Below are 72,089 nucleotides of genomic sequence, written 5' to 3' on the forward strand. Positions count from 1 at the left end.
CCCCATTCTGTTCCCCCGCCCCCAGCTACCCTACATTCCAGCAATATAGAACTTTCTTTTTTCCACTGGGTTTCTTTCAATGTCTCACCATCTGACCACCTCACCGTTGCCTACCTGGAACATTCTCCCTCCTCCCCGGCCCCGTTCTCATCTCCACCAGCTAGCTCTCTATCACCAGGCTACTTCTCACATTTCCTGCAGGTCGTGTCCTTCAGGAAACCTTCTCTGTATATCCCCCTCACCTCTCCAATTCTTCTAGAATATACATTCTTTCCAGTGCTCCCAGAGCACTATGCATTTCCTCTCTCATAGCACTTAATATAGCATTTTATCTACACTTTTTTCCCCACTAGAATGTTACCTATGTGCCCATGGACTATATCTATTCTTTTATTTAACACTTACATAGAACTGACTCTGTACTAAGCACTTCTGTAAACATTTTGTAAATATTAATTCATTTAATCCTCATAACAATTCTATGAGGTACTATTGTTATTGTCATTATGCAGATGATGAAGCTGAGGCAGAGTTAACTAATTTGCCCAAGGTCACATAGCTAGTAAATGGCAGAGTTGGGATTTGAACCCCGAAATCCAAGTTCTTCACTGCTATAATATGCTGTGTCACTTGTTCACCAATGTATTCTTGTTGCTTCTCATATAGAAGATCCACCCAAGGAATATTTGGATAAAGAAACCAATACAATATTGTAAAGTAATTAGCCTCTAATTAAAATAAATAAAATTTTAAAAAAAATTTTAAATAAAAAAAAGAAAGAATGGATAAATGAATAAAGATTGTGGCAATAACAAAGTCCTTAGTGGGACCAGTGGGAGGAAAAGCGGTAGCCACAGACTGAGACAGAAATTAAATTTAGGATTCAGAGAAGTTGAAAACAAATAGTCCAAGCAGTAAGGAAGATGCTGGGAGAAGTGGCAAGTGATGAAAGGCAAGGTGGCAGGTGCAGGGGGAGCTCAGAAAGGCAAGGGACAAACGGCTCTACAGTCAACAAAGAAAATATAAAACATACAATTAGATTTGGCCAGGAACTTGCCCCTGGATCCTCAGAGCAGTTTCCAAAGAGTGCTGGGGAGAGAAATCAGGTGGCATGGCCTTGAGGAAGGAGCAGATGGTGGAAAACCAGACAGTGAGATTTTACTCTTCTCTGAGCCACAAAAGGTAGAGTTTGGGAGGGGATAGTAATCAGGTTAAGGAAGGTCTTTTTGTCAAGATGTGGGGATTAGGGCTTGCTTAAAGGCAAAATGTAACAAATCTTTGGCAAGTCAGAAATTAAACCAACTCTCACCAAAACAAAGAGTCTGCTGTATGGGAGTGGACCACACCACAGTCAGCCACATGAAATGGAAACATGGGCAAAGAATGCTAACATTCGTTGTGAAGGGAATGAAGGCCAAGAGAGCAGTGCTTTGTAGGAATGCCTTCCTGAGAGATGTCTGGTAACCTCAGACATGAGGGTAGAAAGAGGTCTAGAATGAGGGACTATGGTGAAGTATTAAAGTCAACTGATTTAGAGAGTACAAGTGGAATAAGAGAGTAGAGACATGAAAAAAGAAGAGAGTATGTTCAAAAGTGCAGGAGTTCAATTCCTTCCTGCTCAGTGCCTCATCTAGAAAAGCTCTTGAACTTCTGAAGTACTGGACCACTGCTCCTACTTCACCTTTTATTTGTATTACTTTTGTCCCTGATTCATATATTGCTTATGTGGCCTCTTCTGAAATCTTATTTTTATGAAAATGTTATTGAATATGTATTTTTAAATGTCTGTTACAAGGGAACATAGCAAATGAAGTCATAAACACACTTTAGTTCAGGACTCCATGTTGTGTGCAGCATAGTTCTGGGAATGCACACCTTCATATTTAAAATCTGAGTTACATGAAGCAGTCAGCCAAGCGTGACTGGCCACTCATTGAGTCTCTCCCTAGAGCCACACCTGAGCACATCCCTCAGTGCTTCCTCATTTACCTGAGCTGCACTTTCCTTTACTGAAAATTGAACATAATGCCACCTACCACAATGATTTCAAAGACTAAACGAGACTAATGTGGATGGCTGACACTTCATAGGTGCTCAATAAATGTGAGTTGAATCAGAAACCAGGTTGGCAAACCTTCCGTGTGTAAAGGCTGCAGAGACACAACAGTAGGTAGAATCATCACAGGCAGGCCAATACTTTGAAGTGCTCAACGAAACTGAAGAAGCTTGTGCACACAAAACGCCAGTTTAGGTAACTGTGCTTTAGTTTCCTTTCTAAGTAGAGATACGTGGAATGCAAGGCCAGCAACAGACTTACAAATACTGACCAAGAGTGGGGAGGGATCTGAAGGAATGCAAGTAAGTCTTGCCAGGAAAGAAGTTTGCTGCTTCTGAAATGTTTCGGTCTTAGCCACTGGCAGGATTGATCGATTGCAGTAAGCAGTTTTCTGTGCAGCCTGTCCAAGCATCTGTTTCTGTACTTCTGCACAACTGTTGCTCAAATTCACTCTTCTTTTCGAATTATCATCTTTAAAGAGCAAGCGAAAACTCCATTCAAGCCACCCTAAGTATCCTAACAGCTTCCAAGTCCTCTAAAGGAGGGTCCTTAACATTTCCCCTTACCCCCTGCCTGGGTTCAAACTTCAACTCCCAAGGTCCGCCCAAGTCCCTCCCCTTGCCCTGTCATCTAATGAATATGCAAATACCACATAATTGGCAGCCAATGGCGTGGGTTCTGGTCACATGGTGCCCATGGTAGGTGAGCGGACAGAAGTTGTGTGTCGGTGAACAGAGACAGCTCTCAGTCTGGGGCGAGCGCTTCAGTGAGCGTGGACGGATGCTCGGGTAGTAGTCTCTGCGGCAGCAGCAGCGGCAGTAGTGGTGCCAGAAGAGAGGAAGGGGGAGGGCCCCGAGGGCTACACACGCTCACATTTTCAAGTTCCCTTGTTGGGAGAAGAGGTGGGGCTGCAAAAAGAGGAGGCCAGGAGCAGTTCCATCCGTCCCGTCCCGTCTTCCTCTTGCTCCCTGCACCCTGGCTCTGCGAGAGTTGAGGGTTCAGGTGGCAGTACGCGGCAGTGAGGGCAAGAGGGCCAAGAGTGGGGAGCGGAGCCAGGGGTGTGGGGGAAGATGCCCATCCTGCTGTTCCTCATAGACACGTCCGCCTCTATGAACCAGCGCACTGACCTGGGCACCTCCTATTTGGATATTGCCAAAGGCGCTGTGGAGTTATTCTTGAAGGTAAAGGGAGGGGAGGGGAGAGATGGGGAGAGTTCCCGAAGGATGGGGTTGGTGGTGGATTTAGGTGCTTCTGTAACGCTGGTATCGCCCCCTCCACCCCCTTCCCTTCGTGGCCCCCTCCGTCATCCCTCGTCCTGTAGCTGCGTGCCCGGGATCCGGCCAGCCGCGGAGACAGGTACATGCTGGTCACCTACGACGAACCCCCGTATTGCATCAAGGTAAAGGGCCATCCAGGGGGTGGGCCGGGCGGGAAGCAGGAGCCAGTTGGCCTGGGCAGTCGAGACCCCCTGCCCCCGCCCGAGGCGGTCCTGCGTCGCCAGGCGGGGCGGGCAGGGCGGGGTGGGGTGGGGGCGAGGGCGGGGGGAGTGGTGACTCCGCAGCTTCCGAGGAGCCGCGGCGCCTGGGGTCGGGAAGGCGGCCGGGGGAGGGGCGGCCCCGAGGAGAAACCGCAGGAGAGCCGGGCTGGTGGCGGCGACGGGCACAGCTGCCTCGGAAGATGGCGGACATTTTGCTTTTGTATGAACCGGAGAGGGAGACCGAGGGCGCTGCTGAGATGGAAAGGAGGGAGGGGAGGGAGGAGAGGAGAAGGAGGGCCTGAGACGCGAAGGGAGGCTGCGGACGGGCCCGCCCCTTCGGGTCGCACCGCGCGCGGTGGAGGCCGAGGGGCCGGACGGCGCCGGCTACTCCGCCCCGAGGTGCTGCGGACTCGCGCGCGGGTTTTCCTGGCGCCCGGGCTCCGCCCCCGGCCCCTCCTCCCCACTCCTCCCGCCCTGCGCTGCTTCTCCTCCCTCTCTTCCTCCCGCTCCCCTCCCCTTCCTGCTGAGAGCGTGGCAGAGCCGGCCGCCGGCCTTCAAAGATTAGACTGCTGCTTTTGTGCGTCTGTGGTCTCTAACCCACCCCCACCCAATGGAAAATCAGTCCGCGGAGCCAGCCTCCCAACCCCCCGGCCCGCAGAAACAGTCCTGTTCACTGCTTCTCCTGTGTCGGTCCTGTTAACCCCGGCTCTGTTACCTTAGCTACTGTTGGTGTTTCATTGTAGATTCCACCCAAGCCGCGACGGGGTGGGGCGGGGAGATGCCTAGTCGGAACCCGCGGGGACAGAGCTTTTGGGGGACCTGGCCTACCTACTGACATCATAAATTAGGTTTGTGTTAGTCACGTAGGGATTTGTCCAGGGAAGAGAAAGGAAGGAAGGGGAGGACTCGCTGTGCGCAGTTACAATAGCCAAATTCGATGACTTGATCCACGGGGTCCTGACCTGCAGGAGAGAAGTAGGGAGCATTTCACCTTCCAGCCCTCATCCTAATGGTGCGGAGATAAAGAACTGCTTTGCCTGCAGTGGCCCGATAAAATAGAATTCAGACTATTAATGCAACCTGCTTAAGAGTCCTGCTTGCATATTGAAATTTTAAACATATATTACCATAATCCTTGACGTCTTTTGCTAGATGCCCTCTTTTTCTCAAATTCTCTTAACAGAGCCGAGGAGGCACTGAATGTGTTATAATCCGTTTTAGCCGAGTGAGGTGTTTAAAAGAATGGAACCTACCAAACTGAATCGTTGGCTAAAGAGAGCGTTCCTTCGGAAGTAAAACCGAAGAGAGACTTTACTTTTGTAACTCGTATCTTCGGTTAACAGTTTGATTAGTAGGTTCCCCTGAAAACCATTCTGGTTTTAATGCTTTGTTTTCTGTTTTTGATTTATCTATTTAGAAAAATGGAGCAAGTAGACATCTTTAAGAAGGCCATAAGTTTTTTAACATGTCAGTTTCCTACAAGGGTGTGACCATTTTTTTTCCACATAGAAAAGCAGATGTTTGTCCATCCTAAGTATGAAAGTCTACACCCTTGGAGTACTAATACAGATAAGAACCCACTGTTGTACTGTGGCCATTTGAAATCCTCCTTATTTTGAAATAGTAAACAGGATAAATTACAAAGCAGTAGACTTTTTTTTTTTCTTTAAAGGAGTAATTTAGTTAACATTTTGCTGAACAATATTGTAAAGTTAAAAAATAAAATTAAAAACATTTTGCTGAACACCAAGACTCATAGATGAAAAATTATTTTTGATCTATAAAGCTTTTATGGCAATATTTACAGAATCTTTGGAAAGGAATAAGAAAGTCTGGCCCCCCTTTTAACCATCATCACAGCTTTTTTTTTAAACCTAGCGTTATATTACTTTTGAGTTCTACCTTTTCCATCTGTTTTGTTCTATGAATTATTCCCAGTAGCCACATAGTCTTCATCCTTAAAATTTTTCGTGGCCGTGTAACTTACCCATGGTATTTTAGATGCTCCAGGTAGTTCTGTGGGCAGAGGGGAAAAGTTGAATTTTGTTTTTAGTGGAAATTTCATCTGTCAGCTCTTTTTATCTTGCAATCTTGTATACTACATTTTATCCTGAAGTAAAAAACATTCTTCTAAGCTGGCTTTGATCTTTTTTTTATGTGGACAGGTATGTGAAGACATTTTGATTAACACTTTCAATTGCTAATCATGAGCTATCCTCTTGCTTACGCTTTTCCAAAGTCATTCAGGTTTTTTTCTTTACTCTTATATGATAACTACATGTGCTAGGGAACAATTACTGATTTTAGTGATGTTTTTGTCATTTTGCTGTCTATAACTGAATTGCTAATGATATGCCATATTTTGGTAGCACTTTCTTTCTCTGAGTCCCATTCAGTCACTCTTTTTCAGCCCACCCCATCCCTCCCCTCAGCATGTGGTAACTATTTGTTCTTCTGCTTCTAGGACCTAGCCATTTTGGAAGGTCTGAAATTTTAGAACATCTGGTGAATTTTTCTTAAAATTTAATCTAATCTTTCACTTGCCGATAGCTGGGAGCCATAAATGTCTGTTTTCTGTCACACCAATTATCAAATAGGTCTTTATTTGACTGTCAGCAGGCGTCTTAGTTCCTACTTAAAACTTCACTCTTCCCTAGGAGTCTGAGGTCCTTTCAGCAAAGTGATGTTAGATGAGGTTTTATTTGTAACTTATTTTTCTGCAGAAAAACGTGAAGTGTGTTTTTGGGTTTCTCTACAGTTAGAGGGCTTTATCTCTTGTCAAAGAAACTGCTTACTTATTTCTCAGGTCTTGGTTATGTCCAACTGTGAACACTGCAAAACTGATTTTTTTTCCTAGTAGAAGATTCAGTTGTATTGGTGGTATAACAGGCATGAGTTGTGCATTTGGTTGGAAGGTTTATTCCCTAACAGGCGTGGAACTATTCCCAGTATATCCACTTACAAGCTCTGACAATAAATCTTGTTGTGAAAAGTTACTGTGACTGGAATTCTTCACTAAAGTGTACTGTTAAGCATATGAATATAGTATTTCACCCAGGACTTCGTAGCTTCTTACTGCATAGCTCTTTTAAAATTAGTCAGACCTGTTACTTGCAGTCAGCTTGACATGGGTGGAAGTAAGTTTGATTTGGGGAACCATATAAAAGGCATATGAAATGCAAGTATTTTGTGCTACATCTGTTTCAAGTGTTGCTTTGTAGACACATTTTATACATAGTGTCACAAGTGTTAACACTACATTTATACAATGGTATCTCTAGTGTACATAGCTAGGTTGAAGCTGTTTAATATTTTAAAATTTCTAGTGTATCCTTATAAGACTAATACATGGTTTTAAGAAGTGGGGTGGGTTTCTTTTCTCTTTTTTTGGTATAATAGTTCTTAATAGTTTTGGCTGAGGTTCTGCTGTCTTGTATGTTTTGTTTTGCTATGAGTCATAATTTCCTTTTATTCAGTGAATAGCAGAGGTAAGCTTGTCACTACTACTAAGTCTGAGCAAACTGAGGGCATCAAGAAGAAAGTGAGCCATGAGACTGGAGTAGATAATAAGTATTCCACATAGTTTGATGTTTGAAGCTACTTTCTTAAAGTGATTTCTTTTTATTGAAGGCAATACTATTTTTTTAAACATAAAACTGAGTCAGTTTTCTAGAAATAGCTGAAACACATGTATACATTGCAGACAGACATATATTTTTTTCATATAAATAGGGAGAGATGTTTCAAAGAAATATCCCAAGTCTGTAATTCGAAACAGCATTTGTAAAAGTAAAAATTTCCCTTGAGTGTTGCTTTTCACATCCTATAGCCAGTCTTGCTTACTGGTATCTGTGTGCCTCTGTCAACATGTATCAGCAAAAGGCGTTTTGGCTTACAGATTTAGGAAGTGAACCTGTGCTTTTAAAAGTGATCTTTGTTGCAAATATTTACTGGTATTTTAAACTAAGGCTTAACTTTGTCATATGCCCATGAGTATATTTTGTGGGCCTAATTTGGAAAAGGAGTGACTTCTAGGGGAGCCTTTCACTGTGGTTGGAAGCTAAGGAAGTGCTTTTGGGTGAAACAGCAGTAAAGTAGCCTGTGAGAACAATCAGAGGCAATTGCATCGAAAACTCAAAATACTACAAAGGTGGTGCGTCTACTTTTATGATTAGTTGTTTCTTCCCTGACCATGTTTCCTTTTCACCTTCCTCACTAGCCATTTGAAGCATTATTTTGAAATTGAAAAAGAGGAAAAAAATCATCAACAAATTGAAAAGACAACCTGCTGAATGGGAGAAAATCTTTCCAAATTATGTATCTGATAAGATGTTACTATCTAAAATATTAGAAGAACTCACATAACTCAATAGCAGAAAAAAAACTAAACAATCTGATTTTAAAAATGGGCAGAAGATCCGAATAGACAGTTTTTCAAAGAAGATACACAGATGGACCGCAGGCTCATGAAAAGATGCTCACCATCACTAATCATCAGGGAAATGCAAATAAAACCACAATAGGATATCACCTCAGGCCTGTTAGAGTAGCTATTATCAAAAAGACAACAAATAACAAGTGTTGGAAAGGATTTGGAGAAAAGGGAACCCTCCTCTGCTGTCGGTGGGAATGTAAATTTATGCAGCCACTGTGGAAACCTGTATGGAGGTTCCTCAAAAGATTAGAGCTAGAAGTAGCCTATGATCCAGCAACTCTACTTCTGGGTATTTATCTGAAGAAAATGAAAACATTAACTTGAAAAGATATATGCACCCCCATGGTCATTGCAGTTTATTTACAATAACCAAGAAATGGAAATAACCTAAGTGTTCATTGATGTGTAAATAAAGAAAATGTAGTATATACATACAATGGAATATTATTCAGCCATAAAACAGAAGGAAATCTTGCTATTTGTGACAACATGAATGAACCTTGAGGACATTATGCCAAGTGAAATAAGTCAGACAGAGAGAGACAAATACCATATGATCTCACTTAAATATGGAATTGAAAACAAAACAAAAAAAGAACAAGTTCATAGATACAGAGAACAGATTGGTGGTTGTGAGAGGTGGAAGGTGGGGAAAGTTGGTGAAGGATGTCAAAATGTACAAACCTCCAGGTATGAAAAAGTCATGAGATGTAATGTACAGTATGGTAATGATAGTTAATAATATTGTATATTTGAAAGTTGCTAAGAAAGTAAATCTTAGAAGTTCATAAGAAAAAAGAAAAAATGTTGTAACTTTGTGTGGCAATGAGTATTAACCAGATTTATTGTGATCATTTTGCACTGTATACAAATATCAAATTATGTTGAAAACCTTAAATGAATACAGTGTTATATATCAATTACACATACATACCTAAAAGATGAATGCTTCCAGATTTTTATCCAGCCTATAAATTAAATATATTTTACTCGAAGGAATTTTAGGAATGAAGTACTCTGACTGATAGCATTTTTTCTTTATATAAGAGTAAAAGATGGAGGAATTAGAACTTTCAGTCAGTCAGTTTAGTTGCTCAGTCGTGTCCGACTCTTTGCGACCCTTTGGACTGCAGTACACCAGGCCTCCCTGTCCATCACCAACTCTCAGAGTTTACTCAAACTCATGTCCATTGAGTTGGTGATGCCATCCATGATGGCATCAGGATGGATGAGGATGCCATCTCATCCTCTGTCGTCCCCTTCTCCTCCCGCCTTCAATCTTTCCCAGCATCAGGGTCTTTTCCAATCAGTCAGTTCTTTGCATCAGGTGGCCAAAGTATTGGAGCTTCAGCATCAGTCCTTCAAATGAATAATCAGGACTTATTTCCTTTAGTGTGGAGTGGGTGGATCTCCTTGCGGTCCAGGGGACTCTCAAGAGTCTTCTCCAACACCACAGTTCAAAAGCACCAATTCTTCGGTGCTCAGGTTTCTTTATAGTCCAACTCACATCCATACATGACTACTGGAAAAACCATAGCCTTGACTAGACGGACCTTTGTTGTCAAAGTAATGTCTCTGCTTTTTAACATGCTGTCTAGGTTGGTCATAACTTTTCTTCCAAGGAACAAGCATCTTTTAATTTCATGGCTGCAGTCACCATCTGCAGTGATTTTGGAGCCCCAAAAAATAAAGTCAGCCACTGTTTCCCCATCTATTTGCCATGAAGTGATGGGACCAGATGCCATGATCTTCGTTTTCTGAATGTTGAGCTTTAAGCCAACTTTTTCACTCTCCTCTTTCACTTTCATCAAGAGGCTTTTTAGTTCCTCTTCACTTTCATCAAGAGGTTCTTTAGTTCTTTGCTTTCTGCCATTAGAACTTTAGTAAAAGCTTATACAGAGAACCCTCCACCAGTCATGTGTATACCACTGTATTTATGTGCACTTTTGTTTGTTGTTTAGTTTTGCAGTGAATAAAATATTCCTTGTTTTAAAGAAGAGAGAGAAAAGTGGGGAAGTTTTGGTAGAAGACTAGCTCTGTGGTCAAGGGAATTAGCACTGCTATTTTCAGAATAGGTTCAAGCTGGAAGATGACTGTGGAATGCTGAGAAAATTATGGAGTCCTGTCTGTTCTGTATTCTAAACCTCTCTTGTGTCCATTTATTCTTTTTTTCAAGTTTCTATTTCATTAATTTTAATTTTATTTATTTATTTTTGACTGTGCTGGGTCTTCGTTGCTGTGTGCAGGCTTCCTCTGGTTGTGGTGAGCAGAGGCTACTCTCTAGTCATGGTGCATCGGTTTCTCATTGCAGTGGCTTCTCTTGTTGCAGCTCACAGGCTCTAGGCAAACAGGCGCAGAGCAACTAAGTCCACACCACAACTACTGAGAATAAGATCAAACTTGTGTTCCTGCATTAGTAGGTGGATTCTTAACCACTGGACTACCAGGGAAGTCCCTAGCCATTCGTTCTTATTTGCTCCTCTCTTGTTTCAACTTTCAACAATCTTCACCTGGACCATTGTGGCAGCAGCCACTCACTTGGTCTCCCTACTTATGGTCTTGCTCACCTCTGATTCTTCACCCTCATTGCCACTAGCTTGCTCATTCTTAAAGTAAAATAAAAACTCATTCCCACACTAAAAATTCTTCACTGACTCCCCATTATATTTCAGAATAAAATCCCTGCTCCTTAGTTTGGTTTTGCCCACAGTGTCTCCTCACACTTTTTTCTTGGACCTCAGGCTTCAACCACAATAAGAACTTGACCATCTTCTTCAGACTCAATATGCCTCTTGATTCTGTATCATTGCTTATGTGGTTCCCTCTGCTTGGTTAGCCTGACATGCCTCAATTCTTCATTCTACACTCTCAAAAGTCATCCTGCCCCTCTGCCCACTCCTACTGCAAACAGCGTAACAACTTCCACTATGATCCCTTAACTGTCTGTAACCGTCTGTCCAGAAGATGCCGCTTGCTTCTTACAATCACTTCCTCCCCTGGAGGTAGCCATTGGTCTAACTTTTACCACTGTTGTAGTGATATGACCAAAATAGTGTTTCTGGAAGAGAAGTCTGACACTGGACTGCTACTACAGCAATCTGGGCTTTTATAAACCATATGTTCAATGAACACCCTCTGTGGACTATACTATACTATACTTGGAGCCTAAGGTGACTCCAGGAAAAACTTGGCCCAAGGGGAGATTGGAATAGTAAAAGATATAGTCTTAATCCTCAGGGTCTTGAGAATAGTCACTGGAAGAAGGTGACTGGAAAATGTGGAGTAAGGTATGGGGGATGTCAACAACAGTGGATTCTTAACCAACAGATTGGAGTCCATTCATTCCAATGGAAGGAAGGGAGGGAAGATTGACAAGACACAGTGTTAATTCAGTTTATCCAGTCAAGATTGCAACTAGCTGAGATTGGATGCAAAAGGGCTTTGAAACCTACAAGCTAGAGTTTGTTCATTTCTCCTGAAAGAAAGAGCTATGAGGTAGATTTGAAGACAAATAGGGTAAGGATTTGGAGAAGGAAATGGCAACCCACTCCAGTACTCTTGCCTGGAGAATCCCAGGGACAGGGGAGCCTGGTGGGCTGCCGTCTATGGGGTCGCACAGAGTCGGACACGACTGAAGCAACTTAGCAGCAGCAGCAGCAGCAAGATAAGGATTGTGTGCTTGTTTGATGATAAGGCAGAAGCCTGTGTTGAGATGGGCTGGGGAGAAGGGAGGATGAAAGGTGGGAGAGATTTAAAATATGTAGTTGAAGTTGCCCATTTTGCATGAATGCTAGTCACTTGAGAGCTTTTGACTTTGAGGCTGGGATGGGGGTAGGAGGGACTGCGGAAGGACAGGGCACCATATGGAAAGGGCACATATGTCCTTTACATTTTGCCTTTGCTTCAGGAAGACAACTGCTCCGAATACAGGATTCTCACTTTCACAGAGTGTTCCAAAATGACAGGTCTTCTACATTTCAGGAATAAATGTGCTTTCTAGAGAAGGGCAGGATTGAAGGATGCTCCATATGTGGGGAAGAGAGGATGGGGATGAAGAAGGGAACCAATTGGTTTAATTTAAGTACTTAAATAAGCAAGTCTCTGTAAACGTGTCTTTCAGCACCCTTTTACCAAGAGTGTAGATGAGAGATCCAGGCAGTCCCTTTGTGTGCCTACTGGAAGCTTGGAACACACTATCTCCTGGATACAGTGTTCTAAATGGTGATTAGGTTCCCAGACCTTCCTCCCCAGGAAAGCCTATTAACCCTTAATGCCACTTATCCATTGAACTATTGTGTTTGCTATTGTTTCTACTGGGAAATGGAGTTGGGATTCCAAGGTGCTTTGTTAAAAACACATCCTTTCCCCTCTTCCTCCTCATAGCTCCAGGTGGACTAGTGGTCCCAAAGAGGGGTGGGGACACTGTTAGAGCTCCAGCAATGAGGGTCAAGAGCTGAGGTGGCAGTGAGGGCCGGTATGTCTCTTCAGATATACCAGTCATTCACGTTAGATTGGTTGTATTTGCACCATTCAGGACAGCATCTGCTAGCCACATGTGGTTATTCAGCACTTGAGTAGGTGGCTAGTTGGAATCAAGATGTTCTGTAAGTGTAAACTAAATGTGAGATTTTGAAGATTTAGCACCAAAAGTGTATAAAATATATCATTAAGAATTTTTATATTGACTACAAATTTAAACAATATTTTTGATGTACTTTGTTAAATTAAATATTTATCTCACTTGCTTGTATTTTTTAAATGTGGCTACATATGTGGCTTACCCTATATTTTTATTAGACAGCACTGTTGGTCTTTATTTTTTCTTCATATATTTATGACATTCATGTCCTAGAAATTGTTTCTGAACGAAGATCCTCTCTCTCAAAGTTCTGTTTTAAATGAGCACTTCCATAATGGAGTCATTTGTGCATGAAAGGTTATCATACAGTTCAGCGTTGATGGGTTGATAACCCTTGGCCCTGGGGCAAAAGTATGAAAGCATCCCATTCTTGTTTGTATTGAAAGCCAGTTTGGTTGCTTCGACTTTTGGATGTAGTTGGTGATCCAACTGGTTGGGTTGGAAGTTTTTTTCCTGGGCTAAGTACAAAAGAATATATATGTGAACTCCTAATATGACTATAGTAATTTAGAATTCTGTTTGTAATATGTGCTCACCAGTGGCACGAAATGTTCCATGATTGTAGTGTTATTAGAAATATGTAACATATCCCTTACTAGATTTACATAGCTACTTGGCCCAAGAATTCCCAAGAACAGTATTCATCAAGAAAAAGAGGATAAAGGATAAATTCTTTAGCTTGGCATAGTGTAAAACCTAAGAAACAAAGAAGGGTTTGTATCAATGCTCTTGTTGAAGGCTTTCTTGAGGTTCCCTAGCAAAGCTCTTGTCTTGTATCATGGGAAGTCATCAGTAGCATTAAAAGGAGGGGGGTTGTCAAGTGAAGCCAATGGAGGGTTCCCATAATTATTACTTTCTCTAAGCTCAGTATTCCTAAAGGGGGTTACAGGAGTGACAGTGTTATTTTTTGTTACTGTAATGGGCCCCATTTAAGGAATAAATACCAATATCTAATTCTGAGCCTGAGTGAGAATACAGATATGCTGATGAATAACATGTATATTGGAGAAAGGCATGGCAACCCACTCCAGTATTCTTGCCTGGAGAATTCCATAAACAGAGGAGCCTGGTGGGCTACAGTCCATGGAGTTGCAAAGAGTCAAACACGACTGAGCGACTAACACACAACATGTATATGATGTGGAGCCATTTTAATAGCCCTAGTTCTAAATCCTCCTGAAACCTTATAGTCAAAGATGCTATCTGACTTTCACAGATATGACTTGACTTATATCTACTTCCTTGTAATAATGAACAATAATATAGCTTTCTAATAATAGCTGTTGACATTTATTGAGTAATGCTGATGTACAGGGCAATGTGCCAATGAATGTACAGTGCTTATTTCATTTATCTTCCCAACTAACCTAAATCACAGGTACTACTATTATCCCCACTTAGCAGATAAGGAAGCTGGGGCCCAGAGAGGTTAAGTAACGTGGTTGAATAGTAACTTAGGTCTCTGTGTATTCCAGAGTCTTAAGTAGTGGGCCACTTCACTTTTTATCAATTATGGTAGAATATTCCTTTTAATAACTTCTCAGTGATATTTTCTAATTGTGGGATATGTCCTAGAATCATGTATTTTAGACAGAATTATCATGCTATTGTTTATAGTTGTTTTTGATAATAATGTATGAGGTTGGCCAAAAAAATAGTTCAGGTTTTTCTGTAACATCTTATGGAAACCCAAACAAACTTTTTGGCCAGCCCAATATTAGAGCAAGTACTTGACGAATGAAAAGTATTACTGCTAGTGTTACCATTTTGACTATTTCTCTGACTCTATGTAGGTGAATATCATGGTACATTTTTCTGTGAAACACTCTGGTCTTTGATTATGCCCCCACTGAGGGAAAGATATGGAGTTGTTGGGACTCTCAGTTGATGGAGCTTCAGATAGTTGGGAGTAGAGGTTGAGGACTGGGGCCTAGGCTGAGTAGGTCCTGTAGGAAGAATGATAGGCTTGAAAAAACAACAGGGTGGTCTTTGGCTATTTAGTGGTCTCCAGAAACTGATATGTCATCTTCACTCTGTCAGTCTCCTGATAAATGTTTTTCTTGTAGGAGAACAAAAGACAGCCGATGTACTACATAGTAGCCATTTAGTTGCCTTTAATCCACAACCTGCCGGAGAGGCAGAAGTGGTTTTGTAAAAAGCCTGAATGCACCCTACTGCCTTCACAGAGTTTTATCTATCAGTCAGTGCCTCATCTCCTGGTTCACTCCTCATTTCAGCCAGATCTCCCATTCTCTTCAAGCCACTCCTCTGCCATAGCCAGATAGCTTTATTCCCCCCCCCCTCCCCCACTGCTTAGTTAGGTTGGTAAGAGGTGAATTTCAGAAGATTGGAGGTGCTACCCAACTAAGCCACTGGGGTCTTAACAGGAGAAAAGTTATACCAAGACATTTGTGCTGATGTGCCAGATGTTCATAGAAAAAGTAGAGTTCTATATGTTAAACCATATGTCTGATAAATTGCACTTGCTCTTTTGTTAGGTACATCCTGCTCTGTAAGACACAGTTCAGTAAACTTAGTACTAAGAGTACTCTGGACTTGGATGTTATTGAACAGAAGACTCAAGACATTTATTTGTGCAATTAAGGAGTAGTACTATTGAGGGAAGTACAATATAGTTTATTAAGGTCTTCAGACTTATTGTGTGTGTGCTCAGTTCCCCAGTTGTGTCTGACTCTTTGTGGCCCAGTGGACTGTGGGCCACTAGGCTCCTCTGTCCATGGGATTTCCCAGGCAAGAATACTGGAGTAGGTTGCCATTTCCTTCTTCAGGGGATCTTGCTGACCCAGGGATCAAACCCATGTCTCCTGTGTCCCCTGCATTGGTAGGGTGATTCTTTACCACTGAGCTGCCTGGGAAGCCCACTATATAGCTACTTGGGCTAATTTACTAATGTTTATTCTTTTTGTCCTTGCCTATATTTGAAACTGTTAATGCTCCTTTCTTCCAGAAACTTATCACCTCCTCCATTCTGTTTTTCCACCCCTCTTTCTGATAAGTGTGTCCCTATCTGCAAAATTATTTCCCTTGGTGAATGCATTCTATATCATTCATGGTTTCAAATATTCCTTTTACTCTCCAATCTTCAGCTTCTCACCCGGGCATCTCAAGCTCATGATGGGACATCTCCACTTGACTATCTTTTAATTTTAATTTTTTAATCTTTTGGCCATGCTGCAGCCATGTGGGATCTTAGTTCCCTGACCAGGGACTGAACGTGTACCTCCTGCATTGGCAGTGCAGAGTCTTCACCACTGGACCACTAGGGAAGTCTCTGCCTATCTTTCCATCAGCTCATAGCATGTCAAACAGATCTCCTTATGGCTCTAAAACTATCCTGTCTTCTATGTTCCCCATCTTTTAGTCACCCAGGATTGCAAGCTGGGGATTATTCACCTTTGATCCTGTCCTTCCATCTTCTAAGGCCCATGCCTTTGAAATATCCCTTATATATGTTCCTTCAACTCAATTTCTGGTGCCATCGCTTCAGTCCAGGTCCTGACTTCCATGTTTTGAGACTTCTTTTCAATAACATCCAAATCCAGTACCATGAGTGCTAAGTTGCTTCAGTTGTGTCCAACTCTTTGCAACCCCATGGACTGTAGCCCACCAGGCTCTTCTAGCCATGGGATTCTCCAGGCAAGAATACTGGAGCGGGTTGCCATTTCCTTCTCCAAGGGATCTTCCTGACCCAGAGATTGAATCTGCATCTCTTATGTCTCCTGCATTGGTGGGTAGGTTCTTTACCACTAGCACCACCTGGGAAGCCCCCTTATATATGTTCCTTCAACTCAATTTCTGGTGCCATCACTTCAGTCCAGGTCCTGACTTCTATGCTTTGGCCTGTAACAACCTTCTTCTGGAATCTCCCAGTGAGTTCAGTTCAGACGTTCAGTCATGTCTGACTCTTTGTGACCCCATGGACTGTAGCACGCCAGGCTTCCCTGTCCATCACCAACTCCCAGAGCTTGCTCAAACTCATGTCCATCGAGTCAGTGATGCCATCCAACCATCTCATCCTCTGTTGTCCCCTTCTCCTCCTGCCTTCAATCTTTCCCAGTAGTGGAGTCTCCCAAGTGCCTCCCAAATTCCTACTCTACCCACACCAAGTGCTAACTTTCTAAAAAAGCTGATTTCATCCTATCACTGCCCTGCTCACAACCCTTCAGAGACTCCCCAGTGCCTATGGAATCAAGCCAAAATTGCTCAGTCTGCCATTGTGAGCTCTCTAGGGCCTGCTCCATGTATCTGTATAAACGTGTTTCCCCTCATTTCCCCACAGGAGCCCTGCCCTTCAGCCAGGCCTCTCTTTCTACCACCTGAGTTTGTGTCCTTATTCCTGATGCCAACTCTTAGAGCATCAGTTAACCAGAGGGGGAAGAGATAGAGAGCCAGAGGAGCCAGAGGCCCAGGCGAGGAGAGAAAATGCACTGAAAGCATGCCAGTTAAGGGTGTGACTTGAGGAGAAGGAGGATGTGACAGAAGATGCTTTAAATGCTGTTGTAATGATGAGAATTTGCAGTAGGAAGGGGGAGAGAGCTGAATTCTGACCTTCAGTGGTTGAGTAGCCTGAACCAGACCAAGATGTTTAGATTTAAATTGGCCTCCAGTTGCCAGGAAGCCCTGCTGTTTAATCAGAAGCCCCACACAACTAGATATTGAATAATGGGATTCTAGGGAGAATATCTAGCCTTTTAATACAGCCGCGACATTGGAAAGTTGGGGGTCCTTCCTGTTGTATGTCTTGTAGAAGAACATGCATCATGTTTGGAGCCCCAGTGCTCCATTTTTCTTAAAAGCTGACATGTGTTTAGACATTGTAAATTCCATTTCATTAGTGAAGCTGTATGTTAGCAGTTTATTTCAAGTCTTTCTAGGTACTTTCATAAAAATTAGATTTGAAAAAGTGGTCACAGGATAGCCTGTCTGTTAGATCACGCCATCCACAGTCAAGTAAGTCTGGCAAGTCATGTCTCTTTGGACTAGGAGGTAGAGACCAGGATTCTTTAGCTACAGTCTGCTACTGATTAGATACATGACCCCAGACAAATCACTTAACCTTTTAAGGTGTCAGTTTTCTTATCTGTAAAATGAAGGGATTAGACTAGATAATTTCCACTATTCCTTCTGAAAAAAGTCCAGGAGAGAATTGTATAACTGAAAGGCAGGAAGTGGAATAATTCAGGCTGGAAAGTCAGGGTGATTTCAAACTTGCTTCAAATTTTAGAAAACAGTTTCTGTAAGTGGTTAATGTGCTGTATCACATATCTACTGGTTAGATCAGTCACTCCAACTTATTGGTAAATGTCACTTCATTTTATTGGAGTCATTTCTGTTTGCTGCCAAACAATTTAAAGTTCAAGACAGATTCCTAGCCATGGTTACCTCTAAAGAGTGGAATCGACAGTTTGGTGAAGAGATAGACTAACTTTGTACTTCTGTTGGGATTTTTAACGATGAATGTGTGTTACTTTTATAATGTGAAAAACAGCTTATAAAATTTTGTGAGAGAATTTTAAACAAAGAATTAGTCTGGAAGAAAGAAATGCCATAAGATCTTCAGAAAGTAAGGAATGGCCATTCTGCTCTCTCCTTTGTTAAACACTTTCTGTAATGTTTGGGTGGCTTCATCTCATTCCTGTCCCTGCGTATTTTTTTTCCAAGGCCACTTTTGTTGATTTTTAACTTGTGTGTGTGTTCATAAAAATGTCCCCTATCAGAACCCCAAATCTAAACAGTTGAACATGAGCCTTGCACTATAGCATTTTTTTTTGTTTGGTTGGGTTTTTTCTTTTTTTAATAATGGCTATTGGTCAATAGGTACAGTTGAAATGGACAGGGAGTGAAAGAGGAAACTTAACATTTATATCTGACCACATTTGGTAAATTCTTTGCAAGTCTATGGCATTTTTCTTTCAGTAGAAGTTCAGTTGCTTCTTGGACAGAGGAAAAAATTTGCTTTCTACACGTTAGCATCCTCTGGTGGAGATCAAATTTCTTTTGATCTTATGCTTTCTCTGAGAGGTGTGCTACTTTATAATTTTATTTTAATTCTCCAGGGTAAGAATTAAAAAGTCATAAATGAATTTTGTAAATATTTTAGGCTAATCCCTATGATTGTTAATCCACCAAAAAACCCCTCAAACTAGGTATCTTCAAGAGACCAGTGACACAAAAATGGCAAACTTTGTAAGGATGGAATCATGTCTTTGCCCGGTTTACTTAAAAATTTGTGGTTATGAGAGTCTTTAACCATCTGCTGAAAAAAAAAAAAAATCCAGCAGGCCACAGTCTGTCAAATAAATTTATGCAATATACTAGGAAATCAGTTTCTAAGAACTTCTTTAAAAAGTAGAAGACTCAAGTAAGCCAGATTTCTTTTACATGATCTTGGCTGGTAGTATTTCCTGAAGCTTGTGGATGAAAATTCATGGACCGAAGCACAGAATGATAGTATTCAGAGTTCTCTGGGAGAGAACTGATGTAATCAAATAAAATGGACTTCAGGCATTTTACCAAGTTCAAGACACTAAGGAGTGCCCCTAGGGAAGTAACTTTGACAAAAAGGGATCCAAGAAAACTGGATATTCTTAAAACAAGTAATTTTACAACAGAAAGCTGTATTGGTACACATAAAACACAGAATAATAGAATGCCTCCTTTGAACCTAGAAGTGTATCAGTACCTTGAGTCAAGTGAGAAAACCACACTCATACAAAACAGTGAAATCAGACCAAATTACTAGAGTATTAAGGGGAAAAATTGTATCAGATAGGGTCTGAAAATAGAATGCAAAATAGAGAGTTTTTCAAAGTTGATACAAGAAGGAAGATAATCCTAAAATGATACAGTGTCTTCCTAATGTGTATTTCACAAGTTTAACAACCTTCTTTATAGGTGTGCTAGCTGTAAACACGATTTTAAATGACATTTGAGCATATTAAAGTGATTTCAGCTTACATGTTCTGTTTACCTAAGAGGGTAAGTAAACCTCCTCTTATATGTATCAGAATTGGAGTCCATTTTAGTTTCTAGAAGATAATTCTCAAAGTTGAAGACTTTTAACTTGCACAAATATTCCATATAAGGCTAAGGGCAAAGACCAAGGGAAAAGTCATTTGTCTTCTCAGGAGACAGAGTTGATTAGAAAAGCAGGGCTTCTTATTTTTCATGTCATCCTGTCCCACTGATCAGTTTACCAACATAAGAACAGTTTGTGATGACAAAGATGATAGAATGGTAAATTGGAGAAGAAGGTTAAGTTGGTTGAAAAGATGCTGTTGAAGTTGATTTATTCAAATTGTCTGGGATGTTGCAGAACAAGTTTCTCCCAAACTGTGGAGAGCAGATGGAAAAAGGAAAATAGTTTATCTTTAAAGGAGAGAAATGATGGCCTTGCTAAATTTAGACTCTTTGGCCTTAACTTGCAACATCTGGGAAAATACTCAAATCTGTTCATCATCTTGTTTGTACCACCTAGAAGAAGAGCTCAAAGTTCAGGATAGTCCTCTGTATGGGTTTATGAAGGGCACATATAATCAGGCTGATTTCATTTCCTTTCATTAAAGTTAAAAAGTCTTGTCAAAGAGAGGGAAACATGTATTTTCTCTCTGGAATCCAGTGAGGCTTTTTCTTCATTGTGATGCACTTGCTAACCAGCTAGGAAGCCTTGGACTGAATTGAACTGCTCTTCAGGGAAGGGTCCAAATAGGCTTTTGGGTGCATGTGCCCAAAATGGGTTTGCACAGTGGCTCAGCACCCAGTCAGAGGGACAGAGCATGTGATGCTCCTTCAGTGAGAGAGAGCCTGGCTTGTGACAATCTGTAATATAGAAGGATTATTTTTGCTGTTTGAAAAGATTCACTGCCGTTCATTCCCCTTCAGAAGCTGTCACCCTAGAGAATTTTAGCTATTTAACTTTTTAAATTTATAAATATTCCATTTGTAAGGTCTTTTAGGGGGCGTTTCTCCTGTGGAAAGTTAGATACAGCTGCCCTAAAAAAATGTTTTTCAGTTACCTTGGCTGGAGAAACCACTAACACATTCATGAAATCTTCACTATATACTAAATCTAACATGATCATTTATAATTTGGAAAAGGATTACAGGTGACCTTTAGAGATAGAACAAGGGTTTACAGAACAAGCTCTAACACCACTCCCACGTCCCTTTCAAGGACAGTTCATCTGTTTTTTCTCTCTTTTTCTTGTTATGCTTCCTGGCAAGATTTCCTTGGAGGAAAAGGGGTCTTTATTTTAAAAAATAAAAATAAAACAAGCATCAGTGAATCAGAGAAATGGTCCTGCTGAAATGGGATGGAGGTCAGAAAGGACAAGTGTTAGGATACTGAGGTTTGGAGGAGCCATTAAATAACATCCCTACCTTTCCTTCCTCCATTGAAACCAATGGAGAAATAAGGCAGACACAGGAACCAGCCAGCGTTCTAAATAACAGCCTTATTCCTGATAAAAGCTATACTGGAGGGTGGAGCCTAGATGTGTGTTCATGAAAAGCTTCCACATAGTTCGCGTGTGTTGACAGACCTCCACTAAGGTCTGTTGTAGGGGCAGGACCTGCCCTTTAAGCACCTTATGGTTACCGTCAGAGGACAGACCAGATAAGAAGACGGAAATAGGGGTGTGGAGGGTAATCGAAAATATTTCTTTTAGGCTTTACCTTTCTGAGGAAAGAAATACAAACTCTTTTCTTTCTGTGCTGATATTAGTGGGGAATAAACAACTAGTGGGCTAGTCTGTAGAGCTGTGGGGAGAACCCAAGGCACTGATAGACTAAAAGGCCCAGCTATTTCTGCTGATATTCAAAGATGTCTTTAGTTGGCTATACACATGTAAACCAGACCTGAATTAGCATTTTTATTAACATATGAGGCATTTTTCTTTCTGTAAGTCAGATTTTTTTTTAACAAGGTCACCAGTAGAGAGTGACTGGGGGCTATTTTATTTATTTATTTATTTATTTTTGGCTGTGCTCTGCAGCGTATGGGATCTTAACTTCCTGACCAGGGATTGAACCCATGCCCCCTGCATTGGGAGCACAGAGTCTTAACCACTGGACCATCAGGGAAGTCCCTGTAAGTCAAATTTATATAAAGGACAAATACAAGGTATGGAATAATAGAATATAAAGGCTGAAAAGGATCTTAGAATTGGTTTTCAATATTTTCATTGCTTAAATGAGGAAACAGCCTCAGTAAGGGGTAAACGGTTTACTCTGGACCACTTGTTTTGCTAGTTAATTATGGCCAGGATTGGACCAGGGTCTTCCAAATGCCAATTCACTGCTCCCCACACCCAACTGTTCTGCGTTCTGACATCAGGGAAAGTAGGCTTAAATTAAATGAAATTTGGAAATTCTATTAAACTTAGGAACCTTTAAGCTAGTATAACAAGACATGTCTATGTGTTTAATATGTGGAATATGTAGAAGAATCTCTAGTTTACACTGGTGGGTTCTACAGTTAGGCTGTGCTGTGTGCTGTGCTTAGTCACTCAGTTGTGTCCAACTCTTTGTGACCCCATGGACTGTAGCCCACCAGGCTCCTTAGTCCATGGAATTCTCCAGGCAAGAATACTGGAGTGGTTGCCATTCCCTTCTCCAGGGGATCTCCCCAACCCAGGGATCGAACCCAGGTCTCCCACATTGCAAGTGGATTCTTTACCATCTGAGCCACCAAGGAAGCCCACAGTTAGGCTACCTGGGTTCAAATCCTGGCTGTGTCATTTACTAGTTGTTTTGACCGAGACAAGATGCTTATCCTCTCTGAGCCTCAGTGTGCTCATCTATTAAATGGGAAATAATAATAGTACCCACTTTGTAGGGTGGTTATGAGGCTCAGATGAGAAGGATACATATAAAATATTCTGTTTAGCATAAGCGAGTTCCTGACACATAGGCACTGATAAATATTGCCTGTGATTATTATTTGTTATCATATCATTATCCTCATTTTACTTCTGGGAGACTTTAAAAACTTGATCTGTGAAGACAGCAAAGTCTTAGTTTAGAATTCCCCCCACCCCAGCTTACTCCTTTGTCCTGAACATCTATTCTTCAGTGCTCTCAGGTGAGAAGTTTTGTACTCATCTTTTGCTCTGTCTCCTTTAGGCCTATTGTCTGTCTGTCACCAAGTCCTATTTTGGTGGTTCAAATGTTTCTCAGTTAACCCCTTCCTCTTAATTTCTATCCTAATTCAGACCCTGATGCCCTCAGACCTGGATGCCTATTCAAACCTCCTAGCTTCTTTTTCCTAGCTACAGCTTCTTCTTCTCCAGTCTCTCCTATAATTCACTGCCAGACTGACCTTCCTGAGATGCTGTTTGATCCTGTCTCCCCCTGCCTTGGAATCTGTAATGAGTCTATTTTCTGCCAATGCAAGGCCAAGTTCTCCTGCCTGACCTTCAGCTCCCTCTAGATCATCTCTACCCAATAGGTATATAATGCCAGCCATCCACAACAGTTCAGATTTTCTAGTAGCCACATTAAAAAGTAATCTCGAGTCAGACTGGCCATGTTTCAAGTTCTCAGTGGCCCCATGTGGCTGAATAGTGAAACTCCAGACTGTTCCTCTCTGACTGTCCCCATTCCCCAAACAAGACATACCCACATCTTACTTCCTCCTGGTTTATGAAAACAAAATAAGGATGGTAATACCATGCTTATTTTATAGGATTGTCTTAGGCAAATGTGAAGTGTGAAAGCGCTTTGTAAGCTGTAACGCTCCATAAAATTATATGAAAATTATTGTCAGAAGTAAAGGCTTTACTGTGGGAGATTGGATACATGTATAGATACATGTATATGTATGGCTGAGTCTCTTTGCTGAGTCTCTTTGCTGTCCACCTGAAACTATCACAACATTGGTAATCAGCTATCAGATCAGATCAGTCGCTCAGTCGTGTCTGACTCTTTGCAACCCCATGAATCGCAGCACACCAGGCCTCCCTGTCCATCACCAACTCCTGGAGTTCACTCAGACTCACGTCCATCGAGTCAGTGATGCCATCCAGCCATCTCATCCTCTGTCGTCCCCTTCTCCTCCTGCCCTCAATCCCTCCCAGCATCAGAGTCTTTTCCAAGGAGTCAACTCTTTGCATGAGGTGGCCAAAGTACTGGAGTTTCAGCTACTCCAATATAAAATAAGAAGTTTTAAAAGAGAAAGATTTTACTGACATAAAAGTAGGATATCTTTGGGGTAATTTGAAATAAAAGACTTTATTAAGAACAACGAGCTGTCCTGAATTCATTTATGAAAAAATCAACTACAAGCAGTGACTGAAGAATATAAACATCTACTCTCTCCCACTGGCTCTAAATAATTATCTTTTGGGAAGAATTTTTCACATTGATAAGACTCTCCAGATATTTAAATTCCTCTTTAGGCCTTTTTTCCCCTTCAGCATTTTGAGGACTGGATTTAGGGGCATTAATTCTTCTCTAGAAGAAACTAAACTGCTACCAGGAAATTTATTGTTTTGGGTAGTAAATGTAGCCCATACACTTTTAGTACTGAGATAGGCCTAGCATTCAAATCTCATGTATTATCTAATTCATTGCAAAGGATTGGAATTGGCCTAAAAATTGAATGCCGGTGATTCAGGTGTAGAAACAATTTGTAAAACGTTTTCAACTCATATGATAAAGGAAGTTTTAAGGAGCAATTATTCTGACAGGTGGATTAGTGACAATTGGTACACAATATTTGAAACACTGATGAGTTATAGGGTGCTTGCTTAGATGGTACTCAAACCTTATCCCAGCCCTTTACCAGATTAAATAGTTCACTATTTTTTCTTTAGTTGTGCCTTGAATTATCTGGTGGGTCTCAGGAGTTCAACACTCACTGCAGATAGAACTAAGATTGCGGTGTAGAAGTTAGATTGCTAAATGAAGTCATTCTGGGAAAAAAAGGTCTATAAAGTGCCTTCTGGGTGAAAGACACCACCATTCACAGGTTTGCCCAAGCCAGAAAACTCAGCCTAATGTATGACCCTTTTTATCCCTCATGCATCCCCCTAATTAGCTACTAAATCCTTCTGACTCCACCCACCTCTGAAATACTTCTTTAATCTGCAGCCTCCTCTCCATCTCCACTGCCCTCGCTCAGGCTTTCATCACATTTCTTGTAAGTTATTGCAACATTCCCCAAGCCAGTTTCCCTACCTCAAGCTTCAGCTTCCCCTCCACCCCACAATTTATTCTCCAACTCTCAAGAGAATGATCTTGCTAAAATACAGATATGATCATGCCACTCCCCTAATTAAAAACTTCAAGTCATTCCTAGGGCCGACAGATAAAATCCAAAGTACTGAGCACAATGTACAAAGCACATTACAGTCAGAGCCCAGCTTATCAGCTTTGCCTCCCACCGTGTACCCAGAGTGATGATAATCAAATTACTTGTGGCTCCCCAGGAAGCCCTAGGCTTTTATAAACTCTCTGTTCTCTTCCTTTGGACTGCCCCCTCCACTCCTCACATCAGCGTAGGGATCCCGTGATCTTTTTCTCCTGCCATTGTGTGTGTGTGGGTGTGTTAGTCGCTCAGTCATGTCCAACTCTTTGGGACCCCATGGACTGTGGCCCACCAGGCTCCTTTGTCCATGGGATTCTCCAGGCAAGACTACTGGAGTGGGTTGCCATTTCCTTCTCCAAATCTCCTGCCATTAGACTTCTTCAAATGCCCAATCTTCTGTGACAGGCTTTCCTAACTCCCTGGTTATTTGTTCTTTCCGTCCCCATAACCATTTATTATTCCTTTGCGGCTTGAACTCATCAAGGGCTAATTGCTCTCAATATCTCCAGCATGTAGCATTCTGCCCAGCATAGCATAGTTGGTCCATAAAAATTGGTTGGATAAATAAAGGAAAGAATTGATACTATCCCTCTCCCTGACCCCCAGCTGTAGACCTTCTCTTCTACTTCAAAGAATAAGTTTTTAATTCAGTGTGATTTATAATCATGTGATATTTCTAAGTATTTGATGAGGACAGTTGAAATAATAATACTTGCTTTTAAGTAAACTGATAAGATATTCCTTGGGCCAAAGGAATACATGGATTTGACCTTTAGATGCTTTGACTTAATAGTATATGTTAGCAAACACACACATACAATGTACATTCTTAACTTCACAGAATCCAGAGTGTTGGACTGGAAAGGATCTTAAATCAGGATCCCCTTCATCTTGAATGGTTATGAAGGTTGGGTACTGTTCAAACCTAGGGGGCACCATTCTCGTTTGAATGGCTCTCCAGGGTTGTAACATATACAGCCTCACACAGTATCCCTGTTTATCTAAATCTCTTCATTTTCAGATAATGAAATGTAGGTCCTAAGAGCCAACAAATTTGCTCAAGGTTATGCAGATTCTTCATAGTAGGGTACAGGCAATCTCTTCTGCCTCTCAGTCATTCTGACCCAGATTGCTTTAGAACGCTATAAAACTAGAAAATACAATGTTTGCTCTAGTTATATGGATAATGGTCTTTAGCTAAATATGAAACTTCAATCATCTCATTTAGCTTTGCATTATTTGCTCTGGCTTTCCACCTCCAGCTGTACTGATTTGGTGGGCATGACTTCAGCTTTCAGCATATTACACGACTGCCCTTAGGGCAGTTGCCGTTTGTCCCACCCGGTTGCCAAGCTGTGCTGCCTGCCCTCTACCTTGCTGGTCTACTCCTTTGTGACCTGTTAGCTGCCACCTTCTTTTTGCTTCTCTTCTTGGCATTTCGTGCTGCTTTGTTTTTATAGCCGCATTGCTGACCAGTCAATGTGGTCCTTTCCTTCTGTTCTACAAACCATTCAACCACAGCATATTGGCTGTTGACCTTGAGTTTTTGGTTCTTTGCTACTGTTCATACCAGCTAGGGGTGCCTAGGCTATGCTGCTTCTTTGCCAAATGTTTTTGTTTCTTTTCTTTCTGCCTTACTCTAGACTTGGGGCTTTCTGAATGCTTAAAGATACCAGACAGGTTGTCTCCAGATACTTGTGACTTCATTCCTATAATTCTCCTTATACTTTCATTTAAAGTGAAAGTATTGTTTGGGAAGAATTATCTTGGTTAGAAAAGCTCAGGTAGGTCAGATGCTCATAATAGTTGATTGTCTGTATCAAGGATGATGCATTTAAAAAAATAACTCCTTCCTCTCCCCCTTATTCCTTGTTCATCCTCAATGTCAAACTAAAGTAAATACTGTGGTGTTTTGGCAGGTTTGATTGAGCCTGAATAGAAAACTAGCAGACTTCTTGAGCCAAAGCCCACCAGCCATAATGGACTGAATTCACTGTTTGCATCTTTGGTCTTGATCATCGAGGGTGGCAGATCTTTCTCAAACTGGTTGCTTGCTTTAGTTCCACTTGATCAGCCAATATATAGAATATAATATACTTAATGAACTATTGGGCTTCCCCAATGGCTCAGTGGGTAAAGAATCTGCCTGCAGTGCAGGAGATGTGGGTTTGGTCCCTGGGTTGGGAAGATCCCCTGGAGAAGGAAATGGCAACCCACTCCAGTATTTTTGCCTGGAGAATTCTATGGACTGAGGAGCCTGGGGGCCGACAGTCCATGGGGTTGCAAAGAGTCAGACAGCTGAGCAACTAAGCACACACATGCACACAAGGAATTACTGATTTGTTAGAGGTTTGATACTTGTTATTTAGTGGTTGTTTGCATTTTATATATTGTTCATTGTGTAATTGGGAATTTTTTGTAAATGTTTGGTTTTCAGGCTGGTTGGAAGGAAAATCACGCAACATTCATGAGTGAACTAAAAAATCTTCAGGCTTCTGGACTGACTACTCTTGGTCAGGCTCTAAGATCCTCATTTGATTTGTTAAATCTCAATAGATTAATATCTGGAATAGACAATTATGGACAGGTAAAAAATTCTTTGAGTGAGTATAGCTAATTTATTTTGGTGACTTGGGGTAAGAATTTAAAATTGAGCATGGCAACCAAGTTTTCTGCTCCTTTTCATAACATCCAAAAGGAGGTCCATGTGTAGTTTAAATATATCCTTTAACAAAAATCCTTTAGGTAGAGTCTTTTATGTGCTTTGACCATAAAATAGTTAAAATTGCCTACCCATCAGATCATCAGTTATAATGGGATGAATAAATTGCTGAAAAAAATTGAACAAGACAATTGAAGAGAAACTTTCAGAGTCCTTAAGTCCCTCATCCCTTCCAAGTTATGAAAAAGCTCTATCATAAGAGGAAGGCAGAACAGCGTTTGCTGCAGCGATCATTGCACTTTTCTACTGTAAAAACTGCTCACAATAACCAGAGTCACCGTCCAGGTTACAGACATAAGTCACTTATATCCCCCTTTCTGTGCCAAGATTCTGGATGGAATTATGGGTGTGGCTGATGCTGCCATTGTAATGTCTTTAGTATCTTTCATGGTTACCTAGAAAGCAGAGGGTGGGGGGATTTGGGTGTTATAGTTTGAGAGGTTCCCGAATTATAAGAATTCCTCAGTTTATTCTGAATGTTACCTCTGTAGAGATTGTTATTTTGATCCCCACCCACTTCAGTCCCTAATCTTTTCCTTCTTATTTATCCAGGCAAATTTTATCACACACTTGAGAGATCATAGGCAAGATAAATGTAAAAATTGAAATATAATTTTATTACTTTACATGGCTCTAATACTTTTTAAATGTATTTTAGGGACGAAATCCATTTTTTTTAGAACCATCTATTTTAATTACCATCACAGATGGAAACAAGTTAACAAGTACTTCTGGCGTTCAAGAAGAGGTGAGATTTCTTTTTTTTTTAATTTCGTTTAAATGGCAGAGAACATGCAGCTATTTCTGCACGTGGGAGGCATACATTCCCAGTTAAGAATAAATTTAATCAAACGTTCCATCTTGGGAATCCTTGAAAGATTGCCTCATTTTATTGACAACATCAAAGAAAAGTGAACCCTTTAACTCTTGAATTGTCTTCATTTTTGTATGAGTTGTTATGATGAAACTTTTCCAATTTTGCCTTATCAGCTTCATCTGCCTTTGAATTCTCCTCTGCCTGGAAGTGAACTAACTAAAGAACCTTTTCGTTGGGATCAAAGGTTGTTTGCCCTGGTGTTGCGTTTGCCTGGATTGGCTTCTACTGAACCAGAGCAGATAGGGAGTGTACCAACTGATGAATCTGCCATCACACAGATGTGTGAAGTCACAGGAGGTATTGGCGGATATTTGCTATTTCTAAAGGGAAGAATTCGGGGCAGCAGAGTACCACTTTCTGTAAATGCCATATCCTAGCTTTACTTTTTTCCCTTCTGTATCTTTTAACTCTGCTGCTCAAGCTCATCATTAGTGTGAGGTTTGCTCCCAGTGTGAGCTTCCCTGGTGGCTTGTAGTTTTGATTATTTTGAGTTGTATTTTAGGATTTCAAATGCTTGTGTTGTTAAGTAGTATTTTATTTGATCAACCTTGTACTATTTGTTTTTCCTTCTGGTTTAGGTCGCTCCTACTGTGTTAGAACACAAAGAATGTTGAATCAATGTTTAGAATCTTTAGTTCAAAAAGTTCAGAGTGGTGTAGTTATTAACTTTGAAAAAACAGGACCAGATCCACTTCCTATTGGAGAAGGTACAGTAGATCACCTTTTTTTCTTTTAACCTTAAAGTGTTAAATAGGAGAGCAATCTGAGACTGAGAAAACATTGAACTAATCGCAAGAGATACTGTCTTCACTAGCCACCCACGTTCAAGTGGTTACAGACATCCATCCAAACAACTGCCATTCATCCGTTGCCTGTACCTTTCTAGCTTTAATTCAATGTCAATTCTTCCTCAGAACATTCTTCCCTTTCCCTGCCCATTTCATATTTCTGGTCCTAGTGTTAGGAGAACACTGAATTCTTCACTTCTCTAGTCATGAAATAGCTGGATATTCACGACAGAGTGCCACTTAGCCAGCCATCTGGTTTTGGTCTTGTGAGCGCCAGTGTGTCAAACTATCTTGATAAAATCTATATTTGTTACCACACATCAGCAAGAGGTTGTGAATGTTTAGCCAGGACCTGCTAGTATTCTATAAGATCCTACACCAGTATTTTCCTGGCCACTGTTCTTTTTCTGGGAGGTGGGGGGAAGTTGAGGAGGGCTCCACGTGGCTTGTGGGATCTTAGTTCCTTGACCAGGGATGGAACCTGGGCCCCTGCACTGGAAGGGCAGAGTCTTAACCACTGAACTGCAAGGGAAGTCCCTCTTGGCCATTTATTAACTGCAGAACCTTTTGTCTTCAAATGAGATTTTATAGAAACTTCAACATCTCAAAATATGAAAGCAGAGCTACTTTTGTATTGGGAAAGGGAATCATACCCCATTGCATGGCTCCCTCAGAGCTCTGGGCTTCCCTGGTGGCTCAGACGGTAAAGCGGGAGACCTGGGTTTGATCCCTGAGTTGGGAAGATCCCCTGGAGAAGGAAATGGCAACCCACTCCAGTACTCTTGCCTGGAAAATTCCATGGACTGAGGAGCCTGGTAGGCTACAGTCCATGGGGTCACAAAGAGTTGGACACGACTGAGTGACTTCACTGAGAGCTCTGTTCTAGGCCATAGCTTGTCTTCATTCCTGTCGGTTCATGCACAGCATACATACCCGTGTGTACCTAGACTCCATCATCACCACAGTGCTTGTCTGATCTGATTCATACATTTTAATTGTTGTGGCCACAATTAGTGGTAGCTGCCTGGAGAAGCAAAGGGTAAGTGCAAAGGGGCAGAAAGACACATTTCTTGCTGAGGCAGTGGATCCTACGGTTCCTGAATTTTTTGCTTTTTAGTCTCTAAAACCCTTTAAGAAGCTAGTGGAAAAATAGAGACCCCTCTCTCTAGAAAAATGTACATGGACAACACATGCACACATAATTTTGTGTTTCATTTCAGGGGTTCTTGGACTCCAATTAAAAAACACACAGATAATGGACTTGGAGACTCAGGGTGGGAAGGGGAGGGTGGGATGAAGCAAGAGAGTAGCATTGACATATATACACTACCATGTATGAAATACATAGCTAAGGGGAAGCTGCTGCATAGCAGAGGGAGCTCAGCTCAGTGCTCTGCCATGACCTAGAAGGGTTGGTGTGGGGCGGGGGGTGGGAGAGAGGTTCAAGAGGGAGGGAATATATGCATACTTATGGCTGCTTCACATTGTTGTACAGTAGAAACAAATACAGCATTGTAAAGCAATTATCCTCCAATTAAAATACAAGTTTTAAAAAACATATGTAGAGATGGCCTAGGACTTCTATGAATAAATTTATAGAACTCTACCAAGAGAAACAAAAAAGTCTATATTAAATGGAGAGGTACTATGTGCTTGACTGCAAAGAATGGATAGTGTGAAGGTATCACTTCTCAAATAAATATAAATATAAATATATATATACATATACATATATATTTCATGTACTTTGATCTAAAATTTTTTAACAGGATTTTTGGGAAACATAAAAGATGACTTTAAAGTCCATTAAGAGATAAAATAATAAATGTTAAATACCTTAAGAAACACCTGCTGTAGAAGACTGAGGCCTCACAGCCTATTTCAAAATAATTAATTGTAAAGGAAGGACATGTTGTATTGGTAATGATAGACCACTCAAGTCCATAATTTTGTGTTCATTACCTTCCCGTGAACTGGGAACTTTCCTACTGAAAACCAGTTAGATCGTGCCATATAAATAGCTCAAACGTTCTTTCTAGCTCCATTTTCCCTTTGTCCAGAGTTCTTAACCTTTGAGATTCTCATGAAAGCTAAGAATTTTCTCCTCAGAAAAATCCACATCCCCAGAACTGTGAACTAACTCAACTTCAGAGGGGATCTTTTGGTTCCCTGAAGCCATTATATGTATTCTCTATAGTTTCATGGACCTCAGTAAATCCCCTGCTCTAAAGTAATTACTTGTTTAAAGTAATGCTTAAATAAGTAAATCAAATGGTATATAATTTAAGAAAAACATGAGACTCAAATCATTATCACGTATTTTTTACAATTATAATTTAGACTAATGAATCATAACATTAAAGGTTATGTAACTCTGCCTTGCCCTGTTTTCAGGGGGCAAATGAAATACGCTAGCTCAAATAATTAAAATACACTCGGGGTATATTATTCAGCATTATATGATGCCTAGTTTCCGTGGGATTTTAATATGGGTGAAGAAGGAAATTATAATGAAGTAGTCCATATAAACTTGATGCATTCACTTTGTATTCCCTCCCCAACTATATACATAGATTGATTGTATTGTCATCGTTCCTTCTACCTTTCAGTGAATTTGCCTTTGTGGTCATTGGGTCTAACTGTTTAGTAAAGAATACTTTTTTAATCTAGTTGAAAATAGAAGAAAAAATCTAAATGGATTTTATGACTTATTCTGTCAGATTCCAAAAATGTGAAACTATACCAGGGAATGAACAATTTTCATATGCCTAATTTGAAAAAATAACTGTTGTGGTTTAGTGTGTTTAATTTGTGTCAAATCTCAGAAAATTTAAAACTAACTTTATGACAGTTTTCCATATAACTACCTATTTCGGTTATAGTTAAGGAAGAAGGGTATAGGATATCAGATTAGAGGAGTTGGATTAGATGATGAAAAGGGTTGCGATTGTAAAGCAACTGCACTCCAATAAAAAAAGTAATAATAAAAACAAAACAAAAACAGAAAAGAGTAGCCAGAGAAAACATTTAGAAAGTCTAGTGGAGTCACTTTTTTTCTTGCATCTTTCATGAATCACTGTTTTGGTCTTGTTTTGTACTTTGCTTTCAACTGAAAAATCTGTACAAGGAGATCAGTGGCTGTACAAAGAAATTCATGCCTTATTCTGTCTTTTGTTTAATTTTCAGATGGACTTATGGATTCATCCAGGCCAAGCAATTCATTTGCTGCTCAGCCATGGCATAGTTGTCATAAGCTCATTTATGTGCGGCCTAACTCTAAGACTGGTGTTCCTGTTGGACATTGGCCAATTCCAGAATCTTTTTGGCCAGATCAGAATTTACCTTCACTAGTAAGTGTCATAAAACAAAAAGGTAAACATCATTCTGGATTTTCAATTAGCTGATTACAGAGAACCGTTTAAAATAGCTTGGAAACTTTTAAGCTGTGCCTTCTCTCACTTACTGGAAAGTCTAGCTTGTACTAAAAGCAAGAGAGGACTTCCTTTCTGTTAGGGCATTCTTTCTCTCAGTTGCCTTTACCACTTAATCTACCCTCTTTAGATTTTAAAATATTGTTATTTTTGATGCTGTTGCAATCTGTGGCTTGGTTTTTATTTCAGAGCCGCCGACTGAATTTCTATGGTAAACAATGCATGAAAAGGGCAGGCACTGATTTTCATGTACGTCCTTGGGAAATTAGAACTTAGTTTACACTGTGTATAGGTTCTAGAAATGTATTCAAAGCAGAGATTCATCCATTCTCTGAGGGAGCCATTGGACATGTAGTGGGACTTTGTGGGCCTACTTTTCAGTATTTTTATAATCAGTGGACTTGAGTTCCTTGGCAGTGTACTTTTCAGTTCAGTTCAGTTCAGTCGCTCAGTCATGTCTGACTCTTCGCAATCCCATGGACTGCAGCACGCCAGGCCTCCCTGTCCATCACCAACTCCCAGAGTTTACTCAAACTCATGTCCATTGAGTCCGTGATGCCATCCAACCATCTCATCCTCTGTCGTCCCTTTCTCTCCCCCCTTCAATCTTTCCCAGCATCAGGGTCTTTTCCAATGAGTCAGTTCTTCTCATCAGGTGGCCAAAGTTATTGGAGTTTCAGCTTCAGCATCAGTCCTTCCAATGAATATTCAGGACTGATCTCCTTTAGGATGGACTAGTTAGATCTCCTTGCAGTCCAAGGGACTCTCAAGAGTCTTTGAATGATGAGTAATTAAGCAATATTTTAAAAATTATCTTTAAGCAAAGATTTATCTTTTTGTTCACCATATTTGGTGGAACAGGGTTTGATATTGTAGTTGCTCCATGTGAAACCTATTCTCCTTTTCATCCTCCTCCCTCCTCCCAGCCAATATAAAAAGGCCAGAGCAATCCTTGGGGCATCCAGGTGTCTCAGTGGCAAAGAATCCACCTGCCAATGCAGGAAACGTGGGTTCAGTCTCTGGGTTCAGAAGATCCCCTGGAGAAGGAAATGGCAACTCACTGCCGAATTCTTGTCTGGAAAATACCATGGACACGGAAGCCTGGCAGACTTCCATGTGACAGTTCATGGAGTCACAAAGAGTTGTACATGACTTAGTGACTAAATGGCAACAACAATCCTTGCTAGGGGTGGGGCGGAGAAAGAGGCACAAAAAGGTCACTGCTTTTCCACTACCTTCCAGATTCAGCCAATCTATAGTCTATCTAAATTTTAGACATTTCTGACATGAACTGGATTTTTCTCCTGATTGCTATTTTGAGGTTCCTGCATTTTTTTCAGAGGTGCCCATGGAAGGCCAGAATATACGACTGAAGAGCCATCCTCAGTCCCTGCAGTGGGTGAGGCTCCATCTCCTCGTCTGTCCCTCAGGACACTGAGGTGGCATGCTTGTTAAACCTCAGAGCCCAGTTACTCTCAGCTCCTTCAAACCCCAGAGTGAATGGTTTAGTTACAAATCTGCATCATTATTGCTGGTGATGGGGTTTCACTTATGTCTTTTTATAGATTTCAATCTAATAAGTCAGAAATATTTCACAAGTTTGATTAAAATTAAAATCAGGGAAAAAAACAGAATTGAAGAAATTCCAGGTAACTCACATAGCTTGTGTTACTGTTCCTCCAGGTTTTTTTTTTCTTTCTTTCTTTTTTTTAAATTTTGGCCACACGACAGGGCGTGTGGGATCCTAGTTCCCCAACCAGGGACCGAACCCATCGCCTCCACATTGGAAGTGCAGAGACTCAACCACTCGACCACCAGGGGCAGTCCATTCCTCCAGCTTTAAAAGCACATTGAAAGGCTATTTTTCTCAGTCCCCAAAACCTCTTGTAGGTTTGTAAATCATAAAGGCAAATTAGCATGTTTTTCCCTTTTATAAAGAAAAGGAAATGTTTTATCATATTCACATCAACCTTACAGATCTCTGAGCAAGAGTACGCAGAGCCATGTCTCACTCTTGACCCTGTGACTTGTCCTGTCTCTTTCTCTCTCCGTTTGCCCTTGCTGCCACCATTTCTCTCACTGGTGCTCTCCATCCCCACAAGCTAAACCCGTTAATAAAATGACTCCTCCATCAGTCTGCTCTGGAACCCCAGGTACACGGCCTTTCAGCCCAGCCAAGAGCATCCCCATCTCTAGCTGTTCAGTAAGTGTTTGGGTGTGAGAAATGCTATAAAAATTCAGCTGCAAAGACAATTTCAGCCAGGCCCTGGAGTTGTGACAGGCTCATTTTCAGTCTCTATCTTGCCTTTTCCATTCCTTTATAATTGTTCGTCTTGCTTGTTAGTGGCTCCAGCTCTGTCATTACCTCATTTGAAAGCTCCATGGATTTCCTCTTCCCTAGCAGTTTCTGACTTATCTGAAACCTTACAGTACAAAGTAGTGAAGGGAAGATAGTCCTTGAATGTCACAAAGTGGATCTGAATTTCCGGGTTCTTAATATTCAAGGCAATTTTATTTTTTACTTCCCTAAAACTGTAATTATGAGTGTTATAATTTACCTTTCTTCTTCCCAATGCCAAGTAGATGGTAGAGCGAAAGAATCTGAGTCTCCTCTGCCATTGATGACACTTAGAGCTCAAGAGCCATCTTTTGCAAAACAGCCCATCTATATATCTCAGCGATGGTTTAACAAAACATAAAAGAGTTGCATGTAACTATGGCTGATTCTTGTTGATGTATGACAGAAAACCACAAAATTCTGTAAAGCAATTATCCTTCAATTAAAATTGTTTTTAAAAATGAATGACCAACAAGGACTTAAAAAGAGTTTCAGAGTTGTCAGATATATCAACTGTCTTGATAACAGATTGTATTTTCCCCTCTTGTTTTTTAGCCTCCACGAACATCTCATCCTATTGTGAGGTTCTCCTGTATAGATTGTGAGCCAATGGTAATAGACAAACTTCCCTTTGACAAATATGAACTTGAACCTTCACCCTTAACTCAGTACATCCTGGAACGAAAGTCGCCCCATACTTGCTGGCAGGTACTTCCCCTTTGTTGTTAGCCAAATGTCTGGAACCACTCAGAGATCTGGGAATTGTTTAAAGAACTTTCAAAGGTTAATCTGGGAATAGTTGGGCTGAGTCTATTAATAATGTTTCTCACAAATGCTATCAAGTAAGCAACATGGCTAAGCAAATAACTTCAGGCTGAAGTTAGCCTACCATACATTGCCATTTAAGGAACCTGATGAAACCTACATATTTGGAGGACTCCCCTGAAGCCTATCCAGGGACCCCAGGTTAAAGGCTATGGCTATGGCTTCTGCAGCTGAAGCAATGTTCTCAGTCCTTATTGTGAACTTGACAGATTGGACAAAGGTTTTTTTTTGTTTTGTTTTGTTTTTTTGGTCAAACCACATGACTTGCAGGATCTTAGTTCCCCAACCAGGGATCAAACTCGCGCCCTCTGCAGTAAAAATGTAGAGCCCTAACCACTGGACTGCCAGGGAATTCCCAGTACAAGACATTTTTGACAAACAAAACAAAACAAAAACATAAACCTGAAATTACTTTATGTATTAGTGTAATGTAATCAAGCTCTTCTTGTAGTACAAACTACATTGGTGTGTGTGGTATGGATTTTCCTTGGATGAAGGAGATGCATAGGCAGATGTACAACACTGACCCTTCCAAGAGGTACACTTCAGCCAGGAGGGCTTGCTTATTTGTTAATAGACTCACCTTTGGATTTTAATTTGTGAAAATCCATATATGGTAATCACAGCTATTTTATTTGAAGATAATAAGGAAGTCCTACACTGTAAGAATGTTTGTTCTATTTCTAAACTACAGCAATCAGTACTTGTTACATTTTACTTACTCAAGGGACACTTTCAGACCACCATCTGTTTCAACCTACAATGTGAAATCATTGCTACTAGTTGTCTTTAAACTACTTAAATTCTACAAAGATGCTAAAACTGGGTAGAAAAAAAAGGAACAGGTGTAAAGCAAGGATGTAAAAGTGCAAGAAACAGAGTGATCTCATAAATGTAATACTGAGCGAAAGAAGCCAGACATAAAAGATCACATATCATATGATTCAACTTTATATAGTTCAAAAAGATGTTAGATTGCCTTTTATTTTGTTCAAAGTCAGGAGAGTGATTTCTCTTGGGGGTACAGAATGGTGACCAGAAAAAGACACGAAGGGTTTTCTGGTCAGGTTCTATTTCTTGATCCAGGTGCTGATGACACATATACGTTCATTTTTTGAACATTCATTGAACTGTATACTTATAATTCATGCAATTTTGAATGTATGTTTATATTTCAATAAAATACACCAAAATGTGCTAGAAATGTAGATATAGGGATGAGAGCATGCTAAGTTAAAATCAAGGTAAAAGCTTGAATTTATGAATTGAAAAACATTTTGGAATACAAGCATATAAAATTACAAATTACAGTTTTTCCCCCAAATAAACCCTTTATTCTATATAGCATCTTCCTTGTAAATCTTCTCCAAAGGAACTTAAGAAATCCTGTCCTCAATCCTTGCAGCACCCCTTAAATTTGCCATATGTCTTTCTCTTGCATCTTATGTTACTTTGGTTTAGAGTAGTTTAATGCGATGAATTAGTGGGAATGAAAAAGAATAAGATGAACCAGGAGCCGGGAAATTTTGGAAAGTCATAATGGAAACTGGATTCTAACCCCAGCTCTCCCACCAACTATGTGGTTTTTGGACCAGACACTTTCTCTAGACTAGATGATCTCTAATGATCCCTTTGAACCTCCAAATTCTGTGAATCTGCAGGTGATAAAGAATTTGGAAAAACTCAGTGGGCTTATGGGAAGGAAGGAAGGTATGAGGATGGGAAGGGAGGGAATAAAGACAGAAAGATAGTGAGCAAGGAACAAAAAATACAGTGCTTCTCCTTTCAGAAGAGTTATAGGTATGATCCTTGCTGGCTGTAACTTTTTTTATCCTTTGTGATGATTTCCCCTCTTTCTATTATACACACTTAGGAAACGAGGAAATCCAACATGTGGTGAAAGTCGCTCAGTCGTGTCCGACTCTTTGTGACCCCATGGACTGTACAGTCCATGGAATTCTCCAGGCCAGAATACTGGAGTGGGCAGCCTTTCCCTTCTCCAGGGGATCTTCCCAACCCAGAGATGGAACCCAGTTCTCCTGTGTTGCAGGCAGATTCTTTACTGGCTGAGCTACCAGGGAAGCCTGGGTCCAACATGTTTTATTACAATTGTCTGTTTCTATTAAGGTTCAAATTAAGAGATGAAATCTAGTAGATGAGTCATGTTTTAACACAATCCATTGTTTTGTGGAGGCATCCATTACATAGGAAAGATTTATTTTGAGCTGCAGCTAAGTATAGAAAGAATTCAGTGAACTGGTAGGTGATGTTGCTGGTTGAACAAGAATTAGCAAAGTAAGTGGGTTCTGTTCACCATCAGGATGTGACTTCTGTCTTAAATATCCTGCTGAAGGATGTTAGAAAAGGTAAAGGTCTAGGTCCATAAAATTATATACTAATGTCCTGATTTGGCCAAAGAGTGAACATGGAACACAGAGAAATCATGATAGCTAGAGGACTCCAGAATAGCATATCAGGTGAATGGGACCTGAAAATATCATATCTATCAAATCAGGAATAAGGAATAAGATGCCTAGTCATATGGAATAAAGATTAATGTTCTCATTTTTATTGAATGTTTGTTCCACCAGGATTATTTACAAGAGAAAATGCCTTCCAGATTGAACCAAAGCATCTCCTTGCTCAATATAATTGTCTCAAAATAATTAGCACCAGTGCCTGGCTTGTAATAGACTCCTCAATAAATATTTATTGGATGAGAAATGAATAAATGGGTAGGGAAATGGGGCATCAAAGGGAAGTAGAGCAAGACTTAATAGTAGTTCACATAAGGGGTGTTAGCATAATCCTTTAAATGGGCTTTGTTTTTGTAATTGCATGCTTTAGGCATGGGGCCATGTTCCATTTTCCTAAAGTCTCCACTCTGGTCACCACTTGTTCTTTTGAGAAGTCAATTTGTTTTAATGGCTGGTATCACTTAGTGGTATTTCAGCCTAATTTTCCATTGTGCTAACTAAGTAAATATTTGGGTATTGTTGATGCAGCCTGTGGTCTCCAAATGGTTATTTCATTTACTAACACAATTTATAAAAGAATTGCAGTCTGAACATTCTATTTTTTGACATAAATATAGAGAAAGCAGTATTCCCATTTTTAAATTACAATTGTGCCAGAGATGCTGGTATAGCATATTGCTGTGAGTTTGGTTTGACATAAAATCCTTATTGTCATAACTGTACATTACTTCATGATCTTCTCAGGTATTTGTTACTAGCAGTGGAAAATACAATGAACTTGGATATCCATTTGGTTATTTAAAAGCCAGTACGACTTTAACTTGTGTAAACCTCTTTGTGATGCCGTACAACTACCCAGTTTTACTCCCTCTTTTAGGTAAGTCAAGTATGTGCCATTCAGTCATCTTTTCAGTGTGGTGGTAGTTTAGTTGCTAAGTTGGGTCTGAGTCTTTGTGACCCTAGGGACTATAACCCGCCTCCTCTGTCCATGGAATTTCCCAGGCAAGAATACTGGAGTGGGTTGCCATTCCCTTCTCCAGGGGATCTTCCCTACCCAGGGATTAAAGCTGGGCCTCCTGCATTGCAGGCAGATTCTTTACCACTGAGCCACCAGGGAAGCCCTTAGTCATCTTTAAAATACAGCAAAAAAGAAAAGTTGATGATGAACTAAGCATTTTAAATGTATCCAAAGAGTAATGGGTGTCAGGATATATAAAAGTCTAAAAACTGATTCAGAAAGATAGAATTGGCATCCTGCTTTCTGTTGTGTTCGTTTTCCTTTTGTTGTTTTTGCATCAGACAGAAAAGACTCTTCACCTGGGGAAGTGGAAGTATTAGTCACTTAGTCCTGTCCGACTCTTTGTGACCCCATGGACTGTAGCCCACCAGGTTCTTCTGTCCATGGGATTCTCCAGGCAAGAATACTGAAGTGGGTTGCCATGCCCTTCTCCGGAGGGTGGGGGTGTGATTCTTATGCTGCTCTTTGGTTTGCAAGCTCCAGTGTTCTCACCCCTCTTCTTTTTTTTTTGTTTTTAATATGTGTGTGTACACACTTCCTTGTTTTCTTATTGTTTCACTTATTTACATTTATTTTATTTTTGGCTATGCCACAAGGCATGCAAGATCAAACCTGTGGCCCCTGCATTGGAAGTACAGAGTCCTAACCACTGGACGGCCAGGGAATTCCCACTTTTCTCTGGTTTTAAGTGCACTTGGCTTTTGGTAAACTAGTTTGGGCACCCCCAAAATTGATTGTGGTTGACACTTCAAGAATCTGATGGCTTTTTCAGAAAATAGGGCTTCCATGGCATTACTGGATTGCAGTTAGTTCCTCTACAAAAGAATAGGAAATGCTCTTGAGGCATCTGTTTTAAGCAAGGTAGCAAGTTAAAGTAATAGATACAATAGTGACTTCTGCAGTAACTGCAGTTATAGAAGCTGTGGTTTCCATGGCAAAATTCTAAAAGGAACAACTCCAGAGGCTGTTACTCAGACATCACTGAAAATGTGTATAGAGATTTTTTTTTTTTTTTTCATTTAAGGAGCCACGTCTGTTTAGAGTAATATAGTACCACATGGTATCCTCCTCCTTGTAAAGTTACGAACATTTTTAGTTGCTGAGGTTTCTTAATTATTGCAAAAAGGATCAAACCTTTACCAAGTTTTAATATAGTCATTAAAAGCGTAAGATTTTTTAGTGCTATAAATAGTCTATGTATCAAATGTCTTGATAAAGCAGTTCTTTTAAATGTTGCAAATGAAGAAGATTAAGAGTGGGTCATCATAAATGATTGTTTTGGCTAGCCTATTTACTTTATTTTTTTGTCTACTCTAAAAATATCCTCTAAGAGGTGATTGTCACTTATATAAAATATAGATTATGTCTTTGAGATTAATAATACTACCAATAAAAAGTATTTTGTGGGTTTATTTACCCTGTCTTATTAAATATACCTTTATGACCTCTGGTTTTCACATCTATAAAATGAAGGATCAAACTAGCTAATCTTCACTTAAACTGTTAAGAATATTATTTTTCTGTTTTTTAAGTACACTTTTTATTTTGAGATAATTGTGGATTCACATGCAATTGTAAGAAATGATAAAAAAGAGACAACACCAAAAGTGCAGACAACAGAAGCGAAAATAAACACATGGGACTACATCAAACTTAAAGACTTTTGTGGATCAAAGGATACAGTAGAGAACAAAAGGAAACCTATAAAATGGGGAAAAAAATGCAAATCTTCTATCTGATCATTTGGGGGAGGGCTCTATCCAACCCTGCCTGCTGCTGCTGTTGCTGCTGCTAAGTCACTTCAGTCGTGTCCGACTCTGTGCGACCCCATAGATGGCAGCCCACCAGGCTCCCCCGTCCCTGGGATTCTCCAGGCAAGAGCACTGGAGTGGGTTGCCATTTCCTTCTCCAATACATGAAAGTGAAAGTGAAAGTGAATTCGCTCAGTCGTGTCCGATTCTTAGCGACCTCATGGACTGCAGCCCACCAGGCTCCTCTGTCCATGGGATTTGCCAGGCAAGAGTACTGGAGTGGGGTGCTATTGCCTTCTCCCCAACCCTGCCTAGACCATCATTATCCCTTTGCAAACATTCCAAACCAGAAACCCCAGAGGCATCTTTGATTTCTTCCCCTTCCCTGATCCCACACATCCATTTGAGGTTCACCTCATTCTTGACTCAATTCATATTCTTCTCTTTGGCTTCAAATATTCATTTCTAGGCTTTTCTATAACCTGTGTCTTCCAAGGAGCATAGGGTTTTTTACACCCTTTGAGGCTGAGGTCCTTGTGCCCTTGAATCCCTAACTTGGGTTTCATGTTGAGGTTCTGCAATAGTTTCCAGCCATACTTCTGCCATTACTTCGCTTTCTGGGTTGTGTGGTTTCCATAGAGATTTGGAGTCTGAACTGTAGGGTATAGCTGCCCTGATAATGAATCCTGGCTCTGCTGTTTGTTTGTTAGCTTCATGACCCTAGATAAGATACTTCACCTCTTTGTGCCTCAACTATTTCATCTATAAAGTAGGGATAATAATAGTACCTACCTGAAAGGGATTTCATTGGTGTTAAATGAATTGTGTTAGTTGCTCAGTCATGTCTGACTCTCTGCGATCCCATGGACTATAGCCCGCCAAGGCTCCTCTGTCCATGGAATTCTCTAGGCAAGAACACTGGAGTGCGTAGCCATTCCCTTCTCCAGGGGACCTTCCTGACCCAGGGATTGAATTCATGTGTCCCACATTGCAGGCAGATTCTTTACTGTCTGAGCCGCCAGGGAAGCCCTTAATACAGTTAAATTGCATTGAACTCACCTGGCAAAAAGTAAGTGTTCAATAATGCTTTCAGTCATTATTGTCTGATTAATAATACTGTTCTCATTATTAATATCTATGTTATCTTAGTAGCTCTTGAAGTCCCTGATATTCCATATAATATAATTATATATTTTAATTATATGTAAGGATATAATATAAAGATATAATATAAAGATATAGAACAGTTTTGTAGTTTTAGTAGGCAGTTCAGTTCAGTCGTGCAGTCATGTCCGACTCTTTGCAACCCCATGAACCGCAGCACACCAGGCCTCCCTGTCCATCACCAACTCCCAGAGTTTACTCAAATTCATGTCCATTGAGTCGGTGATGCCATTTAACCATCTCATCCTCTGCCGTCCCCTTCTCCTCCTGCCCTCAATCTTTCCCAGCATCAGGGTCTTTTCCAATGAGTCAGCTGTTCACATGAGGTGGCCAAAGTATTGGAGTTTCAGCTTTAGCATCAGTCCTTCCAAAGAACACCCAGGACTGATCTTCAGAATGGACTGGTTGGATCTCCTCGCAGTCCAAGGGACTCTCAAGAGCCTTCTCCAACACTACAGTTCAAAAGCATCAATTCTTTGGTGCTCAGCTTTCTTTATAGTTCAACTCTCACATCCATACATGACTACTGGAAAAACCATAGCCTTGATGAGACGGACCTTTGTTGGCAAATTAATGTCTCTACTTTTTAATATGCTGTCTGCTGCTGCTGCTGTTAAGTCACTTCAGTCGTGTCTGACTCTGTGCGATCCCATAGATGGCAGCCTACCAGGCTCCCCCATCCCTGGGATTCTCCAGGCAAGAACACTGGAGTGGGTTGCCATTTCCTTCTCCAATGCAGGAAAGTGAAAAGTGAAAGTGAAGTCATGCAGTCATGTCCGACTCTTTGCGACCCCATGGACTGCAGCCTACCAGGCTCCTCCATCCATGGGATTTTCCAGGCAAGAGTATGGAGTGGGGTGCCATCGCCTTCTCTGATTATGCTGTCTAGGTTGGTCATAACTTTTCTTCCAAGGAGTACGCGTCTTTTAATTTCATGGCTGCAGTCACCATCTGCAGTGATTTTGGAGCCCCAAAAAATAAAGTCAACCACTGTTTCCACTGTTTCCCCACCTATTTGCCATGAAGTGATGGGACCGGGTGCCATGATCTTAGTTTTCTGAATGTTGAACTTTAAGCCAACTTTTTCACTCTCCATTTTCACTTTCATCAAGAGGCTTTTTAGTTCCTCTTCACTTTCTGCCATAAGGGTGGTGTCATCTGCATATCTGAGGTGATTGATATTTCTCCCGGCAGTCTTGATTCCAGCTTGTGCTTCTTCCAGCCCAGCATTTCTCATGATGTACTCTGCATAGAAGTTAAATAAGCAGGGTGACAATATACAGCCTTGACGTACTCCTTTTCCTATTTGGAACCAGCCTGTTGTTCCATGTCCAGTTCTGACTGTTGCTTCCTGACCTGCATACAGATTTCTCAAGAGGCAGGTCAGGTGGTCTGGTATTCCCATCTCTTTCAGAATTTCCCACAGTTTATTGTGATCCACACAGTCAAAGGCTTTGGCATAGTCAATAAAGCAGAAATAGATGTTTTTCTGGACTCTCTTGCTTTTTCCATGATCCAGTGGATGTTGGCAATTTGATCTGTGGTTCCTCTGCCTTCTCTAAAACCAGCTTGAACATCTGGAAGTTCATGGTTCAAGTATTGCTGAAGTCTGGCTTGGAGAATTTTGAGCATTACTTTACTAGCGTGTGAGATGAGTGCAATTGTGCAGTAGTTTGAGCATTTTTTGGCATTTCCTTTCTTTGGGATTAAAATGAAAACTGACCTTTTCCAGTCCTGTGGCCACTGCTGAGTTTTCCAAATTTGCTGACATATTGAGTACAGCACTTTCTTTTAGGATTTGAAATAGCTCAACTGGGATTCCATCACCAGGGCATTTAGTAAAAAGTCGTGAATTTAAGTCATGTACACTTTAATGTCTGGAACATCCCTGTGGTTCTGCAGAGTACAATAACTGTCCATAAAAGTAACCCCTGTTTCCTGTTTATTAATTAAAGATTTTTATCAAAAGTATTTAAGAAAAGTTTAATTATTTAAGCACCAAAATTTACCTGGGTGAGGCTTAATTGGATCAATGAGCTACCATAAGAATCATGTCACTAGGGTGGTAACCGGATTATTACAGATGGAAAGATTCTCTCCCAATTGGGAAATGGGGAATTTTTTTTTTCTCTTGAGGGTCATTAACCAAAGCATTTGTAGCAACTTGTCTTTTTGTCCTCTTCTTAAATATGCCACATTCAGTCACTTTTTTTGAAAAAATTAAGAACTGGGGACTTGTGTAAAGAATAAAGTTCATCTCCATCTTAAGACCAGTTATTATTAGGAAGAGGAAAAGAGAATAATTGGAAAAGGATAATTTGATATTTATTTATCACTATATATCCAGTGCTTTTCAGTTTATGCTATTTATAAATTTTGGATATTGTTTTCACATCCATAATCTAGTTACTCAGAACAATCCTATGGGGTAAGGCGATGATCATTAAACTCATTTTATGGATGAATGGAGGCATAAAATGGTGAAGTGATTTCCTGAAGCTCACTGAGCTAAGTATATAGCATGTGTCTGAGCTTGGACTCAAACCCCACCTTTTTGAAGCAGGAAATGGGGAGAAAGGAACTGGAAGAGATAATATCTGTAGTTTTTGAGGTGCTGACAGTGTCGCTTTACTCTTGTTCCACACTCTCACCTCCTCATCTTTCGAATGTGGATGAGCTAATTGTTCATGGTATCTTTACCACTCTGCAGATTCCAAGTGAATGGAAATCTAATACCATGGAAGTCATTTTCTGAGCAGCAAAGATAGTGACTAAAGCAGTGTAAGCTTCCCTGGTGGCTCAGATGGTAAAGCGTCTGCCTGCAATGCGGGAGAACTGGGTTCGATCCCTGGGTTGGGAAGAAGATCCTCTGGAGAAGGAAATGGCAACCCACTCCAGTACTGTTGCCTGGAAAATTCCATGGATGGAGGAGCCTGGTGGGCTGCAGTCCATGGGGTCACAAAGGCAGTGTCACCCTAACTGCTCTCTACCCTTGACCTAGTCGGTGGAAGATTTTCTTCCTCTCACCCCCATTAAAAAATAAATCCAACAAGAAATAACTAGACTAAATTAGCTCCTGGGTAGAATCATTGCAATTGGCATTGTTAGAAATATTAAGACTATTATTGACTCTCATTATCTAATCTATTTATACTAAATGTCTCTTCAGTCTGGTGGTATTTAAATTTGTCAGTTTCCAAAATCTGCCTAATTCCCCACAGACTTCACACAAAGACACGTATAACAGGATATTTCCACGGTCTATCATTCCTTTCTGTCAAGATATGAATGGTCTTTAAGGACCTGCATGCTGCAATGAGCCAGAAATCTCTTCAGATCTTTTTCCCTTTGTTCTTTCTACCCTGTACCAAAAGAAGAAAAGACCTACGTTTTATGGCTTTGTAAATTCATTTAAATTAGCTTCAGCAGGAGTGAATAATTTACTATAGCAGTAAAAGGAAGAAAATATGTAGTTGCCTTTCTTAACCAGAGTAATTCATAATTTCAAAGAATACCCCTATTTGTAGAGAAATTATGCATACAGCATAGAAATGGTTTTGTTCCTAGAAGTAAAGCATTTGTTTTTTGGATAAAAGCCAATTAAACCTGAAGAAACAATGTAGAGAATGAGTTTATAATATCTTTGCTATTTATAAAAAGTGTAGCAGATTCATGTTTGTTGATGTCTGGGGATATCAACTTTGAATTATATTAAAAATTTCTTACCCTTGGAAGGAAATAATGAGACATTTTGGGAATTTTTCATGTAGTGTACATAATGCATTTAAATTATAAATTATTAAATTTGAGTGTGAAAATATAGGGAATATCTGCTTATTTAAAGAATATCTTTAGTTCTATTAATAATGCACATGATATTCAAGAACCATATTTATTGAGGTATAATTGACATTCTGTTAGCTTCAGGTGTGCAATATTGATGCAATAGTTGTATATATTTGTGCAATAATGATGCGATATTTGTATATATTGCAAAATGATCATCACAATAAATCTAGTTAATATCTGTCACTGTACATAGTTCCAATTTTTTTCTTGTGATGAAAAAATTAAGATTTACTCTCTTAGTAACTTTCAAATATGCAATTCAGTGTAGTTAACTATAATCATGCTGTGCATTACATCCCCATGACTTATTTCTCTTATAACTGGAAGTCTGTGTTTAAACCCCTTCAAGCATTTCAACCCCTCCACCCCTCACCTCAGGCAACCACCAATCTGTTCTCTCTGTCTATGAGTTTGTTTTGTTGTTGTTTTAACATTCTCTATTTTAAAAAAATAAAGAAATATTCTAGCAACCAGTGACCATAGATTCATCCTTAGGTGAAAATTACTACACTAGAATTACCAATACATAAGAGGCCGGAAGGGCTTCCCTGGTGGCTCAGTGATAAAGAATCTGCCTGCCAGTGCATGAGACGCAGGTTTGATCCCCGGGTTGGAAAGATCCCCTGCAGGAGGGCATGGCAACCCACTCCAGTATTTTTGCCTGGGAAACCCCTGAACAGAGGAGCATGGAGGGCTACAGTCCATGGGGTTACAAAAGAATCAGACACGACTTGGCAACTAAACAACAAGAGGTCAGAGAAATATTTCACATAGATCAGAGCCAGTGTTTTAATATTATGCTATGTGGCTTCACAGATGAAAGATAAATATGTAACCTGAGAATTTATATCATTTTCTAGAAAACTACTATATTTAATTTTGGTACACAATACCCCCCCAAATCAAATAAACGCGAATGAAATAGTCATCTAATGTAGTTGAAACTAGAAATTTCTAGGGAATGGTATAATAGATGTGTGTTGCTTGATTTAGATCTTGGAATTTAGAACTGGAATAATGTAATATTTTCTTGGATTTTCTCTTGCAGATGACTTGTTTAAAGTTCACAAGCTTAAGCCAAATCTGAAGTGGCGACAGGCTTTTGACAGCTACTTAAAAACTCTGCCTCCATACTACTTATTAGTATGTATTTCTGTGTATATATATATATATGTATTAACTCTATCCATGATGATTCCTGTCACAAAAAAATGTCAATGAATCAAAAACTTCACCCCTGAAATAAGATTTTCTTTAATTTATAAATTTGAGTCGCCATTGTCTTTTCAAATTATGCCTAAGAGCCTGGAGATGTCAGGGCGGCACAAAAGAGAACTGCTTATTTTATTTCCTTTAACTGCCATGGTTATTGTTATAAAACACATCTATATTTCTCTTATAAAAATTAACTTTATGATATTATAATTTTGGAATTTAAGAAAAATAAATTGGATTCATGTATTATATTAGCCTCCCTTTTTAACTCTAGAAATTCGAAGTATGGGGTTTTCCTCTGGAAAAAAAAAAACAAAACCTGACGACATTATATTTACTTATTGCTTGTTAAACGTGTCCTAGACACAGCATGAAACAGAGGCACTGATTGAGGGGAATCCCAAAAAAGTAAAAAGTGACTTGGTGTCATTTGGATTTTTATAATTTGAGAAAAAGATTCATAATGATTTTGAACTGGTCATATAATCTAAATCGAGATTATCAAAATCGTTTCAGAGGTAGATGTGGTCAACTGTAAGCCAAGTTTCTAGAGGTGAAAAGGCAGAATCTCAAGTGGTACATTTGTGTCACTGGGAGGAGAAATTGGGGTGTGTTAGTATTTACCATGGCAGGAACGGGGTGCACAATTAAATGTAATGTGAAATGATTTTATGACTTGGAAATTAAGACTGAAAGCAATTTGCCTGTTTGAATTTGCTGTTACTTGCTCTTCTTATCCCACTCTCTTCTGATTTTTTTGCTCTCTGCTCCTTACCTCTCTGCTATTTTCATTGCCACTTTTTAATGTTCCATGTTTGGTTTTATGTGCAGCACCTTGACTTCTAAGAAATGAATCATGTCCCTTTGCCCCTTATAACTGAACTTTGAGTATTTTAAGATTTATTCTATTCTTACTGTTGTGTATTTTGTTTCCTTATAGCCATTAAAGAAAGCACTAAGGATGATGGGAGCTCCAAATCTGATATCAGATAATTTAGATTGTGGACTTAGTTACAGTGTTATCTCTTACCTTAAAAAACTCAGCCAACAGGTAGTATTGGTAAAAACAAACAAACAAAAATCCTTTGCCCTCAGAAGTGCATTTCCTTATTCTTTAGTGTAATTGTAATTTTCAAATTAAATGTGTATATATTTCTACACTTTATGAATTAGTAGTAATGTGATTCTCTATGGCTTCTGGCTTCACCATTAAACTGCAGTTAAGGGTCTGTCAGTATCATTGGATGCTGTGCCATTTCTCCTTTTGCTTGCCAGTTTGTTTTACCCCAAGCTGGTTGATACTTTGTGGCCTAAGAGGGGCAGAGGCTTAATAGATTTATCTCATGGGTCACATTTTGTCTATCCTCAACCTAGTTTCTCCTCAAATCACATTGGGCTAGAGCATCCCCCGTTTTAGGTCAGCACACTGAGGCATGGTGTGATTAAATGACTTGCCTGAACTTCGTTTTTAGGCAATAAATATCAGCATGCTTTTTCTTGGAGAGGGGGAGATGAGACCAGTGTACCTCACACTGGAGGGTGGCAGGCCCTCCCTCTGTTCCTTTACACCCCCACCTCATTTACCATTATTCACCTTGTCCCTTGCCTGCCCCTCTCTATTAGTACCTCATCCTCCACTCACCCCTACTTATCATACTTCTCACCTCTACTTAGCCCATTCTTGCAAGGTGAAAATGCTTGAGAACTGCTGAGTTAGAGCTTTACTGCCATACAAATGTGTTATGTTATATGACAAATTAATGCAGCAGCTTAACTTTGTTCTTATGCACAAATGTATTCCCAGGTAGGGACTAGTAGTAGCATTTGCAGTGACAATAATACTTCAAGTTGGATATGTTTCAAAGCTGGGCCTTTAGAAAACAGAGAGTAGTAAGTAAATAAGTGTCAGATTTCTGACACCAGAGAACATAGATGACTCTGCAGTTTGGGATGCTGACACACCTTGCTAGGAACTGGCAAAAACTTAAGTATAGTCTGGAGTTTACCAGCTCCTACCAGTCCAGTGTGCTTATACATGCAAAAGAGAGTAAAGCAAACCCAGATTTCTGATCTACCAAGCATCCCCTTAACTCCGTTCCTCTCTGCTAATAGATTTTTGGTGGTGGTGTTAATGTTTTGTTTTGGTTATTTATTGATTGATCTCTTGATTTATATTTTTTTATTTGATGTTTGCCTTAGGCCTTTAAGGCTGGGTCAGCAAGGTATGGCCAGAAGGAAGAATATTGAACAGACTTGAAACTCATGCAAGTTCTGGGACCTTCTGGGACACATTGCTTGTATAGTTTTACAAATGGGCTTTTAGGACCCTTTGTGGAAACAGACTCTTCATTTGCTCTTACCCCCTATTTCATGACTAAATTTTTAAACAGATAATAAATATACCTCATTCTAATAATTAAAGAAAATTAATGAATATCTCTGACCAAACCACAAGAAATTCAGAATTAATTTGGCCTTATAAGACATGGGTGGAATTCTACCTTTTAGAAAAAAAAAAGATCATTACTAATTTATACTAGCTCTAATTACTAATTTACTTACTAATTTAATAATTCTCTGTCACCAGTGTTCTTTGAACCATCTCAGATGTATGTAAATCAGAAAATATGCCCAATACACTGCTATAATACACTCTCAAGCAATATTTATCAATAATGATATAATAGTATCTATTAAGAGAATTTTTTGTTGTGAATTATAAACTTGAGTACTATTATAAATTATTTACTTGGTAACATTTGTTAAATTAAGTATCACATTTTTGTGAGTGGTCTGATAATAGAAATAAACACTGTAAGTTTTTTCAGATACAGTGCCAATCTATGTAATCTGAATTTCAGCACTACTGCAATTTTTAAATGCAGACTTTTACCTTTTATAACTGGGTTCGAAATGAGTATGTTGACTTAGACTAGATTTTACAGTAACAAAATGTGATTTTAAATATCTATGAATATAATTCTTACCCACTGTTTTCATTCTTTCCATGATTCAGTCATAATTTTGACACTAGAGAAGAGGAAAAAAAATGTATTATTGGTCTTTCTAGCCCCCTCTGTTCTTTGTGGTAGTACAGAGAAGCACAGGAAAATGTTTAATTATCTGTTTTTCTGTGATTTGTAATTTAAATTTGTTCAGTGGGGTTCTTAAAGTATCATCTTTCTTAAGTAGTAAAAACAACAGTGATAATATAGCTCTTTTTATAACATACTATATACTTTCATTTTAGACCAAACTAGAGTCAGAACGAATACTAGCATCCGTGGGGAAGAAACCTCCCCAGGAAATTGGAATCAAAGTGAAAAATCATTCTGGAGGTGGTGTTTCCTTGACTCACAATAAAAACTTTAGAAAACTATTGAAAGAAATCATTGGGGATACTGCACCAAGACTGACAGAATTGAACACCAAAGAATTTGCCGGCTTCCAAGTAGGGCTCTTAAACAAGGTAAATTGTGACATAAATAGCTTGTTGGGGGTGGTGAGGGGAAAATAATGTCTGTGAAAGACAAAGGGGAGAAGGAATGGGAACAAACAAGGAGAGCTTTCAGATCCCTTGCAGAACATTTGGTCCTATCCAAAATATCCATAAGACATGTGAAAGTGAAAGTGAAGTCGCTCAGTCGTGTCCGACTCTTTGAGACCCCATGGACTGTATCCTATCAGGCTCCTCCATCCATGGGATTTTCCAGGCAAGAGTGCTGGAGTGTATTGCCATTTCCTTCTCCAGGGGATCTTCCCGACCCAGGAATCGAACCTGGGTCCCCTGCATTGCAGGCAGACGCTTTACCGTCTGAGCCACCAGGGAGGCCCAAATGGAACATCAGAAGGGGGCACCTGGATGACATGTAGTCCACATGAAAAGGCCCTTGAAATCTGGTCCAATCATATTTGGTTCATGCCAAATGGACAGAACCAAGTATCAAGGACCTTTTGGTATGTACTACATGTCTTATGAACATTTTGGACAGCACCAAGTATGACCAAATATCAAGGATCCTTGGGGAGGACCAACTGTCTGCTAAACTTCAGATCACACTGCTGAACTAACATTTGTGAGAGAATGGGGAAAGGAAGGAGGAATGGGTATGAAGAGCTTCAGGCATCAGTATAGCTTGTAGAAAGTTTTGGCCAGCCCAACAGGGAACCCTGGCACCACAAAATCCCATAGAGGAGGTCCATATTGGCAGAACTGGCCAGGCCTGAACATCCCCCGTCATTCTCAGTCACTGGCTGGGGGCAGTCTGGAAAGAGCACAGCCTCTGTCCCAGTGCTGCCCCAGATCCTGAAGGTACTGTGGCTGGAGGTGCTCAGATCACTGTACCCCTTGTGGATCAGCCATTGCTTCCTGGACAGACATCCCATCAGCTCCTCTTCATGGCTGCCAGGGGAGGGCGTCTAGATTATGAATACTGGGCCTGCAAAGCTGCCACAGGCACAGATCTCAGGATCTGATGTTTTAAATGGTATACTTGAAAAAGGATATACACAGTGGCTTTGAAGCTACGTGGATGTAGTAGAATTCAGAACATGGCCAGCAAAGGCAAATTTTCCACTGCAAAATTGTACTGAAGTCAGTTGTAATGAATATCCCTCTCTTTGCTAAGATTGTAAGAGGATTATGAATTACATTTCTATATTAAAAGCCTCAGGAGTAACTGAAATTGTTTCATTTCAAATAGGATTTGAAACCTCAGACATATAGAAATGCTTATGATATTCCACGTAGAGATCTTTTAGACCAGTTAACCAGAATGCGATCCAATCTGCTGAAAACACACAAGTTTATTGTCGGACAAGATGAAGGTAAGTGAACAAAGAAGTAGTTTTTGTTGATAAAATGTCAAGTCTGACTAACATGAAGGTGTTTATTGCATAAAGCATACATTATTTTGTAATACTTTAATATTTATAATACCTATGTTCTCTAAATCCCTTCATCTACTAGCACAAGTTTATTGTTCTTGGGTTTAAAGGGAAGTGGGCATTAATTGGCATGTATATTACACTACACATGCTTTAGCTCTTGTAAGTCTCATAACAACCCCGTGAGACAGATACTGTTTTTATGCCCATTTTTATGGACATTGGAACTCAGAATGAGCATTTTAATAGCTTCCCCAGTTCTAGTGAGCTGGAAAGCAGCAGAAACTAGGTCTATCAGAAATTGGAAATTGTACACCCTGACACTGTACCACCTAGCCTACTCTGATAAGTTCAATCCAGATTCCTCATTTACAGGAAAAGAATGAACCTGATACTGTCGAGCATAATTGATGATGATGTACAATTCCCCTTGATTCCATTTTGTTCATTTTAAACAGTGTCATTTGTCCATTAAAATGAACAAATCTTAGCCTGGCCAACCTCCTGAAGTTATATGTCAGTATTTTTTTTTGAGGGGGGTAGGATATTTTTTTGGGGGGGGGGCTTAGAAAGCCTGTAGATCTAATCAAGTTTTCCAAAAGGGTATGGCCCACTAACCAAGATTCTGTAGATGATAAGAGAAAGCCAGAGAGCCTAGGCTCTTCGAAACACAAAATATTGGGTTTTGAGTTGGGATGCGGTATAGGGAATGTCAGCCCATTCTCAAACCTGCAATGAAGAGTGAGGGAGTTGTTCTTGGTCTAGGGATTTGAGCTTGTAGGCCATGGTGATGTTAGACTGAGTGATGAATGGGATGAAGAGAGATGATTTTTAGATACTAGAGTGCTAGATTCAAGATTTTAGCCTATCGGTTGCTGAGATACACAATGCTAAACCAGACTATGATCATGTCCTCTCAGAAGAACCACACACACTTCAACTATAGAACATGTATAGAGCATCTGTTTGTCTTCTGGTGATTTTGCAGATTCTCTTCATAGTGTTCCAGTCGCACAAATGGGTAACTATCAAGAATATCTAAAGACATTGGCTTCTCCACTTCGAGAGATTGATCCAGATCAACCAAAAAGACTACATACTTTTGGCAATCCATTTAAACAAGATAAGAAGGTGGGATACCCAGTTCTATGTCTGCGTAAATCATGATATTCTTGGAATAACTCCTTCCTTTTTGGCAAGGTGTATATAAGTCAGAGGCCTTACTTCTGTTTGTTTAAAAGATAAAATATGTCTCCAGGGCTCTTTGTGAATGGAAAGTGGGAGCCTCCTGATGGAAGAGTATGTTGGTTAAAAAATGGTAGCTGGCATTTACTGCATACGTAGTAGGAGCTGATGTTTTAAATGATAACATTGAATGCACAAAACCATTCTGCAGATGAGTATAACTGTCTGCCCTATAATATGAAGAAATTAGAGCTCACTGTGGTCAAATGATTCACCCTGAGTGACACAGCCAGTTAGAGCCAAGATTTGAACCTCCATCTTCCCAGCTCCAGAGTCTGTATGTACTCCCAGCTCCACACACTAAATCCTTCAATATTGAGATCACCATTTATTTCCTTTGTTTACATTATTCAGATCTTTAGTGCTCTATCTAGACAGTTATTAAGTGTTCTTCTTGAAATATGAAGTACTAAGTGATGTTGCTTTATTGGCTTGTCCTACAAGAGATATAAACATGAGATGTGTGTGCACACACATGTGTGTGTATGTATGTATCTCTGTGTTTATATGTGAGAGATATCCTGACTTGATGATATAAGCATGAAGACAAATGAGAATTATATCTGCAATCATGGAAGAAACCATTGTTACAGAGGTGCAGAGCATGCAATACTGTCTTCTGTAACAAAACTGGACCAAAAGTATTCTACTTTACCTGAATCCTCAGTTAACTAGAGTTCTTAATTTTCTATGTCTTGGTTTTTGTCACTGGTAGCACTGGCGATAACTATGACATCTAACTAATAGAGCTCTGTGGAGAATTGAGTTAGTACCTGTACATCATTTAGAACATTACCTGACATGTGGTACATGCTCAGTGAATATGTTTTCCTCTTTCTGTACTGTTTTGCTATGGGGAATGCTTTGGAAAAGTCATTTATCGTGGTTTTATTCAAATAATGGGAGTGCATCTTCCTGGGTTATCCTTGGATGAAAACGGCTTTTAGTTAACCTTCTATACTGCTGTCTCTCATCTTTTATTCCCAGGGGTGAAAAGCCCCCTCCTTCATTTGTGTCCAGCACCAAGGTGAATATATATGAATCTCTGTGAGGTTGCTACTGAGGGAATGACATTTTCCATCTACCTATCTGTCACCATTTACATGCAGCATTCTGTATAGTGATTATCAATATTTCTTAAGGATGTATTTAAATCACACAAAAGGGAATGATTTCCTTACCAAGGGTTGATGCAAAATGGTTTGTAGCTTCTTCAGAAGGGTAACTGTGGGTTAATTTCCATTTTGGTTGATGAGAGTTTCTTATTCCCCAGGCTTTCAGGTTAATCATGATTGTGTTATGTTTGACCGTAAAACAAATTTCCTCCTTGTTCACTTAGACTGGATTAAAATTGAGTAGTGTTTTCTGAAAAGTCTGTGTGAGGCATGGCAAATCTTTGGCCCATGATTAAGATCTATATTGTTGACATAATGCATGATCATATATGCATGTGAAGAGTGTGTGCAGTGTTCTCTTTAATGGAATATGTTCATTGATGTTTTCTAGGGAATGATGATCGATGAAGCAGATGAGTTTGTAGCAGGGCCGCAAAAGAAAGTGAAACGTCCTGGAGAAGTCAACAGTGCTTTGTCATCTAAGAGAAGGCGGAGTATGTCCCTGCTGTTGAGGAAACCACAAACACCACCTACTGTAACTAACCATGTGGGCGGAAAGGGACCACCCTCAGCCTCGTGGTTCCCATCTTATTCAAACCTCATAAAACCCACCCTTGTGTATACAGGTATAGAGTAGTGGTTGTGATTTCCTTATGGCCCCTAGAGGACTAGGACACTAAACAATTTTCTTTTATATTCATTTCTTTTGTATTCAGTTTTTGTTTATTAAGTAAGCCATTATTTTTAATCATCCATGTGGTAGGTACAAAGCACCCTGTGAGAGGAGAGACCTTGTTTCAAGGATCTCCATCTATATGAGGGGAGGAAGATCCCTACTTATATAGTAGTTAACACAAGATGGAGAAATGTTGGAAGATGTGCCTGTTGACTTTGTCAAGTCAAGGCTGAAGAAGGTGCAACAATTTGGAGTTGCTGCAGAAGTCAGTAGGAGCAAATGGGCTCAGTATGGCTGGGTCTGCACTGGGTCAGTAAAGGCTGGTGCTGTCTGTGTGCGCATCTCCTCTCCTCAGTCCAGCCCAGCACAGTCTGGCCCAGCCTCCTCCACTCCACTGGATGGTGCCAAGTATAAGTCCCACACCCCACCATTCCTCTCCATTCCTCTGATCTATGCTGCCATCATGTCACCAAAATACTCCAATAGTTTATTTTTCTACTTTCCAACCTTCTCATCTAACTCATTTTCTGACCTGCAGCCAGAGTGATCATATCAACACAGAAATCAGATCACACCACATCCATGCTGAAAACGCCTCATTACCTTTCCTAGGCACTCAGAGTACAATCTGAGCTCCTGACTCTGGTCCACTGACTCTGCACGACCTGGGCCCACCATCCTCTCCTAACACGTGTCCTCTGCATGGGCACAGGCCGGCTCTCCCTCCTCCTCCAGCCTCTGCCCAAAGGACACCTGCTCAGAAGGGATCTGCCTGACCTCGTGATCCACTGGGGCTCCCCCTCCTGCTCTCTGTCCCCTGCCTGCTTGCTTCTCCCTGAACATGAGTTTGAACTGTAATTTTTTGTTGGATCATAGTACACTTCCTGCCTGGCCTTCCCATGAGCATGGACATTCCATTAGGGTGGGGATTGTTTCTCTATGTGCTGTTGGAGGCTGCCCCCAGCTCCTGGCACAGTGCCCAGCACAGAGGACGAAGAGTCAATGGAGGAGAGGTGTCAGACCTGAAGTAAAAAGAAATTCACTTTTCTGAGACAGAAAAGATGGATGAGGAGAATCATGTACTGGCAGAGAATTGGGGTGATGGAGGACATATAGAGCCTCCAGATCTAGTGGTCACCACCTCTGTTTCCTCAGAACTTTTAAGGAAGTGAGGACGGAGTTTGAGGGGGGGCACACGTAGTCTGGTGTCAAGCTCAGTAGAGCATGGCATTTCATAGGTAAATGACAGAAACCATGACATCATGTGAGACTTGCTGCTTTTCAGCTTGTAAAGCACAAGCTGCAGCTAAGCCCTCAGTGCCAGGGATCTGAGACTATTTACTAGTTGTTCTGTCTTGTTTCCATATATATTCTTGGTGCCATGGAGATTACCTTCCTGAGCTCAACTTGAGGGGTCTTGAGCTCCCTCTGGTACATCCTCTTGCTTTATGAAACCATTTCCTCAAAACTGAGGAGCCCCATGATATCCCTTTGGGGTTACTATAACACACCTACCCCACAGCTCAACTTCTCATTTTGGTTTCCAGGTGTTACTGTCACTCACGATGTTCATGAGGAGAAGATGGAAAATGGTCAAATCTCACCTGATGGCTTCTTGTCAAAATCTGCTTCACCAGAGCTTATGAATATGGCAGGAGATGGTATCCCACCCGACCAAGTGGATTCTCTATCTGATGATTTCGCTAGTCTCAGGGAAGACGGCCTGATTCACAAACCCGGGAGTAATGCACTTACAGGAGAAACCAAGAACTGCAGCGTCTCTGTGGATGATCAAAAAGTCGCAGTAACATCTGCTTTGGAGACTGTGCCAAGTACATTGCAGATAACTCCTGCTATGGCACAAGGAATCAATGCTGATATAAAGCACCAGCTAATGAAGGAAGTTCGAAAATTTGGACGAAGTAAGTAGTAGAAGAACATCTATCAGTAATATAATGGGGAGATCCCTTTCATTTTAAGATTCAAAATAGATTCAGGATAACTCTTAAGGTGCATTTTTGGGAAATATTGGACTTTCACATAATTGAAAATGATTCCTCTTGTTTTACCTAAACAACTCAATACACCTTTCTGGATTTCCCCCCTTACTTATTGTAATGATCTCCTTTTGCTGCTGTAACAAGTGATCACAAACTTTGTAGCTCAAAACTGAATTTTCTTCGAGTTGTGGAAGTGAGATTTGAAATTCTTTTCATTGGGCTAACATGAAGGTGTTGGCAGGCTAGCATTCCTTCTGGATGCTCAGGGGGAGTCTGTTTCCTTACCTCTTCCAGCTTCCACAGGCTGCCTGTGTTCCTTGACTCATGGCCCCTTCCTCCATCTTCAACCAGCAATGTAGCCCCTTCTTAAGCCAGCAGTGTATCTACTCTCTAACCTCTGCCCCCACCCTTACATCTTTTCTCCCTGACCAGCTCTACTGCCTCCCTTTCCTAAGGATATTTGTGATTATATTGGGCCTCCATGTATAAACCTGGATAGTCTCCCCAGCTCCAGATCCATAACTTAATCCCATATACAAAGTAGAGTCTCTTTTGCAAGATAAGGTAATATGTTGACAGTTTCTGAGAATTAGGACATGGACAACTTGAGGGGTGGGGCATCATTCAGCTGACCACATTTGATTAGTGTTTACAGGTTTCCCTAGCAGATACGTGCAGATGTCTTGATGATTGTTGAGGATGTGTAAATATTGCATTTTATTTTTCATCCACATTTTTAACAACAATAATATTTTTAATATCTTCAGAGTATGAGAGAATTTTCACTTTGCTTGAAGGAGTACAAGGACCTCTTGCAGTCAAGAAACAATTTGTTGAATTTACCATCAAGGAAGCTGCAAGGTGGGTGTGAAGAGGAACTCTTCGTTGTGTTTTTTGTTTATTTAATTATTTTTGGTTACGCGGGGTCTTCTTTCTGTGCTCAGGCTTTCTCTAGTTGCGGCGCACAGGCTTGTCATTTCAGTAGCTTCTCTTGTTGTGGAGCACGGGCCCTAGGGTGTGCAGGCTTCAGCAGTTGTGGCATCTGGGTTCAGTAGTTGCAGCTCCTGGGCTCTAGAGCACAGGCTCAGTAGTTTGGGTGTGTGGGCTTAGTTGCCCCGAGGCATGTGGAATCTTAGTTCTTGGACCAGGGATCAAACCTGTGTCCCCTGCATTGCAGAGCAGATTCCACTAGACAACCAGGGAAGTCACTTGTGTGTTTTTGGGAGCATAAGGACCCAATGTAAGACAGGCAGAGGGATTGATCCTGCCTTTCTTTTGTAAGCCCTGGCCTTCATGCATAGTTACAGCTATCTCCAGAGGCATTTAGATTGCTATTATCCGAGTCCAACTCATTCACCCTAGTCTATGAGCGCTTTCTGGACTCTTCACAGTCTGAGGCGGGCTTGGGCTCTCAGTTGGTACTCGTGGTATTAGCTAAGCCCCATCTTTACATGAAGATACATTTTCTATTTCCCATGTAGATTGTCAGTTCCACCTGGTACCCCACACAGTGCTTTAAGGACCTTTTGGTTAATAAAATTCCTCTTTCTTTTTTAGGTTCAAAAGACGAGTCTTAATTCAGTACCTTGAGAAGGTACTAGAAAAAATAGAATCCTATCACCTTCTCAACAATGTTAATCACATCAACAGCAGATCATGATGTTACTGCAGAGACCAAGAAGGAAAAAAGAACAAGTTCTCTGTGTTGTAGGACAGAGTGGGATATTGTTGAACATCCCAGGATGTTTTACTCAAGGGAACTGGCTTCCAGAGGTTAAGAAAAAGCAATGACATCTTTCATTTTCTGATTCTCTGGCAGTAAAAGCTGGCTTTGCCCTATGTTTTCTTTGAAAGTACTAACTGGTTGTTTTATTGTTACTTTTCCCAATTGAGGAAGGTGATATGATTAATCCAGCAGGTTCAGTTCAGTGAACACACACAAGGGATAAGGGTTCACTCTTGAGTTCGGTCATCCTGGGCATGTCCAGAGTGACTAGGGACCACCTGCAGGCGGAGCACTACCTGATGCTCTTACTATGTCATTTAGAAAGAAGAGGGGTTCAGAGTCCACCTGCTAATTGTGTGTGTTCTGAATGAAGTTTTCAACAATTCCTAGTTGTGCCTTTAAAACCATGCAATATTCAGGACAGTTTGGATCAAAGAGTGAGAAAGCTGCTATTTGGGTAACTTATTTCTCCATGGGAGGGGGCAGGGAGAGTCACCAAATGATCTACCTCCAACTGTCTTCTATTTTGTCTAGAGACATTACAAAGTACGCCTGAGGCCACCTCCACCCCTGACGTTTGTTCTTGCATGTGATGCCAGAAAGGCTTCAGGTGGACTTGTGCATTCTGTGCTTCAGAAGCACTAAAAAAAATAATGTAGATATTTCCTTTAATGTTTATACAAAAGTTTTTATGAAGCAGTATTGTTATGTTTGTATTTGCAGAAATTTAAGTGTACAAAGAGATTTTGACTTTTCATATATAAAATAAATCATTTTATTGATTTTTCACAAGGTCATTGATGCTTGAGAAATTTCTAGTTTTGTCTTTCTTCTAATTTGTAACTCCTTTCAGAAAAAATGCCCACTATAATTAAGATGTTAGCAGAATGATGTAAACTTCAAAATGTCACTCACCGAACTGATACTGGTGAAACTGGTGGAGTGGGGTACTCCAGAAACACCGAAAACACTGGGGAAAATGATTGGAATCAAGTTTACTGGGACTCTGGAAGATAGAGGTTTACAGCAACCAAGTGAATGTTGAGTCAGAAGAAGACCCATTGAAATGTGATAGGAGAATCTGGTAGCATTTTAACTTATTCTTGCCTCATTCTCCTCCCCAGTATAATAGTGGTCTTGAAGATATCAGCCTGCATTCCAACTGAGGGTTCCTGGCTCAAGAGGGAGGAGGATAGACCTTATTCCCAAGGAATTGTGTTTGTTTAAACCTGTCCAGAGGCCTCCCTGAAGGACTGACCAATGGGATTGATTGCTTTTCTTTTGTCTAACTCTAAACTCTCTTATAAGGACTTCCTTGATGGTCCAGTGGTTAAGACTGTACTTCCACTGCAAGGAGCACAGGTTTGATTCCTGATGCGGGAACTAAGATCCCTCATGCCATGTGGTACAGCCAAAAAAAATTTTTTTTTAATTTTAAAAATAAACTCTTATAGTAGAGAAGCAGCTATGTGAAGGTTGTTCCTCAAAAACATTGAAAGGCAAGTAAGGGGCTTCCCTGATGGTCCAGTGGTTAGGAATCCACCAGCTAATGCAGGGGACAAGGATTCAATCCCTGGTACAGGAGAAGGCCACATGCCACAGAGCAGCTAAATCCGTGTGCCACAACTACTGAGCCAGCACTCTAGAGCCCAGGAGCCACAACCACTGAAGCCCGAGTGCCTAGAGCACATGCTCCTAAAAATAAATAAATAAATAAATAAATAAAATGAAAAAGGCAAGTGAATAAGCTCCTGATGCTTATGGCAAGTAAAGTGTTAGTTCCTCAGTCATGATGGTGGTTTTTGTTCAGCTGCTAAGTCTTGTCCAACTCTTTGCGACCCCATGACCTCCAGCACGCCAGGCTGCTTTGTCCTTCACTATCTCCCAGAGTTTGCTCAAACTCATGTCCACTGAGTTGGTGATGCCATCCAACCATCTCATCCTCTGTCGTCCCCTTCTCTTCCTGCACTCAATCTTTCCCAGCATCAGGGGCTTTTCCAAGGAGTCAGCTCTTCACATCAGGTGGCCAAAGTATTGGAGCTTCAACTTCAGCATCAGACCTTCCAAGAATATTCAGGGTTGATTTCCTTTAGGATTGACTGGTTTGATCTCCTCGCAGTCCTAGGGACTCTCTAGAGGTCTTCTTCAGCACCACAATTAGAAAGCACCAATTCTTCAGCACTTAGCCTTCTTTATGGTCCAACTCTCACATCCGTACATGACTACTGGAAAAACCATAGCTTTGACTATATGGATCTATGTCAATAAAGTGATGCCTCTGCTTTTTAATATGCTGTCTGAGTTTGTCATAGCTTTTCTTCCCACCTGGCACTAGTGGTAAAGAATCTGCCTGCCAGTGCAGGAGATGCAGGAGACACAGGTTCGAGCCCTGGGTTGGGAAGATCCACTGGCGTAGGAAATGGTAACCCACTCCAGTATTCTTGCCTGGAATATTCCATGGACAGAGGAGCCTGGCAGGCTATAGTTCATGGAGTCACAAAGAACTGGACATGACTGAGCACATACACATCTTAGATTCCATATATACGAGTTAATATATGATATTTGTTTATCTCTTTCTGACTTGCTTCACTCTATATAATAAGCTCGAGGTTCATTCACCTCATTAGAACTGACTCAAATGTGTTCCTTTATATGGCTGAGTAATATTCCATTGTGTGTATGTACCACAGCTTCTTTATCCATTCATCTGTCGATGGGCATCTAATTTGCTAACATGTCCTAGCTATTGCAAATAGTGCTGAAGTGAACATTGGTGTACGTGTGTCTTTTTCAATTATGATTTTCTCAGGGTATATGCCCAGTAGTGGAGTCATTGGGTCTTATGGTAGTTTTATTCCTAGTTTTTTAAGGAATCTCCACACTGTCCTCCATAGTGGCTGTATCAATTTACATTCCCATCAACAGTGCAAGAGGATTCCCTTTTCTCCACATCCTCTCCAGCATTTATTGTTTGTAGATTTTTTGATGATAGCCATTCTGACTGGTGTGAGGTGATATCTCATTGTAGTTTTGATTTGCATTTCTTTAATACTGAGTGATATTGAGCATCTTTTCATGTGTTTATTAGTCATCTGTATGTCTTCTCTGGAGATATGTCTTTTTAGGTCTTCTGCCCACTTTTTGATTGGGTTGTTTGTTTTTCTGGTATTGAGTTACATGAGCTGCCTGTATATTTTGAAGACTAATCCTTTGTCAGCTGTTTCATTTGTTTTCACCTTGTTTATAGTTTTCTTAGCTGTGCAAAAGCTCTTAAGTTTAATTAGGTCCCACTTTATTTTTGTTTTTATTTCCATTACTCTGGGAGGTGGGTCATAGAGGATCTTGCTGTGATTTATGTCATATAGTGTTCTGCCTATGTTTTCCTCTAAGAGTTATGTAGTTTATGGTCCTACATTTAGGCCCTTCATCCATTTTGAGTTTATCTTTGTGTATGGTGTTAGAAGAGGTTCTAATTTAATTCTTTCACACTTAGCTGTCCAGTTTTCCCAGTACCACTTATTGAAGACACTATCTTTTCTTCATTGTATAGTCTTGCCTCCTTTGTCAAAGATAAGGTGCCCATAGGTGCATGGGTTTATCTCTGGGCTTTCTATCTTGCTCCATTGGTTTATATTTCTGTTTTTGTGCCAGTACCATACTGTCTTGATAACTGTAGCTTTGTAGTATAGTCTGAAGTCAGGAAGGTTGATTCCTCCAACTCCATTCTTCTTTCTCAAAATAGCTTTGGCTATTCAGGGTCTTTTATGTTTCCATATGAATTGTGAAATTTTTTATTCTAGTTCTGTGAAAAATACCATTAGTAATTTGATAGGGATTGCCTTGAATCTGTGGATTGCTTTTGGTAGTATAGTCATTTTCACAATATTGATTCTTTCAGCACAGGAACATGGAATATCTCTCCATTTGTTTATGTCATCTTTGATTTCTTTCATCTGTGTCTTAAAATAGTAAAACAGTTTTAGGATAAGATAGTTCTGTAATGGTTGCACAGCATTGTGAAGGTACTTTATGCCATTGAGTTGTATATCTTAAAGTGGTAAACTTTAGGGAATTTCCTGGCTGCCTAGTGGTTAGGATTCCATGCTTCCACTGCCAGGGTCCTAGGTTCGATCCTTGGTCAAGTAACTAAAATCCTGCAAGCTGCGGCATGACCAAAAAATAAAACTAAAAGGGTGCTGTCACCTCAACAGAGGTAGGGAGGAAAACTAAAACCACAAACATGACCTAGAACCCCGTAAAGACAGACAAATACATCTCCGTTATTGTTGCCTCTGATCCTGGTGACAAAATACCTACAGAAACCAAGGCTCTACTTCACGGAGTTAAACATAAACACCTGGTCCAAAAGATAGAGATACCGAGGGTGAATCCGGGGGAAGACAAAGAAATTGCAGACCCAGCTGCTGCTTCATGCCAAAAGGTGAATCTGCAGATCAGCAACAAGATGTGGGAGCTGCAAAATGGTGGCTGCTTCTCTTCCACCACAGTCTCCAACCTCCCAGAGTCCCTCTGTGGCACCCTCTGACCGAAAACATGCAGGAAGTAGAAGTGTCTGTGATGTGAGTCACCTAACCAAAGTGACACTTTACAACGGGCACCTCTTGTCATCTTACTACTTATGAACATCTCTCTAAACCATACTTCATCTTTAAATAGAAACAACAAAGACGTGATTCTGCCTAACCAGATATGTTTCTCCCACCTACAACCTAGAGAACACTAACACATCCCTGAAAGAGGGCGCAAAGTCATATCTTTTAAGTCTTATTCATTCTTTACCTGATTCACACCCCAGTTTAATATTGTGTACCTTAAAAACTGAAAAATAAAAGTAACTAATAACACATCTTGTGTTAGAAATTATTTGGTTAATGTATATGTGAGTCGATTTATACAAAAATAAATGATACTCATAATCATTACAGTCCTTGTTTCTGCATATGGTTATGTGGTTACTTCTACTTCCCATTCCACATTTTCTTACCCTCACAAGTCCTTTCCCTGATGATTGTCCTTTCCGTGATGAAGTGACCCAACCTCTCACTCTTGAGGTTCATGGCCATTAGCGCTCCTAAATGAATTAGGGTGGTGTAATTTCCATTGACGGAGAAGGCAATGGCACCCCACTCCAGTACTCTTGCCTGGAAAAACCTATGGGCGGAGGAGCCTGGTGGGCTGCAGTCCATGGGATCGCGAAGAGTCAGACACAACTGAGCGACTTCCCTTTCACTTTTCACTTTCATGCATGGGAGAAGGAAATGGCAACCCACTCCAGTGTTCTTGCCTGGAGAATCCCAGGGATGGGGGAGCCTGGTGGGCTGCCGTCTATGGGGTCGCACAGAGTCGGACACGACTGAAGCGACTTAGCAGCAGCAGCAGCAGCAGTTTCCATTGACTTTAATCAGTGGGCATGAGAGTACTGAGAGGTGCCTTATAGCAGCTCCTGCAGTGAATAGAAGGGGTGATGATGGGCATCCTTGTTTTTTATCTTAAGAAGAATATTTCCAGTTATTCACATAGAAATACAGTATGCTATGGATTTCTGATGTGTAACCTTCTTAACAAATGCTTTCAAATTTTTCTTTGTGAATAGTTGTTGCATCTCATCCCATGTGTTGTCTGCATTTATTAGGCTAATCTTATGACTTTCCTCTTTTAATCTGTCAATAAAGTGTGATGGTTCAATTGCCTGTAAGCTCCCAATTCCCCTTTTCGTCCTGCTCTGTGAAAATGTTTTGGTCCCTTGCCATTTTTTCCCCTGTGGCAGTTGTTACTAAAGTTTACCGCTGGAGGGCGCCAGAGACAGTAAAAAGCAAGAGATTCTCTTCTGGTTCTGGGTTGGGGGCACAGCCATCCTGTGCAGGGCACCAGGCTTCTCCAGCGCCAGGCTCTGCCCCTCACATGGCTTCTATAGGGCCCGACTGGTGCAGAGCAATGTGGCCAGCACCACTCCATAGCCAGAAGCCTCCTTTAGACCTCCCTCAGGCAGTATTATTTGGGTTGGCCAAAAAGTTCCTTCGATTCTGTCTGTAAGCTATGATGGAAAAACCTGAACTTTTTGGCAAACCCAATATATCAGAGTGTTTCTAGTAAGACACTTGCTCATGTACAACATTGCCAGTCATCTCAGAGAAAGATTTCCAGCAACTTTCAGAGGGCAGATTTCCAGGTAGTTCCACTAGTGTGTTTCCACTACACAGCAACTGGTAACACTGAAGAAGCTGAAGTTGAACAGTTCTATGAAGACCTACAAGACCTTCTAGAACTAACACCCAAAAGAGATGTCCTTTTCATTATAGGGGACTGGAATGCAAAAGTAGGAAGTCAAGAAACACCTGGAGTAACAGGCAACTTTGGCCTTGGAGTACAGAATGAAGCAGGGCAAAGGCTAATAGAGTTCAGCCAAGAGAACACACTGGTCATAGTGCCTTCCAACAACACAAGAGAAGACTCTACACGTGGACATCACCAGATGGTCGACACTGAAATCAGATTGATTATATTCTTTGCAGCCAAAGATGGAGAAGCTCTATACAGTCAGCAAAAACAAGACCGGGAGCTGACTGAAGCTCAGATCATGAACTCCTTATTGCCAAATTCAGACAGAAATTGAAGAAAGTGGAGAAAACCACTAGACCATTCAGGTATGACCTAAATCAAATCCCTTATGATTATACAGTGCAAGTGAGAAATAGATTTAAGGGACTAGATCTGATAGACAGAATGCCTGATGAACTATGGACAGAGTACAGGAGACAGGGATCAAGACCATCCCCATGGAAAAGAAATGCAAAAAAGCAAAATGGCTGTCTGGGGAGGCCTTACAAATAGCTGTGAAAAGAAGGGAAGTGAAAAGCAAAGGGAAAGATACACCCATTTGAATGCAGAGTTCCGAAGAATAGCAAGGAGAGATAAGAAAGCCTTCCTCAGTGATCAATGCAAAGAAATAGAGGAAAACAACAGAATGGGAAAGACTAGAGATCTTTTCAAGAAAATTAGAGATACCAAGGGAACATTTTATGCAAAGATGGGCTCAATAAAGGACAGAAATGGTAGGGACCTAACAGAAGCAGAAGATATTAAGAAGAGGTGGCAAGAATACACAGAAAAACTGTACAAAAAAAATCTTCATGACCCAGATAATCACGATGGTGTGATCACTCATCTAGAGCCAGACATCCTGGAATGTGAAGTCAAGTGGGCCTTGACAGCTTCTTCAGCGTTACCGGTCGCTGTGTAGTGGAAACACACTAGTGGAACTACCTGGAAATCTGCCCTCTGAAAGTTGCTGGAAATCTTTCTCTGAGGTGACTGGCAATGTTGTACATGAGCAAGTGTCTTACTAGAAACACTCTGATATATTGGGTTTGCCAAAAAGTTCATCCAGGTTTTTTCATCATAGCTTACAGAATCGAAGGAACTTTTTGGCCAACCTAAATAATACTGCCTGAACAGTTCAGGCCAACAGGAAGCATCACTACGAACAAAGCTAGTGGAGGTGATGGAATTCCAGTTGAGCTATTTCAAATCCTGGAAGATGATGCTGTGAAAGTGCTGCACTCAGTATGCCAGCAAATTTGGAAAACTCAGCAGTGGCCACAAGACTGGAAAAGGTCAGTTTTCATTCCAATCCCAGAGAAAGGCAATGCCAAAGAATGCTCAAACTACCGCACAATTGCATTCATCTCACACGCTAGTAAAGTAATGCTTAAAATTCTCCAACCCAGGCTTTAGCAATACGTGAACCATGAACTTCCAGATGTTCAAGCTGGTTTTAGAGAAGGCAGAGGAACCAGAGATCAAATTGCCAACATCTGCTGGATCATCGAAAAAGCAAGAGAGTTCCAGAAAAACATCTGTTTCTGCTTTATTGACTATGTCAAAGCCTTTGACTGTGTGGATCACAATAAACTGTGGAAAATTCTGAAAGAGATGGGAATACCAGACCACCTGATCTGCCTCCTGAGAATTCTGTATGCAGGTCAGGAAACAACAGTTAGAACTGGACATGGAACAACAGACTGGTTCCAAATAGGAAAAGGAGTATGTCAAGGCTGTATATTATCACCCTGCTTATTTAACTTATATGCAGAGTACATCATGAGAAACACTGGGCTGGAGGAAGCACAAGCTGGAATCAAGATTGCCGGGAGAAATATCAATAACCTCAGTTATGCAAATGACACCACCCTTATGGCAGAAAGTGAAGAGAGACTAAAGAGCCTCTTGATGAAAGTGAAAGAGGAGAGTGAAAAAGCTGGCTTAAAGCTCAACATTCAGAAAACTAAGATCATGGCATCCAGTCCCATCTCTTCAGGGCAAATACATGGGGAAACAGTGGAACCAGTGGCTGACTTTATTTTTGGGGGCTCCGAAATCACTGCAGATGGTGATTGCAGCCATGAAATTAAAAGACGTGTACTCCTTGGAAGGAAAATTATGACCAACCTAGACAGCATATTACAAAGTAGAGACATTAATTTGCCAACAAAGGTCCATCTCATCAAGGCTATGGTTTTTCCAGTAGTCATGTATGGATGTGAGAGTTGGACTATAAAGAAAGCTGAGTGCCGAAGAATTGATGCTTTTGAACTGTGGTGTTGGAGAAGACTCTTGAGAGTCCCTTGGACTGCAAGGAGATCCAACCAGTCCATCCTAAAGTAGATCAGTCCTGGATGTTCATTGGTAGGACTGATGTTGAAGCTGAAACTCCAGTACTTTGGCCACCTGATGGGAAGAGCTGACTCATTGGAAAGGACCCTGATGCTGGGAAAGATTGAGGGTAGGAGGAGAAGGGGACGACAGAGGATGAGATGGTTGGATGGCATCACCGACTCAATGGACATTGGTTTGGGTGGACTCCGCGAGTTGGTGATGGACAGGGAGGCCTGGCGTGCTGCTGCTCATGGGGTTGCAAAGAGTCAGACACGACTGAGCTGAACTGAACTGAACTACACGTTTTATTGACATTCTGTGGATTTCTGCCAGGTTCCTCCAGCCAGGTGAGAATTTCAACAGGAGGAACAGGAATCCTTTTCCTTGGGTGGCAAAGTATCTCTTGTGTGGGTTACTTAAGTATTTAATTTCAGCCCTGTAGTGAGGCACTGTCTCCAGTGACTCGTATCTCAGTCATATTTCAGGAGGGACTTTTCCCTGGGTGACCTATCTCAGCCCTGGGCCAAGGAATGTTGCTTTGGGTGCTTTGTCTCTAATTTCAGAAGGTGGCACCACAAAAATTCTCTGCCACACACCGAATCACAGCTGGCCCTCTCCAAAAAGATCTAGACTTTAGCCCTTGAGGCATAATGAGAACTGGCACTGGTCCTCCATATCAGCCTAAGGGTGGTGACTCTTCCTGGAAGAGGACTCATACATGAGTGCACTACCCCAATTCAGGGGTAGATGGTTCCTCACGGGCTTTGTCTCATAATCTCTGTGAAGTGCGGCTTTTTCTGAGGTGCTCTATCTCAGCTCAAGAAGAGAACTTTCTATAAGTTCTCTCTCTCTCTGCCTCAGTCCTGAGGGATGACATGTTCTTGGGGGCTTGATCTTGCCCTTGAGAAGGAATACTTTTCCTTGGATGCTTTATATCAGCACTGTGGAGGACCTGGTTATGTTGGGGTGCTTTCCTTGGTTGCTCCATGGGAGCCATTGAAGTGGGGCAGCTTCTGTGGATGCTCTGTCTCTGTCCTGGGGTGGGGGTAACTATTCTTTCTTTGAGGGCTGTATCTCAATCCTGTGGGGGACCCTTCCTTGAGTGCTCATCACAGTGAAGTTGGAGGGTGGTTGCTGGATGCTGGACCTCAGCCTGGGTTGGGAACTCTTCCTTGGGAACTCTGCTACATATTTAGGAGGGCAGATTTCTAGAAGATTCTGCGGCTATTGTAGCACAATGCATTTTCTGCCATTCAGTGATCCACACCCTGACTTTTCCAACCAGGCATGAGTTTCAGCTTGTGGAAGGTGCAGTGGGATTCTCATGGGTGTTGTATCTCAGCCCAGGAGGAGTACTATTCCTTAGTGGCTTTATATCATGTTCCAGAGCATGGAGTTCAAGCAAATTCCACTGGTGTAACACTACCAACACCTTCTCCACCATTCTGTGAGCCACAGCTGGGCTTCTCCAACATGGTGTGGATTTCTGCCAATGGAATGGAGGGGAGTGGCTTTCTCTAGTTGGGAGTGCTCTTCCTTGGGTGCTCTGTCCTCCATTTGGGGTAGGAGGATGTTTCTTTGGCTGCTGTTTATCAGCACTGCAGGTTGTGGCTTCTCCCTTGAGTGCACTCTCTCAGCTCCAAGGTGGCGGGGGGTTTTCTCTAGATGTTCTCCCTCAGTCTGAGGAGGGTGGCTCTTCTTTGTGAGCTCTCTCAGCTGTGGGAAGGCTCAAGGCAGTGGCTGCTTTCTTTTAGTCTTGGAGCAAGCTGCTTCTTCCTTTGTTGCCCTGTGTCAGCTCTTCAGTTGGAGTGGGAGGGGGCGATATATCCTTGGGAGCTCTGCCTCCACCTTGGTGGGGGCAGACTTTCCTTGAGTGTACCATTTCAGCCATGGAGGGGTATATACCACAGATGTTCTATGTCAGCCGGGATGATGGCTCATCATTACCGTGTTTTGTAATAGTTTTGAAGTGGGAGCTCTCACTGTAGTTTTCTTTCTCAGTTCTGGCAGACAGCTTTTCCTTGGGGACTGTCTCAGCCTTGTTAGATACAGGTTTTTCCTTGTGCCTTGTCATTTGTATTCTATTTCAGCATTGTTGTGATTTTTCTCAACTCTGAGGGATAGGACATTTCCTTGAGTGCTATATCCCCTTGGGAGATTCTTCTCTGTGTCCAACTCTTCCCTGGGAGGACCTTACTTGGTGCTCTGTCTCAACTTGGAGGGGGAAGGAGGGTGGAGAATTGTACTTCCATTTCTCTCTTTCCCATGAGGGGTTTGAAGTCTTCTTCATGGAACTCATCCATAGAGAGGGCTCTTCTTTGGGTCTCTATCTTAGCTCTGCGGGAAAGACTCTTTAGGAGCGCTATCGCAGCTCTCCCTGGTGCAGGGACGGTGGGGAGGGACTATGCCTTGGATGCTGTATCTCAGCCTGTGGAATTTTTCTTTGGGTGCTCCGTCTCAGTTCTGAGGAGGACAGACTTACTTGTGGGATCCAACTCAATCCTCGGGCCCTTCAGCCTTGAGTGCTTTAATTCAGCCAAGAAGTGGGGATGGCTTTTCCTTGAGTGTTCTATCTCAGCAATGGCTGGACATAAGGGTAAGGGGATGAACTTCCTTGGGTTCTATAAGGAATTACTGTAGATTAGGTGGCTTATCAACAACAGACATTCATTTTGTACAGTTCTGAAGGCTGGGAGTTCGAGATCACGGTGCCAATATGGACAGATTCTGGGGAGAGCTCTTTCCCAAATATGACTCCAGTTTTTTCCATGTGACTATCCTGAACATGGTAAAGAGCTAGCTAGCTCTTTGACCTCTTCTTATGATGGCACTAATTCCATTCCCATGAGAGCTCCACTCTCATGACCTAATTACTTTCCCCAAACCCCACCTCCAAATGCCATCACATTGATATTAGGGTTTCAGTATACGACTTTTGGGGAGTGGGTACAATCAATCCATCGCAGGTGCTCTATTTCAGCTTTGGAGATAGAGACAGCTCCTTATATCTTCTCTTTCTATATTTAGAGTGCTCTTGACTTCTTACTAACCAATCTCTTTTTACTTTATTCCCCCACTACAGGCAATAATTCTTTATATTAAATGTTCACTGTTCAAATCACTGTGTGGTTTCTCTCTCCTGATTCAGCACAGTCTGAAATAGAATTGGTGCTGTGAGTAGTCTCTAAGGCAGGCCCTTGGAGACTTCTTTGATTGTGCCTTTGAGCTTGAGTACAGTGCTCTGTTTCTTGCTAATGGGAAATAGCATGAAAGTAATCCATGGCATGAAGCGACATCACAATTTGTAAAACTGTCATGATGGATGATTGCCATAAAGTGCTAACCAAAGTACTGAGGAGCTGAAGTATCAAAATGGTTCCAGCAAAGCATGAGAGTTCCTCTTGTATCATATCCTCACAAATGTGTAGTGTAGTCTGTCCTTAATGTAGACATTTTGGCGGACATTATGGCTTTAATTTGCATTCCCTTGATGATTAGATTTGGAGCACCCATTTATAAGTTTAGTAGCCATTTGGATATGTTCTTATGGAGTAACTTTTAAGATATTTTGCTCATATTTGAGTTGTCTTTTTCTTATCAACTTGTAAGAGTTCTGAATTCAGCTCCTTTGCTGGATATATATACTATGAGTATGTTCTACGAGTCTCTGGGTTACCTTTTCACTCTCTTATTAGTGTTTGTTGATGAAAAGAAATTCTTAATTTAATCAAATCCAATTGATTAATCTTGAGTTTTTTGATATCCTGTTTAAAAATCTATTCCTACCTCAAAGTTATGAAGAAGATGTCCCAAGTTTTCTTGTAGATCTCTGGCCCATCTCAAATACCATTGTGTATGCAATGAAGCAAAGGTTAGTATTCATATTTCCTGTATGGTTATCTAGTGGATTTATTTTAAAAATGATTATTTCCACATAGATATGCAGTTAAGTTTTTCTGTAAATTTGTCTATTTCACCTAGGTTTTCAATTTTAATATGAAGTTGCTCACTGTGTTCCAACCCCCTTTCAAAATCTTTGCTGGATCCATAGTTAGGTCTCCTTTTTCATCCCTAATGTTATTTATTTGTGGATTATCTTTCTCTTGACAGTTTCACTAACGGTTTGTCTATGTTTTTGTTGCTTTCAAAGGACAAACTTTTGGTTTTGTTATTTTTCTCTATTGCAGTCTTTTATTGACTTCTTCTTTATTTTTACTACCTCCTTCTTTCTATTTTCTTTGGGTTTATTATACTCTTCTAACACTGGACACATATAATTAATTTTCAGGCTTTTTTTTCTCTTCTAACATACAAATGCAAGGCTATGAAGTTCCAGCGAAGGTCCACTTTCACTGCATCCAAAATGTTTTG

The 72,089-nt window shown here is 40.8% G+C and overlaps 1 protein-coding gene across 9 annotated transcripts; it reads left to right on the top strand.

The window, feature by feature from the left end:
• The first annotated feature begins 2,840 nt into the window (after nucleotides 1-2,840).
• On the top strand, nucleotides 2,841-59,827 carry LOC129638714 (integrator complex subunit 6-like). 9 transcript variants are annotated; one of them, XM_055563336.1, is made up of 19 exons: nucleotides 2,841-2,958; nucleotides 3,152-3,237; nucleotides 3,378-3,455; nucleotides 27,373-27,522; nucleotides 28,316-28,405; nucleotides 28,648-28,831; nucleotides 29,113-29,241; nucleotides 32,509-32,672; nucleotides 35,647-35,799; nucleotides 39,138-39,270; nucleotides 47,224-47,318; nucleotides 48,331-48,441; nucleotides 50,641-50,859; nucleotides 52,094-52,217; nucleotides 53,266-53,408; nucleotides 55,029-55,263; nucleotides 56,861-57,235; nucleotides 58,081-58,174; nucleotides 58,871-59,827. In XM_055563336.1, exons 2-19 carry the CDS (start codon nucleotides 3,166-3,168, stop codon nucleotides 58,971-58,973), a joined length of 2,652 nt encoding a protein of 883 aa, XP_055419311.1. In that variant the 5' UTR covers nucleotides 2,841-2,958; nucleotides 3,152-3,165; the 3' UTR covers nucleotides 58,974-59,827. The 9 variants fall into 9 exon arrangements, with proteins under 9 accessions (XP_055419311.1, XP_055419310.1, XP_055419313.1 ...); XM_055563335.1 differs by lacking the exon at nucleotides 2,841-2,958 and having other exon boundaries at nucleotides 3,104-3,237; XM_055563338.1 differs by lacking the exon at nucleotides 2,841-2,958 and having other exon boundaries at nucleotides 3,104-3,237; nucleotides 55,029-55,131.
• The last annotated feature ends 12,262 nt before the right edge of the window (nucleotides 59,828-72,089 follow it).

Source organism: Bubalus kerabau, chromosome X (assembly GCF_029407905.1).
Source record: "Bubalus kerabau isolate K-KA32 ecotype Philippines breed swamp buffalo chromosome X, PCC_UOA_SB_1v2, whole genome shotgun sequence".
Lineage (NCBI taxonomy): Eukaryota > Metazoa > Chordata > Mammalia > Artiodactyla > Bovidae > Bubalus > Bubalus kerabau.

Coding starts and splice junctions, on each gene's coding strand:
- LOC129638714 (XM_055563335.1), top strand. CDS start 3,127: ATGCCCATCCTGCTGTTCCTCATAGACACGTCCGCCTCTATGAACCAG. Junction 28,406..28,647: donor CTTCTGGCGTTCAAGAAGAG/GTGAGATTTCTT, acceptor TTGCCTTATCAG/CTTCATCTGCCTTTGAATTC. Junction 35,800..39,137: donor CGCCCCATACTTGCTGGCAG/GTACTTCCCCTT, acceptor TGATCTTCTCAG/GTATTTGTTACTAGCAGTGG.